Raw genomic sequence first — 72,089 nt, 5'->3', positions numbered from 1 at the left:
TCACAACAAGGTTCAACACTCTCAACTTACTTGGCTGCCCTCAGTACAGTTATCACCGTGAAAACAGGTATCAAGCTGACCAAAGTTCCAGAGATTCTGGCACTACTACGGTCGTTCAAGTTGGAAGACCAGCAAAACAAATTAAGGCATGTGCCTGGGATCTCAACATAGTTCTACAACATCTCACCAGTGATGCCTACGTGCCTCAAGAATTGATATCCTTTAAACTACTAACTCAGAAAACGCTGTTCCTGATCGCCCTAGCAACAGCTGCACGGATGTCAGAAAATACATGCTCTGGACTTTGAACGAACACAATTTGAATCAAGACATCGTGACATCGTACATCTTGGACTGAGATGGGATTTTATCGCCAAGAACCAACTGCCCAATCAGCCTGACAGACAGTTCCACATCCCAGCACTATCTACAGTCCTTGGGCCACAGGATACGCAGGATCTATCCTTTTGCCCAGTCAGAGCACTTAAAGTCTACCTACAGAGAACTAAAACAAGGAGATGAAAATTCAAGCGCCTATTCACCCCCCTTATCCACTCAGACGCCCACGGAAGTCTCGCGGACAACGATATCGATCTGGATGAAAGCCGTTATACTCAGGGCTTATAAAGCAGCAGGATTTGAGCCTCCACGAGCCTCCAACGCACACGAAGTCAGAGCCCTGGCGGCAACACTTACTCTGCATGGAAACTGCTCGATTACAACTATAATGGAGGGCTGCTTTTGGAGATCAAACACAGTGTTTGCCAACCACTACCTAGGAACATTGTCACCGAAGACGTCTCAGGCATTCACCAGTTTGGGCCACTTGTTGTAGCACAACAACTAACGGTTCCACAAAGGCGCTGAATAAATCCCACCACTTTTATCACGTGACTTGTGAAAACCAACGCTCTGGAGAGCAATGGCTATAAGTCCATGCACACGTCTAGGACAGACTAGCATGAGTGATAGACCCTGTACTTGTATAGGACATACTCGTACATGAAGAAGGGTTGCATCTCCACTTGATGCGCGCATCAAGAGATGGAGTTGCAATAGATAACTAATGGAATATTAGTATATCTAAAATCCACACGAAAATGTCAGAAGTTTCGGAAGAAATCTGACAAGTTGTGGTTCCCCCCAGACTCATCAGAGAGAAGTTGAAAGAACAGAATCTTCATCAGTGCTGTCATAAGTTCCCATGGGGGGTAATACAGGACGTAAATCAACAACTAGTGAATCCAGAACGTGGCCTGACCCACCACCGTTTCCAACTGATTCTGCAAGCATAATTAGCATGAGTCAGGATAAGGAAAAATATGTAATTTTCTGACTAAAATTGATATTTTATACTTATCCTGACTCATGAGGTTAGCCCTCCCAACCTCCTCTCATATGGCACTCTGGATTTCCCTGTAAATCCGGATGTCGGGCATATATAGGGAGAGAGTGACAAACATGGCTGGTCATGTGACCAAAAAGGGAGGAAAGGGAGACTACTCGAGGGTGAGTGATTTTACGTCCGCTTTTTTAGAAGGGAACTTCAAGGGATTTCAAGTGTTCCACTATCATTCGCAAGAAGGAGACAAGCATAAGTAGCATGAGTCAGGATAAGTATAAAATATCAATTTTAGTCAGAAAATTACATTTTTGACAGCAATACTGCTGCAGTGCAGTCATGATCGTCTTACAATCCTGACAAGGGCACCAAATACAAGCCTTTAAAATGTAACTGTACACCAGTGTTGCAAATGTTCACTGAGACATACTGTCAGAAAGAATTGTGACTTACTCAAACTACTGTTAAGTTAATCTTTATAAAGAGATGTTTTGAAATTACAACATAACTTTAATTTTGCAGGTCCGAGATGTACGTCTTATTACAGACAACAAGACTCGGCGGTCAAAGGGCATTGCGTATGTGGAGTTTGCAGAAACTGATTCAGTGCCTCTCGCAATGGGTCTTAACAATCAAAAGCTTCTGGGTGTTCCAATCATTGTACAGAGTTCTCAGGCAGAGAAGAACCGGACTGCCAGCAGCACTAGCTTATTACAGAAGGGTACATCAGGTCCCATGAGGCTCTATGTTGGCTCTCTTCATTTCAACATTACTGAAGATATGTTGAGGGGCATCTTTGCTCCATTTGGTGAGGTAAAATGTCTTTCTTCATCAACTGTTCAATACTTTGTCTAATGAATACTTCGGGCATGAAAAATAAATGTTGCATTAGTTCTTTAATTAGTGTAAGACATTAAATCTGACATTCACCTCCCTCATTCCCCTCCTCTCTCTCTCTTCTCTCACTTTCCTTTTCCCCTTTCCCCTCTCCCTTTCCTCTTTCTCTCCTCTTTCTCTCTCCTCTCTCTCTCTCTCTCTCTCTCTCTCTCTCTCTCTCTCTCTTCCCCCCCCAAAGCCTAATGATATGTACCTTTAAATTGCATTTCTAAAATTTGAACATTGATTATCTTTCCTTCAGATTGATGACATCAAATTAATTCGGGATCATGAAACTGGACGTTCGCAAGGTTATGGTTTCATGTCGGTAGGTAACTTTGCTTCATGTTCCATCATATGTATTTGTATTGTGGGTTCACTTTGTTACATGACTCCATTTGAGCATTTTTGTTCACATTGTCTAAGTTGATAAATGGCAAAACCTAACTCTGTTGAATTACTAGACAATGTGTCAGTAAAAGGACCACTAATCCATGATAAATGTTACATTAAGAAAATGATTTTAAGAAAACATTTATTGTTAAACATAACACTTCAAATGTAGATATGACTTCATGAGAATTAAGATTGGATGGTCTGAATTTGGTTGGCACATGTAATCGTATCCCAGTTATGTAGATCGATGCTCATGATGTTGATCACTGGATTGTCTGGTCAGGACTCAATTACTTACAGACCGCTGCCACATAGCTGGAATTTGCTGAGCGCGGCATTAAACAACTAAAACCAAATCAAAATGAGATAGACTGTCATTGAACGATTGGTTTGGAATGATTGGATGGTAACATCATTGAATGAATGTCTTAAGGCTGTCCACTTCTAATGGTGATCAATGGCATTTCAGTTTACTGATGCAGAAGATGCAAAGAAGGCACTTGAACAGTTGAATGGGTTTGAGCTTGCTGGTCGACCAATGAAAGTAGGCCATGTTACAGAAAGAACAGCAGAGAGTCAGGGAGCATCGATACTTGACAGCGATGAGATGGATCGGGCTGGTATTGACCTCGGGGCCACAGGCAGACTCCAACTTATGGCCAAGCTTGCTGAGGGTATGTGTAATCAGGACTGTTTGTTTATGTTGTCAGGTTTAAAATTTGAACATTTTCAGGGTTACTGGGCATGTTAGGGCCCAGTGAATTTGAATGTGGTCAGAGCCCACTGAAATAATTAAGTGACATGATTAATTGCTTCTCAGCCTATCAACCATTGGTATATCATACTAATACTACATGGTTTATATAAAGGCTTTCTAAATGCAGAGAAAAACAATTCTCCCTACACAAACACTTACTGTTCCTGACGGTATAGGTTAGGGTTTTCAGCAACACCATGCTTGTCATAAGAGACAATCGGGTGGTCATGTGTGCTGACTAGTTGTATGATATCTTATCCAAATTGCATAGATCAGTGCAAATGTCAATCACTGGATTATCTGGACTTGATTGTTTGCAGATCACCTTCATGTAGCTGAACTTTTGGGAAGTGCAGCATTAAACTAAATACAAACATTGTAATTGTCTTAAAATTCATTAGAAATAGATGCATAAATAATATAGGTAAAAACTAATAGTTTGAAATATTACATTTTGTTCTGTCATCCCAGGTACCGGTCTTCCAGATCCCTCAGTATGCAGCTAATGCACTCAATCAAGCTGGCACTGCACCAGGTGCAACCCTGACTGCAGCTGTGGCCAATGCCACAGGCTCGGCAGCACCAACAACACCAGCTCCAGCAGCAGGGAGTGGGGCCCCTCCTATAGCAACACAGTGCTTCATGCTTTCCAACATGTTTGATCCTAACACGTAAGTAGAATTGAAGTTCATTATTAGACTTCACCCTTCACAAGTTTACCTACTTTTCAATTATCAGTCTCCGTTGATATTTTTTACCCCCCCGCAACAATGAAGTTGCGATGGATATAGAAACGAGTTCTGTGCGTCCGTCCGTGACACTTTGTCCGAGGCATATCTCCTAATCTATAGGTTATAGCTTAACCAAACTTGGTAAACATATCAAGCATGATCCCTAGATGTGCCTTTCGGGGGTTCGACCCAGATATGAATTTTATTATTTTTCCTTATCGAATCGTAGTGGAACACATGAATCCCTTAAAGTTCCTGAAGCGGACGTATAAATACACTCACCCACGAGTTACCTCCCTTTGCCCTTTCCCGTGCAAACCAGTCATGTGACGTGCCTTACTTGTCACTCTCTGCCTTTTCGCCCAAGCGGATGGTTGGGCGAGCACTGGAGTCCCGTATACGGCATCACATACTTTATATTTAGACCTATTTTCTTCAAAGTTATGCTGTATATGGATTTGGCTATAACTACTATGTAGTATTTGTAATATTTTGTAATTTTTTTTATTGACTTTGAGTCGTAAATTCATCGTCATGTAACGTTTACATTTCTTGAAGTCGTACATTGTTTGCAGGCACAGGTTATCCGTGGCGGATCCTCACCCCCAATGTTCTTCGTGAATAAATCCATGTTCCTCCAGTTTGCGCGCTGTAGTTATTGTATTGATTTATCAAATCTTCAATTAATCAATATTTGTCTTATATCTATAGACGTGCATGGATCGGGTGAGAAAGTCACGATTGATAAAAACTGCAGATCAGCCTTCAAACCGTATATTGCATACAGGGGCAGTCTGCTGGTAAGGGGGTCAGGAAAAGATTGTCTACATCTCAGTCGACTCCGTCTGAGACTAAGAAAGAGACGTCATCCTCTTCTACAACGTAGAAGAAGTCAACTGTTACCAGACGGAGGGCAAATCTACGTGTGCTAGTTCATCTACGCACCAGGAATCCTTCAACGAAGAGATTGTACCTCCTCACGTACTAGACGTTTTTGACGGACCCCCTTTACTTCTACCTGAAGTATCTATGAGATCTACGACTCTGTCGACCTCTACTACTACGAGATCGTCCTCTACTACAGTCACAGCAGGAAGGTGTTGACGTACTACCTCTTACTTCTCGGAGTGAAGTTGAGGCACATAACTCATCAGCGTTCGCGAACGCTTCATCTACACCGTAGCAGCGTCAACCTATGCAGAACTTCGATGATGTCCATGATGGAACGTAGATTCCAGAAGTAATTGAAGGCTAAGAAAAGCCTCTCATCTACCGAAACCATGCGCAAACCTAAGGCTAGGTGCGAACCCACGGGCCTGCGCGAATCTACTCCTCTTGGATCTACACCTCAAGGCTACGTTGGAAGACGTACACCTTTATGAAGGTCTCCACAGTGGGACGACTCTGTCATCTTGGAGGATGATAGAGATGACTTATACTCTATCTACGTCTGCGAACCCTCAATGTTCGAGAACATTGAAGGATCCTGCTCCTACACCTAGCCTCTCTAGATCGAGATCTCATATTTCACACAGACGTTCGCAAAGCTACTCACCTCAAGCCAGAGGTTCGCAAAACGTTTGCAAAGAGATAGCTCACCTCACAAGGTTCGCGAAGTGATGTATCCACAGATAGAGGTTCACGGACAGAACACTCTCAAGATAGACGTTCGCATAGGGAGGAATCTTCAGATAGAGGTTCGCGAAACGAGGATGAAGGTTCGAGAAGGGAAACAGGTTTGCAGATGGATGAACTGTGAGACCTAGCTCTAATAATCAGGAGACTTCGGTCTTGCAAACGGACCTCGTCTTCCCAGACTCATAAGTTACAGCATGGATTGCTAACGCACAGCTTTGAGAAAGCTACAGACGTCTACAAGGTTCGAGAACTCTCAGATCTACAGGCAGATAACAGCAATGTAGACATCTACAGGGTTCGCAAACCCTTACATCAACAGGCAGGATGTTGACGTCAACTATTATCATAAGGCTGAATATAACGAAGCAATGATGGAGACGGATGCTGAGGTCTTATACCGGGTAGCAGATGGCCTGCGGATATTGTTGCTCACTCACTCCAACCCAACAGAGACTTACTGCATATACGCTGATGACTTCGACTCCAATATGATATCACTTATGAAGCCGATATCTCAAGTAGTGGAGAACCTTAAAACCTTTGGAAAGGGCTTAAGGTTAACATCGCCTTCAAGTATACTTGAACGGACGTACAGATGATCGTATTAACCCTCGTCACTCAGCGTGGGGATTAGGAATTATATCCTATCAACTAGATCCCCACAGACATACGTCTCAACAGCCTCCTTCGTCATGCTCGGAATAAGTGATTCATATCACGAAACAAGATTTACACTTTGAGCAACCCTTTGTCAGGAGGCTTATATGTGCGGCGTAGGGTTACGCGCGCTTTTACTCACAGATTTTATGGAGGCCAACTGGCTACAACACTGGTCACGTCATGCTTGAAGCTGATTGGTCCACGTCAGACAACGCCTCCCACTGACAGAGCAGGCTCCAGCATGTTTTCTCATTGTAAACAAACCCGTGGTATGGGGAATATTTCATCAGCAGCCTTGGAAACAGTATACAACTACGGCCTGTTATCATCATGGAAATCTAATAGATGTCTAGCCTTGACAGCAGGATAAACGATGTTTAGTTTGGAAGTTGTCGCTGATAGAAGTCGGTATGAGTACCTGTCCCCTGCGATGCTACACGGGAGCCAGCCTTGCTATAAATAGACAACGCTTAGATGTCAACACAGATCGCCTGCGTATATAAGGGGAAGAATGATGTATCATCACTGCAATCAGAGGTTAGCACTTCCAATGGAACGTCCTATCGTTTGGAATATCGTAGGCTCTATGATTATTCATACAAATAACAAAGCCTATCGGCATCTATTTACAACATCGAAATCTACGCAGTGCCGGTTATCCGGAGGACGGCATACAAGTTCTTCAAAGTGCCAATCAACTCAGAGAGCAGATGAACTTCTCACTTAAGTTGCTCACGCAACTAGGATGGCTTGTGAACCTGATGGAAATTGGAGTTAGAATCAATCAAGATCTTCAATTGCTGGGAATAAGAATTATCACAATACAGGATTGAATTGTGATCCAAGAAGATCATTGGGTCAAGATACAAGCCATGATTCAACAAGCAGTCATCTCTCCGAACATGGCAATGTCTACTCGGTCTACTAACCTCGGCGCAGGACTTGACTCGCACAGGAAGATTACAACTAAGGCCGCTGCAACGGTTCCTGACAAAACATCTGGACAGTGTCGACCCTATCTTGCTGCCGGAAAACCTCAGGAGATATCTACTGTGGTGGACACACAGGTCGAATGTTTGCGAAGGGACCTATTTACACGAGCCGGCCTTCGAGTGTTCCAAAATAGAACAGAAACTGCACATCTATCTGCTAGAGATGAAAGCAGTGATCAACGCCTTACAACTATGGTCGAGCTTGCTGAACAACAAAATGTTGATGATACACTGGGACAACTCTACAGTAGCGTTCTCCATAAACCGGGCAAGGAACCACAAGGTCTTCAAGCCTATTGCAGCTCACATTCCAGTTGTTCCAGATAACACAGGAAGCAAACGTCTGGATAAAGGCGTGTCACATACCAAGAGCCAAGAACGTGCTTGCAGACGCTCTCTCCCGACCACTGCACCCGTCACCTGCGGAATGGATGCTCCATCCAGAAGCATTTAGGCTCATCATAAGGGAAATAGGATCCCCTTGCATAGACCTGTTTGCCATGAGGTTCATCATACAACTACGGACGTTTGTCTCACCAGTTCCAGATCCTCAGGCCTGGGCAACAGATGCACTGAGCATATCCTGGGAAGGACTAAACGCTTACGCATTGAAGATTTAACAGACGCAGACGCTACAACTGGCTTTGGTCGCGCCATATCAGAGATACATGCGCTGGACTTTGGTAGAACTAGATTCGACACGGGGCAACATGCTGCACTTCATCTAGGACTTAGATGGGACTTCATTGCCAAGAACCAACTACCTGGTCAGGCAGATAGACAGTTCCACGTACCAGCGCTATCTACAATCCTCGGACCAGAGGATATAGAGGACCTATCCTTGTGTCTGGTCAGAGCCCTGAAGAGATGTCTTCAAAAGACTAAGACAAGGAGACAGAAATTCAAGCGCCTATTCATCACATTATCCACAGAAACCAGCAGAAGTCTCAAGAACGACGATATCGTTCTGGATGAGAGCCGTCATATTGAGAGCCTATAAAGCAGCAGGACTAGAACCTCCAAGAGCTTCCAACCCACACAAAGTCAGAACATTGGCGTCAACACTAGCTCTGCATGGAAATTGCTCTATATCAACAATTATGGAGGGCTGCTTTTGGAAGTCGGACACAGTGTTTGCCAACCACTACCTCCGAGAGAAAGCCACTGAAGACGTCTCAGGCATTCACCAATTTGGGCCTCTCGTTGTAGCACAGCTACTAACGGCTCCACAAAGGCACTGAGTTGGAAAATCTCACCCTTTATCACGTTGACTTGTTGATAAGTTTTACTAAGGAAAAGTATTAAATTGAAAGTCCATGCGCACAGTCTAGGACAGGCTAGCATGAGTGATTAAAGATCCTGTACGGGTAAGATCTTACCTGTAAGTGAAGGGGTCGCAACTCATTTATGATAAAGATCTTATCATAATCTATGGATTGTTATGAGATATCTAGTAATAAGAAGATACTAGTTTATCTGAAGCCACATGAATCAAGATGATTCAACTTGTCTGAGATGGAAGTAAGACAAGAAGTGGTCCCCCCGAGTTATAACGGAAGTTGGAAGAATAGGATCTCGGAAATGCCGCTACGCAGTTCCCATTGGGGGGTATACAGGACGTATCTATGGACAGCTGATGAATCCAGGAAGTGGCCTGACCCATCACCAATCCGTCGGATTCTATAAGCAAAAGATCATGAGTCAGGATAAGAAAAAATATGTAATTTTTCAAGTAAAATTGTTTTTTTTATACTTATCCTGACTCGTGAGGTCAAGCCCTCCCGACCTCCCCGCTGGAAACACTTCGGATTGCACAGCAGATCCAAGTGCTCGGGCAGAAATATCAGGAGAGAGTGACAAGTAAGGCTGACTGTTTACGCGGGAATAGGGAGGTAACTCGTGGGTGAGTGTATTTTTACGTCCGCTTCGGGAACTTCAATGGATTCAAGTGTTCCACTACCATTCGAAAAGGAAAGGGAGATAAGCAAACGATCCTGAGTCAGGATAAGTATAAAAATATCAATATTACTTGAAAAATTACATTTTTGTGGTTTCCATGGAAACATGACTTAGGCTGTGACTATGAGGATGTCATCTTGTTTCCATGGCAACAAGTTAGGCTTAAACTGAATTTGGTGGTCGTTCTCCTTTTTGGAGCAGATCTTAAAAAACCTTTCAATACTCTCCTTCCACTTTGCTGTATACACTCCAAAACATTTGACATAATCATAACTAGAAGACATATCCATAAAGAGTATTTTGCCGTTGCAGGGGATACTGATGACTTTGTCTTCTTGTTAAAACTGTTTCTGAGTACAAATGATGAAAGTGAATTTTTCTTGCTTAGTTCTTTTGTATCTTTAAATCTCTGAAAGTAATCTTTACATGTGAACTCTTTAGGTTAAACTTGCTTGGTCCTGAAGTATGAAGTGACTGGCTCAAGGCCAGTATGTCCATATCAGGGTTTTCTGGACTCTACAAACCTGACTTCAGTATTTGCATGGGGGAAACAGGTTTAATGGAGAATGGTTCATGAGAAACAATGTTTTATGAGACTGCAAGGTCATGGGTATATACAGAGTCAATGGAAGTTTATGGTTCTCGTCATGACAGGCCAAGAAATGGTTCTTGTTAGGCCCTGCTATTTGGCTGATAACTAGTTATTGTACTCGGATGTCTTGGATTGTTGTTCACAGTGCCAATCTCTTGATTCTTTCTGGTACAGGATCACTTTTTACAGGCCACCATCATACAGATCAAATACTGCTGAGTGCTTCCCGAAGAAACAACTGTTCTTTGATAGCTGTTCATACCATAAGACCCCATTGCCCTTCACTTTCCAAGTTCTCCTAATTAGGTCTTCTTGTTGCATCCACAGTGAGACACGAAGCAGCTGGGATCAAGAGATCCGAGACGATGTGATAGAAGAATGTAATAAACACGGAGGAGTATTGCATATTTATGTGGACAAGGCTTCACCACAGGGCAATGTTTACGTCAAGTGTCCAAGTATTGCTGCTGCTGTTGCATCAGTCAATTCCCTTCATGGAAGGTACTTTGCTGGTAGGTATTTCAAATATTTTGCATCCCCCTCATAAATTGCATTGCTCCTTAATTTTGAGACTAAGATTTAGAATAGATAAATGGACTTAAAAATTTGGAGCTAGAATCCTTCCCAGTTCATGTTAACGTTATTTTGATTATTGTATTTGCATGGTTTTTTTAGAGACTTTCACATCTGTGATAGTCAATGAACAATTAAATTAGCAATGAAGCAAAATTTATATACATATCGAGTTTGGAGCAGCAAGGTACCAAGTGCACATTTCATCATTCCGAGAAAATCACATTTTAAGTTTTCAATGCTCATATCTGTTGCACTGCATATCTTACTTAACCAATACATACATGTTCAATAGAGGTGGTGTGCATGTATCAAATGCTTTGATGTCATTCCTAATGAAGCCTTAATTTCTTAATTACATCAATTATTGTAGATGGTACCCTTTGAATGAAGAGAATTTGTTCAAACATTCGGACAGCAAGGTACCAAGTGGCACTTGGTACCTTGCTGCCCCAACATTTCACCAATGTTCACGTTAGTTACAGAGCTGCAAAGGACCAAGTGGCACATGGTACCTTGCTGCCCCAAACATATATACAGTCATTACAGGGTTGCAATGTACCAAGTGGCACTTGGGTCTTTGGTGCACGAACCATTTTACAGTAAATATAGGGTTGCAATGTACCAAGTGGCACATGGTTCTTTGCTGCACGAACATTTCACAGTAAAGATAGTGTTGCAATGTGCCAAGTGGATCTGGTACTTTGTTGTCCGTAGCATTTGTACCACAAAGTTTGATTTAAGGAGTACCTAATGACACAAGATTCATTGTTACTTAGGCATTTGACTCTATATCTATTTATATGGACATTTGACACTTAGCAAACTGCTGCTGGTGATGTTAATGAAATATGTTTGTCTAGAAAATAATATTGTATTGTCAACTGTAACTTGTTAACCTTATATCTGTTTGGTGGAAATGGGTGATTTGTTGTTTTATCTATTACATATCTCAGTTGTTATCATATATCAATTCATTGAGATGTAAAATAGTGGGCACAATATGACAAAACAGACCTTCAAGCTTTATAAAGATAAAACTTTTACCATATTAACACCATAAACAAATAAGAGATGATAGTTTTATTCCCAACTAAACTATTTTTGCAGAGATTAAAATGACATGCTTTCCATTCAGTTTGACTTGATACATATTATTTGAATTTCTTATAATACAGAATATCAAAGTGATATTATTACAGAAATCATAAAGTGACTATGTTACATAAATTTGTTAGGGATTTAATACATTATGTTCGGCAATCACTGAAATAATCAGTCTCTTGTGCTACATAATGGTCACTAATAGTCCTAATCGTCCCACTCCTCATCGCTGGCAGGTCCCGGAAGCCGATCAACAGATGTTGCTGATGTTGGTAGAGATTCATAGTAAGGGTGGAACTCTGTCGGGATCATTTCCTTTCCACACAGAGTTAACAAGTCCTGCTTCTTTGCAACAGAAACTGACAGCTTGGAATTGTAAGCAGGTGTTGGAGCTTTTTGCTGCGCTGCTGTTTGACATTTCCTCCTAGTCCCTGGGATAACCTTGATCTCCAGGAAGTCCTCCTCCTGAAAACCATAGTTGACAAAGATTGAGTTCACAGCTTCCCGTCGGACTTGAATCCACTTGATCTTCAGCCAGTTGATCCTCTCTCCTCCAACCGAGATCTTCATGTTTGGATAGGAACTTTTTACAAATTCCTTGAAATCAAGAACATCTCCGAATTTCAGTGGAATGGTAATATTATATATCTCTTACCTCCTCTAGCCAGAGAAATCGCCGTGCTCCATTGCACAGGTGCAATTACCTGGGTTCTTTTTCTTAGCCGTTTCAATAGCCGAATGGATCAAATCCCATTCCATTTGAGAATGACCTGATGTCAGAAATTTGTGATTTAATTTGTGTAAATTTTTTGAAGGCTATAGAGCAAGGAGCCTGCAACAAATTGGTTTCGATTTTGCCCGCCACACGAGTCGGAGATATATGTCACTTCCTTCACATGTTTCTTCGATTGACATACGGAAGAGGTGTTTTTGAATAGGCATGTGGCAATTTCGTTGGCCCCTCTTTTTCCATTTGTTTCATCCCACAGGTGACATGTTCCTTGTTGGTCCCCAAGAGAATAGAAGGAAAGGTTATAGACAGACAATTTTCTTGGATAATACAGCTCCCCAACAAGACTGCATGGAGTATTTAGAACAGCTTGCAAATAAAACGTTGCCACATAGTGAGCTTTATTTAATTTGGCATCGGCTTTGTCTCGTTCCTTTTCATTTCTGGCTTCTACCTTGTCCTTCTGATGTTCCTCATACTTACTGATGATTTCGTTGTCAATGGTACCAACAAATTTCTTTGCCTCGTACAGACTGCATTTTGAACATTGATCCTTTTTCGGTTTAAAGAATCAAATATTATATTCTGTACAGAAGATTTCCCTATACTTGCTCTCCTTGACATAGTTTGAACCTGATTCTTGACATATTTGCTTGTAAAGCATATACATTTTCTTTATATTTAAGTCCTGCGAGAGGTATTTCTTCACAGTGTCTTTCCGCGCATAGTGTGATTCCATTTGTGGAAAGGAGGTTATGCTGTTAATTGTTTCAAGGTCAATTTTGTTCCCAGATGCAGTGGCACCTCTGTCTTCGGCTGTAAACACACCATGTTATTTCATTTTCAATGCATGATCCACAACCTTCCTCCAAATATTGAGTGTTGCAAGAAAAAAGTCCCGGCACACACAGATTTTCTTCCCCTCAAAGACAAAATGATACTGTCGAGAAGTTGTTTTCTTCCCCTTGTATCTTACTGGTGACACAGAATCCACCATCTGACACACAAAGCTTCTTTGCCTTTCATAGGATGGTAGTTGGTAATAATTCTCACAGATTGCCTGCCTTGTTCGCAAATCTATGTTTTGGAGCATCCAAAAACGGCACCTATCACAATTGATATCTTGCCCGTGGTTTTCTTCTACAAGTTTCCCTCTACAGGATACATAGGTTTCCCCTCTGCAGCGCTTTGCCTTTCTGATATTTTTCTTCCATAATTCTGGAGCTTTGAGCTTCTTCCTACTTGAAGGCCTTTTCTTAGGGCTTCTGTAGTCTGCCCTTTTGTAAGGAGCTACAACTGGGAATGGAACTAATGTAGATGCTGAGACTGTACATGTGTCCCCTTGAGTTTCCATGGTCTTCTCTGGTGTTGCTTTCAAAGGAACAATGCCCTGATAATGTTCCTCACCGGGCACAGCAATATAGCCAAGATTGCGGCATCTATCTTTACTCGGTGCTATGTCTAGTTCCACATATTGACAGCTTAAAAAGTAAACTAGCGTCCAAACGAAATGCCACCAATGCTCTGCTAACTTTTAAACAACACAAACAAACACTACAGGACATTTAAGTGTTTTTGGATTGATCAACAATGACTGTTTGACACATGGGCAGGTTTACATAGGGAAAATGCTATTTTTGTACGATAAGAAGAGATAAATAACACAAATTTACCATTAATGAAGTAAATAATGTCTCTTGTCATACAATTTTATGGATATTTACACACACTAAGTAAAATGGCTCCATAATTAAGAAGATTTAAATGTTTGTTTTCTTTTTAAAACATCAGTTCCCGGTGAATAACACGTACTTTTACTTTGTCCATGTGTTCCTCAAATCGTTGTCCACGTATGAATAGGTCTACAACCATGCCAAGTTTAGGTTCCCTTCCCTAAGATGGGTGTATCAAGTGAACTAACTGTCAATTCTAGTATTTTATCATGAAATAGTACTTCACAGCAGTGCCATGTGTAGAAACCTCAACAGCAACATAGGACCCTTAGTGGCGCAAAGGCCCAAGTGCCACATGGCTACAAATAGCCAGGCTTGATGCGTAAAAGAGTGAGCGCAGCAAGGAGCCAAGTGGCACATGGGACCTTGCTGCCCCAAGCACATAGCACTTGGTACCTTGCTGCCCTAAACATTTCTAAGTTATGCACTTGGTACCTTTTAACATAATTAAATATCTCTGTAATTAATTAAGAAACGGCCTTGATTTTTTTACAGAATATCAATGACATCACAGTGATCAATAATCTATAAAAAGTGAAAATGTCCCAAAAGTGCACTTGGTACCTTGCTGCCCTAAACCCACGGTGTTCCACAGCAAGTGATTCGATGAGAATAGGACCATGGTTTCTTTGTGAAGCAGCCCAGCTGCATGTCATGTACACTGATCAGGGAATTTATGACTTCCTGGAAGTCAACAGGAATATGTAGATGTGATGATGGAATGTCTTCAGTTGGTGGTAGAATTGACCAAGGATGCAATTAGTTAAAGAAAATAGTTTTTGTTTGTTCTACCCCCAAATTGCTATGCTTTGACATCTAGCCAAAAGTTTCATTTTGAACTTTGTGTAACTTCCATTTACCTTATCATTTCATCACTTGTTCTGAAATTTGAATGGTTTCAAATGTCTCGTACCAAAGGAATTTTATCATACACAGCAATAAATTCAGCACAAATTCATTCATTAAGCACACTCTCAACAGTTGCAGGTGTAACTTTTTATTTTATCACTTGTAAGATGAACTGTTGTGCATTGGGGCATACATCTTTAGCACCTTCATGTGGGGTATACTTTAACAGATGTTAGCCTTGCAATTTCTTGTTGTACTTTTTCTGTGTTATCAATTAATGCATCCATTATTTTACATGTGGCTATTAAGTCTCTTGAGTGAGGTGTTAAATTAGAATGGTTCTTAAAGTTAAGGATGTGTTGAAAGTTTTTATTATCCAAGGATTATCAGGATTTTAAACCACTTCACGTTATTTCATTGGGAACATTTTTCATGACATGTACAGTGTATATATTGAATTTGTCCTGAGCATTCATCAGTGTAGTCCTTGTACACACAGTGTTCTGTATTTTATTGTAAATAAAAGTGATCCATATGTGTTACAATTGTGATGTTCATTTCTTGAGATAGCCAAATTATTCTGAGGCCAAGTCTAGCCCAAAACTGATGGAAAGGCTAAGTTGACAGTAAAACAACACTATGTGCATAATGCTTGATCTTGTATTTGGGGAGAGGCTCCCAGTGCAATGGCATCGCAATTCACTGCAGTGTTGCATTCCCTCGTTTATCCAGAAAGCTATGGGTCATGGGGCCAAATCTTAGGTTCGTCTTGATAGTGGTTGACATTTGCCAGCACCATGTGTCAAACTATCTTTCAAGTATTTCCTCTTAAGCCTAGTTGACACACATTTATACAAGTGAAATACACTTCAGAGCCTCCTATCATTTTATGATTGGGGCTTGTCCGCTGTTTACAGAAGTCCTTGTTGTTACTGGTCCAATTTTATATATTGTAGATGGATCACACGAATTGAACTGGGATGTAAATAGTTGTGAATTAACCTGCACAGATCCTTAAAGAACCACTAAACTTTGTTTTTTGTTACTCTTTTAACCATTACATATGAAAGATTTGTGGTTAGTCTTATGCGGAACACCAAATTTATTCTTTAAAAACTTGTGGTTAATTAATACCGAGCGATTAAAAGTGGCCAAAAAGTCGCCTGCTTCCCTCTCGCCCGCCAACGAAACCACAGACAGGTTACGTAACTCTGTCGCCAGAGCACTGCAGTGACGTCATATGAGGAACGATTTTCAGTTAGTTGTATAGAAAATGTGTAGCACGCTCATCATTTTGATGATTTCTCGACATCAACGACGACATGCCGAATCGTTGCTTTGTCGTCAATTGCTCATAGGGGTCGGGCGATGGTGTCCCCATGCACAGATTTCCACAGGACCCCGCAGTTCGTGCTAAATGGGTTATGTTTGTGAGTGCGAAGCGAGCGTTGTGGGAAGCCTGAAACGATATCTTACTTGTGTTCAGATCGCTTCACGGAAGTTAAAGAATCAAAACTACTTACTAGTTGTAGTAAAATATGCATATGATTGATGACCATAAAGATTTTCTATGACACAACTTGTAACATAACGATTTCTTCCTCGGAAGTGAGGTTGTGGTCGAAGTAACAATAATATTGTAAGTAGTATTATATTGACACCCACCTCGCTGCCACGAGAGAAATTGTTATGATATACGCTTATGTCATGCAAAATCCTATTGGCCATCAATAAAATACATATTTTACTACCAGTAGAAAGTAGTTTTGATTTTGTAACTCGGTGAAAACAAACCTAAATACCATTTATCCTCAGACTGGCGGATGTTCCTGACAGGGCGCCGCCATTTTTAAAAATAAAAAAATCTGTTAGAATTAATGAGATTATAGTTTGTTTTCATCAAGTTAGAAAATCAAGACTACTTTCTACTCGTAGTTAAATATGTATTGGAATCATAACCAAACGGATTTTGCATGACACAACTTATAACATAACGATTTCTTCCACGGAAGCGAGGTGGGGGTCGAAGTCACAATACTGCGCGATAAATTTCTTGCTACATTCCCATGGTTAATGTCCACTCACCAGTATGTAGATACTAGTCAATGTGCGTCTTTATATTTGGTCTTATAATCCTACTTAGTTTATTATCACACTTGTATGCATTTTGAAACTAAATAAAAAGCAGACGATCTGCTGATACTTATAGTGAATTTATAACAGAACTGTAATATCTAGACATTTTATAGTTTGCCAATGTGAATCATAATTCGCACACACACCCTAGTGCATGTTGTCTGTCTCATTACACTTCACGGCGAAAACAATGATTCTGTTGAATGCTACGACAAATGAATAAAACAAAATGCAAATATTAAAATTAAAACAGATTAAAGTTATAGGAACAATATCAGGCCATTACCTTGTTCGAGGAATGTATCCATCAATATCCACAAAACTGTTCCAAATGATGTGTCTTTTAACAGTTTAATATACGAAAAAGTGATAAATCTTTTCAGGTATTGGTGTATAGTCTCATTGGTCACCCAAGATAGCACACCTGGCAACTAATTGCATAGTGTCCGCCTTTCTTTAAAAACAGTAATTTAGTTAGCCAATAATGGGCAATCAATCAATGTATTGCCGGTTAATCCTTTGAAAGAAGGACGTTGTTTTTACGCAGACACCGACACGACAGAGTGTATTCAGTATAGATTAGTAAATCTACATACATAAACACTACCTTTTGACAATTCCGCTGAGTAGGATAAAAGTAATTAATCAATCAGCGTGTTATCGGTTAATCCTTTGATCGATGTTTATAATGTTGAATATTTACTCCAGACACAAGAAATGCCAAATGGGAACCTTTGTCAGGTAATCTAAGTGTGTTACCACTAATTATACCTGTTATAAATTCATTAACTGACCATCAAGTGAATGATGACAAATAACATGTGTAGGTTTATACCACCTAACACGGGTTACAACAAAGGGGAGTATTAATTGCTGTATTGCATGTGAAAACTTATGGGCCGACACTGTTTTGAGAATACAAACAGATTTTACATGACATGATTAAATATCGAGGTAAAACACACAGAAATGGGATCAATTTGGATCAGTCATTATACAAATAGGGCCTAACGACACCAATCGATTTTGACAGAATCGTCTATGAAACAAGTTGTAACTCGGAAACTAGGCAAAGCAGGAGACTAAAATTAAATGACAGTAGATTGTGAGAACATATAGCTTTCATTTTCCACAACAATTGTCACGATTTCAGGGTTATACAAGCCTGTAAACAAGATAATTTAACCCCTAAAATGTAGATGAATTCTGCATCGGCCCTCAAAGCTATTCCTCATATGACGTCACAGAGGCGCGACTTCTGATTGGTTGAAATTTCGTTCGCGGGTGAGAATTGTGCACTGTTGTCAAAAAGGTCGATTTAAGTCAATTAAAGGTCGAAATGAGTAGTTTTAATGACGGGGTTTCATTTATAACGATGCCAGTTAGTGATTTATGTATTTGTTCCCCTAGGGTTTATGTGACCTTTAATTTATAGATATAATATCTTCAATGAGGTACCGTCATTGATGTGCTGGATTCACTTGATCAAATGTATGACATTTTTCATTTCAAAGACTATAATATCAAAATAACATTTTTCTGGGACAATATGCCCTGTTTGGGTGTTGAAAGATTGTGAAAGTGCAGTGACTTGTAATCAGAAACATGGAATAATTAAGCTTATGAGTTTGAACATGAAGTTGTTATGGGTCTGATCTGCGACTCTGTTATCTGTCTTGGTCACCATTCAGGGTATTGGATCAGTTGATGTTTATCACCCACCAATAAGTTGGGCACGGGACATGTGAACTGAGTCCACCCTCCATCTGCTTCAGTAGTCATACACCCGTGAAGATCCAGGTTGGAATTGATCTTCAGTAACCCATGCTTGTCATAAGAGGCTACTAACGGGGTCGGGTGGTCAGGCTCGCTGACTGGGTTGATACTGTCATCGTATCCCAATTGCGTAGATCGATGTTCATGCTGTTGATCCCTGGTCCAGAATCGATTATTTACAGACCGCCGCCATATAGCTGGAATATTGCCGAGTGTGGCGTAAAACTCACTCACTTCAGTGGTCACATATGAGTGAATTTTACGAGTTCCAGTCCTTTGCTCCATACTAAGCTGTTTAGCTTAGTGCATATCGTGTGAAATTGGACAAGTTTTCTCAAGATATGTTTAGATATGTTAGAGAAATTATAATTAGTAATTTTTCACACTAAGGATACTGGAAGCGATCTAACATGAGTTCCCAAATTGATGTCTTAAATTTTTTTTTACAGTTATGGCCCTTGAACAATGCTTTCCAAATTCCTGCAAACTGCACAAAGGGGGGACAAGTGTTTTGCAGAAACTGTTTGAGTTGCTTTAACTAAAGTGAGTGAGTGAGTGAGTTGAGGTTTACTAAGCTTATAGCAATATTCCAGCAATATCGTGGCGGGGGCAATCGAACCCGGGTCTTCGGCATGACAAGCGAAGACTTTAACCACTGGGCTAGTAGATAATTATCCAGCTTTTGTTCCAGAAAAGATGCTGTCATTTTTGTTCCTGAGTTACTTGCCAGGCTGAATGTTTTTTTATATGGAGAATACACAGACAGTGCCTTAAAGGAGACGAGTATTCTGTGAAACTACTTAAATTACATTAAGTCACTGTAGACTGAGTTACAAAATTGGTGATATGATAATTATTTATTTCCAGTATATTGTGTATATTTATTTCACATATAATATTTTTCTGATGTTAAAAAGTGACCCAAGTACAAGTCACTTCTTAAAGCTTTGATTGATAGCTTTTTTATAGTTAACTTGAGATAGTTGACATGAACTTCCAATATTGTATTTATGAAAAACAGTTCTAATGTGCCCCTGGTTGGGGACAGTGATAAAAAGGTTTCTTGTTTCAGCTCTTTTCAACATTATCTCTTCTCTTTTCTTTTGTATTTAGTGCTATGACTTTCTCTGTTCCAAAATGACAATGTAATGAATGTGTGCCTTTGAAATGAAACCACTTTGTACTTACAATGTATATTAATGCAGACTTGTTCTCGTCACTATATGGCTGGAATAATGCCGATGTGACGTAAAGCCCAACTCAACTCAACTCAACTCTTTTGTATGTGGGAATGGAAGCGAGGAGGCTGCCTGTATGTGCTCTCTTTTTTTGTAGTTTTAGGCAGGAGTGTTGATTCAGATATCACCAAACTTGACATAGCTGTCCAGACATGTTTAATCTCAGTAGATAGAGGAGTTGCATGCGCGATTAGGGTTAGGGTCATGAGAGTTGTTGCCTCACCTGGGATCTGGTGATAAGTTAGGTGTAACAACGCAATAATTAGGTAGGTGTGGTAACAATGATTAGGTAGGTGTGACAACACAATGATTAGGTAGGTGTAACAACACAATGATTAGGTATGTGTAACCACACAATATCTGGGTAGGTGTAACCACACAATAATTAGGTAGGTGTAACCGCACAATAATTAGGTATGTGTAACCACACAATGATTAGGTAGGTGTAACAATGCAATAATTAGGTAGGTGTAACAACACAATGATTAGGTAGGTGTAACAATGCAATGATTAGGTAGGTGTAACAATGCAATGAATAGGTGTAACAACAATAATTAGGTAGGTTTAACAATGCAATGATTAGGTAGGTGTAACAACACAATGATTAGGTAGGTGTAACAACGCAATGATTAGGTAGGTGTAACAACAATGATTAGGTAGGTGTAACAACACAATAATTACTTAGGTAGGTGTAACAACAATAATTAGGTAGGTTTAACAATGCAATGATTAGGTAGGTGTAACAACACAATGATTAGGTAGGTGTAACAATGCAGTGATTATGTGTAACAATGCAAAGATAAGGTATGTGTAATAACACAATGAGTGTGTCACACCCTGGATCACTGTGATGCCCTATACACTACTAGACATTATGAAGGTTATCTGATGCGTTCAATCCCAACTGCACACATGTTTAGGTAATACTAAATTGTGTTGAAACGTTATTTTATGTTATAATGGTTTAACATGTACATGTATTTAGCCCTGTGTTTCATGTCACTAAAATTACCCAAATCCTATTTCTTCCTTTCTTTCCTTAATGAAAGTATTTTTAGCACTACCAATGGTATATGTGACCAAGACGTGTAGAGATGCTGTCCTGTGTAGCTGTAATATTGCTTAGTTCATGGAAAAGGTTGCAAATGAAAGCAGCAAAAGTCGTGTTAGTGTCTGTTGTTGGCCCTTACCTTGGCCTCATTTGCACCTCACTGCATCAGGCATGCTTGTTCAAAACAAGATAGGTTGATTTAAAAACTTATCAGATATCAGTGTGCTGTGGTTAGAATGTCAAATGATCCAAGCATTTGTTCTTATGGCATATATCACGCCGAAGACCCGGGTTCGATTCCCCACATGGGCACAATGTGTTAAGCCCATTTCTGGTGTCCCCCGCCGTGATATTGCTGGAATATTGCTAAAAGCGGCGTAAAACTAAACTCAGTCAGTCAGTCAGTCTTATGGCATATATATGGGAAATGAAATTGATTGTGTGACATTGGTGCCCTTCGTTACTATGGTGGGCAGTGGTCAAAGCAATGATTTGTTTTATATATTTTTGTTTTCATGACACGTTAGACTTAGACTGCATTTTCTGTTTCCGGAGTTGGGTGTATATTTAGATGAACCTTTATACAGATCAGATTGGTGGTGTACTGTTGCATGTGACTTTAGTATCTCGTTGCTGCCGATGTTGGTTCGTTTTATAGGTCTTCACGAGTCAGGGCCCCGTTCCTCAAGCGATCGTAGCGCTAAGATGATCGTAACTCCCATACTTTAACATAGACTTACGTCTGTTGTAGCGCTAAAATGATCGTAACTCCCATACTTTAACATAGACTTACGTCTGTTGTAGCGCTAAGGTGATCGTAACTCCCATACTTTAACATAGACTTACGTCTGTCGTAGCGCTAAAATGATCGTAACTCCCATACTTTAACATAGACTTACGTCTGTTGTAGCGCTAAGGTGATCGTAACTCCCATACTTTAACATAGACTTACGTCTGTTGTAGCGCTAAGGTGATCGTAACTCCCATACTTTAACAAAGACTTACGTCTGTTGTAGCGCTAAGGTGATCGTAACTCCCATACTTTAACATAGACTTGAGACTGTCGTAGCACTGCGATCACTTTGAGGAACGGGGCCCAAGTGATTAAGCTCAACGGCATAGTTGATTGGACATGGTTTAAACATATTTATTCATTTAATCATATGGGGCGGTATGGTAGCCTAGTGGTTAAAGCGTTGGCTCGTCACGCCAAAGGCCCGGGTTCGATTCCCCACATGGGTAGAATGTTTGAAGCCCATTTCTGATGTCCCCCGCCGTGATATTGCTGTAATATTGCTAAAAGCGGCGTAAACCCATACTCACTCACTCATTTAATCATGACGGGATTGGCAAACAAGTATAAAACATGCTTATATCAATGACGCTCCCTAACAATGATACAATAGTATTAGTAATAGTGATAGATAGTGATGTACACATGAACTGGGTGGAAACATAATGGAGATCTACAGGACAATACTGACGGTATGATGTGTGACAATTTACAAAAGAATGGTTGAAGGCAAATAAACTCACTTTAAAATGTAGTAGCTGAGTCAAGGCAAGGCACAGCATGTACAATAAAACTAGATTAGGTAAATTGCGAGAATCTCTGGGGAGATATGATATGGTTATGTACAGATTTTAATAGTGACAGATTTACCTGTTCTGATGAGCCAGAATGACCATATAAGATTGATGACAAATTAAACCCTGTACCAAAGAAGTATACCTGTGATCTTATGTCGTTAAATGTGGGACAGATGAGGAAGAAATGAAGCCCATCTTCGGTGTGATGCCCGCAGTTACATTCAGGACTATCAGATATATATGTGGTAAACTTATCTCCATTCAGATCTCTACAGTTGATTGCATATCATCATATCCAAATTGTTTGAATCAGTTCTCATGATGTCGATCACTAGATTGTCTGGTCTAAACTCGGGATATTTACAAGCTAACGTCTGGAATATTGTTGAAGGTTAAATTAAACTGTCGATTGCACGACGGAGGAAAGCCTTCAGTTAAAACTAAAGTTCAGTGCTGACAAATCTAGAATCATGCACCTTTGATGCATATGTATGTTTAAAAGGTGGAAATAAGTCATTCCAAGGACCACACTAACGTGTATCACGTAACATGGATATTTGAGGTGTTATAAAAGTTATATTAGACCGCCCACGATGACACAACCGCCCAGTCGAACACTGACCCTCACATTCAGGACTATCATAAACGGGCTCAGGGAACATAAACAAACATCGAGGGTACATCAACCCATGCCCCCCTCGTAACCCGTGAACAACTTATAATAACCACGCCCTAAAGACACACGCACAAGCACACGCACACGCACACGACACACAAGCCTGTTAGTGTGCTACAACAGGCCATAATACCCACGCAAACTAAAATACATGTACAGCAGGCGCTTCGAACATTTATATCTGAAGCTATAGGCCGTTTGTTCTCGTGTGAGAGGAGCCAAGCACACTGGGATATCCAGACAACACAAGCGTTCTTATAAACGAGGTTCGACTATACATATCATATTTGTATACTAGTTTCCTGAAGCAAAAGAGTACAGGGCAAGGCGTAGACTTACAGAAAATATACGGTGGCAAGTTATTGGCGTGTGTGACGCGGGGATCTGAGGCAAGACGCTATCCCATGATCCATGTCGACGAACTGTGCCGGCAATGGGGAGCGGGAGTCCGAGTCTCGGTACCATCAGAAACAACATCTGTGTGCTGCAGGATTGATGGAACGTCGTCTGATCAGACTTCCTCTCCTCACAAAAAAGGCATAGTCAGGATGGTCAAGACGCATCTTGAGGACATGGCCTATGGTTCATTGGTCTGATGAAAGTCTTCCGACGGCATTGTGGCGTATGGAAACGTAGTAACAAGGCATGTCACCAGTATGATCCATGCAACTGAACCCTTTGTGGTGGCCCAATGATGGTGCTGAGTTTGTATATTCCTCTGAGAATCTTCTCTGACTATAAGTAAATTGTAACCGTATTTTAATTTCAGTTTTGTTTTTGTTTTAATCAGAATGTAATATGTTACAGCGACCGTATTAATTGGTTTCCAAAGCATTTACATCATCTAGTGTTTTCGTGCGTAGCATACAAAAGTGGGTTGTGCTCGATTAATGCTCTGGTACTCTGATTACAAGTGCTGCACAGGTAGGATTGTTTCCCTGAATATTTCTAAATTCAGCTCATAATCCGATCCTGTTTTAGTAATATAATTAATGCACGTGTTCCTGATGTAAGGTCAGTCAGTGCATGGATCATAAGCAGGCCTCTGTTGTTGACCAGCTTGATATGGGGCGGTAGGGTAGCCTCGTGGTTAAAGCGTTCGCTCGTCACGCCGAAGACACGGGTTCGATTTCCTACATGGGTATAATGTGTGACGCTCATTTGGGGTGTCCCCCGCCATGATATATTGCTGGAATATTGCTAAAAGCAGGGTAAATCTAAACTCACTCACTCACTCACTCACTCACAGCTGGATATAGAAAGATATTCCTGGATAGCAGTGCAGTTCCTCTGACATGAAAGTAGTCCGTGAATGTAGTGATACAGAAACATTCAACCCTAACGAATACTAGGGACACAACCTTCACTGGGCGACATACACGTTTCCTGGGAACAAATCTAAACAGGAAGACCAGCACAGGTTAATAGGCACACATTCTACACTAGAGTCCCTACAGTTAATAGGCACACATTCTACACTAGAGTCTCCACAGGCTACTGGGGACACATTCTACACTAGAGTCCCTACAGGCTACTGGGGACACATTCTACACTAGAGTCTCCACAGGCTACTGGGGACACATTCTACACTAGAGTCCCTACAGGCTACTGGGGACACATTCTACACTAGAGATCTCCACAGGCTACTGGGGACACATTCTACACTAGAGTCTCCACAGGCTACTGGGGACACATTCTACACTAGAGTCCCTACAGGCTACTGGGGACACATTCTACACTAGAGTCCCTACAGGCTACTGGGGACACATTCTACACTAGAATCTCCGCAGGCTACTGGGGACACATTCTACACTAGAATCTCCGCAGGCTACTGGGGACACATTCTACACTCTCCGCACTACTGGGGAATCTCCGCAGGCTACTGGGGGGACACATTCTACACTAGAATCTCCGCAGGCTACTGGGGACAAATTCTACACTAGAATCTCCGCAGGCTACTGGGGACACATTCTACACTAGAATCTCCGCAGGCTACTGGGGACACATTCTACACTAGAATCTCCGCAGGCTACTGGGGACACATTCTACACTAGAATCTCCGCAGGCTACTGGGGACAAATTCTACACTAGAATCTCCGCAGGCTACTGGGGACAAATTCTACACTAGAATCTCCGCAGGCTACTGGGGACACATTCTACACTAGAATCTCCGCAGGCTACTGGGGACACATTCTACACTAGAATCTCCGCAGGCTACTGGGGACACATTCTACACTAGAATCTCCACAGGCTACTGGGGACAAATTCTACACTAGAATCTCCACAGGCTACTGGGGACAAATTCTACACTAGAGTCCCCACAGGCTACTGGGGACACATTCTACACTAGAATCTCCGCAGGCTACTGGGGACACATTCTACACTAGAATCTCCACAGGCTACTGGGGACAAATTCTACACTAGAATCTCCGCAGGCTACTGGGGACAAATTTCTACACTAGAGTCTACAGGCTAGGGGACAAATTCTACACTAGAGTCTCCACAGGCTACTGGGGACACATTCTACACTAGAATCAAAGGCTCTACACTACTAGAATCTCCGCAGGCTACTTCAAGGGACACATTCTACACTAGAATCTCCTACAGGCTACTGGGGAAACTGCTCTACACTAGAATCTCCATGATATCATCAAAGCTCTGAACAGACAACAAAACTGCCGTCGCAATGGTGTTGATCGATCAGTCAGCTGCATTCGATCTCATAGATCACGACATACTATTACAAGAGACTACAGTACAGCTATGGTGTGACCGGAGAAGCCCTATCATGGGTTCAGTCCTATATGTTAAAACAGAACACAGAGTGTGGCAATAAGATCTACAGTGTCTGAGTGTGCGGATATTCATTTCGGGGGTACCACAGGGCTCCGTTTTGGGGCCTGTTTTGTACTGTCTGTATTCAAAGCCGATGGGCAACATCTGCCAACTACATGATCTCTCCTATATGGTTTATGCGGATGATCAGCAGATGTACAGAGTTGTTCAACCTGGGATTTCTTGGACGCCCACTTCAAAAGCATTGGAAGCCTGTGTGTCAGATGTCATCGACTGGACAAGCTTAACAATATGCTTAAAGTCAATCAGGAAAAACTGAATTTATTATTTTCAGTCCCAAGAACCCTAAAGTTGACACCAGTGATATGCAAGTACAAGTTGGAGACAGCTCTGTTAAATCAGCTGTTTCTGTGAAGAACCTTGGTGTTCACTTCGACCACAAACTGACAATGGAGAGACAAGTCAATGCCATCGCCAAGTCATGCTACTTCCAGATCAAGAATATTTCAGCCATACGCAGATACATCACAGGAGACTGTTGTAAGACTCTAGTACATGCTTTAGTAACATCTAGACTGGATTATGGAAATGGTCTTCTCTGTGGACTACCTGAAACTCTCACCAGTCGTCTACAGAAGGTGCAGAACTGTGCGGCTAGACTCATTACCAAAACTGGCCGACGTGAGGAGATTACGCCTGTGAGAGAGAAGCTACACTGGCTTCCAGTCAGACAGAGATGCCAGTATAAGATCTTGATGTATGCTTATAAATGTATCCACGGTTTGGCCCCATACTATCTTCAGGAACTTGTTGTGCCATATCATCCAGCCAGGTCCTCTCAGATAAGAATATGAATCCCGACTCTGTCAACCAAAGACGTGTATAGTAACGTATGGCCACAGATGTTTTGACAGCATTTCAGCTAATCTTTGGAACAGTCTACCAATGAGCCTACGAAATTCATCCTCACTGGACATTTTTTAAGAAAGCTCTTAAAACTCGTCTTTTTAAAAGCTGCTTATTCAACATAATGTATCACTGATTTTATCACTGCGTACAATGTTACTCCTTGTATGTGTTTTACCATGTGTTAGATGTTTCATCTTTTAGCATCACTTGTATACCACCTGTATATCACCATACAGTATTTTATATGTTAAGCCCTTTAGAGTGTTTTTAAAATAAGCAAATAAGGCCATACAAATCTTAATGTGTATTATTATTATTATTATTATTACTGCGGACAAATTCTACACTAGAATCCCCACAGGCTACTGGGGACACATTCTACACTAGAATCTCCACTTGGGCTACTGGGGACAAATTCTACACTAGAATCTCCACAGGCTACTGGGGACACATTCTACACTAGAATCCCCACAGGCTACTGAGGGACACATTCTACACTAGAATCCCCACAGGCTACTGGGGACAATTTCTACATTAGAATCTCACAGGCTACTGGGGACACATTCTACACTAGAATCTCCACAGGCTACTGGGGACACATTCTACACTAGAATCCCCACAGGCTACTGGGGACACATTCTACACTAGAATCCCCACAGGCTACTGGGGACACATTCTACACTAGAATCTCCACAGGCTACTGGGGACAAATTCTACACTAGAATCACTAGGGACATCATCCTACACTAGCTCTCCACTGGGGACAAATTCTACACACTCCTAGAATCTCCACCCCACAGGCTACTGGGGACACATTCTACACTAGAATCTCCGCAGGCTACTGGGGACAAATTCTACACTAGAGTCCCCACAGGCTTCTGGGGACACATTCTACACTAGAATCTCCACAGGCTACTAGGGACACATTCTACACTAGAATCCCCACAGGCTACTGGGGACAAATTCTACACTAGAATCTCCACAGGCTACTGGGGACACATTCCTACACTAGAATCCCCACAGGCTACTGGGGACACACATTCTACATTAGAATCCCCACAGGCTACTAGGGACACATTCTACCTAGAATCCCCACAGGCTACTAGGGACACATTCTACACTAGAATCCCCACAGGCTACTGGGCTACACATTCTACATAGAATCCCCACAGGCTACCCCAGAGGCACATTCTACACTAGAACCTCCCCACAGGCTACTAGGGACACATTCTACACTAGAATCTCCACAGGCTACTGGGGACACATTCTACAATAGAATCTCCACAGGCTACTGGGGACACACTTCTACACTAGATTCCCCACAGGCTACTGGGGACACATTCTACATTAGAAACCCCACAGGCTGCTAGGGACACATTCTACACTAGAATCCCCACAGGCTACTGGGGACAATTTCTACACTAGAATCTCCACAGGCTACTGGGGACACATTCCTCACTAGAATCCCCACAGGCTACTGGGGACACATTCTACACTAGAATCCCAACAGGCTACTAGGGACACATTCTACACTAGAATCCCCACAGGCTACTAGGGGCACATTCTACATTAGAAACCCAGGCTACTAGGCTACAGTGACATTCTACACTAGAATCCCCACAGGCTACTAGGGACACATTCTACACTAGAATCTCCACAGGCTACTGGGGACACATTCTACACTAGAATCCCCACAGGCTACTGGGGACACATTCTACACTAGAATCCCCACAGGCTACTAGGGGACACATTCTACAGGCTACTAGGGACAAATCCCCACAGGCTACTAGGGGCATATTCTACACTAGAATCCCCACAGGCTACTAGGGGACACATTCTACACTAGAATCCCCACAGGCTACTAGGGGCATATTCTACACTAGAATCCCCACAGGCTACTAGGGACACATTCTACTCTAGAATCCCCACAGGCTACTAGGGGCATATTCTACACTAGAATCCCACAGGCTACTAGGGACACATTCTACTCTAGAATCCCCACAGGCTACTGGGGACAAATTCTACAATAGAATCTCCACAGGCTACTGGGGACACACTCCTCACTAGATTCCCCACAGGCTACTGGGCACACATTCTACATTAGAAACCCCACAGGCTGCTAGTGACACAGTCTACACTAGAATCCCCACAGGCTACTGGGGACAATTTCTACACTAGAATCTCCACACAGGCTACTGGGGACACATTCTACATTAGAAACCCCACAGGGGACAAAGTCTACACAGTCTACACTGCTGTACACTAGAATCCCCACAGGCTACTGGGGACAATTTCTACACTAGAATCTCCACAGGCTACTGGGGACACATTCCTCACTAGATTCCCCACAGGCTACTGGGCACACATTCTACATTAGAAACCCAACAGGCTACTAGTGACACATTCTACACTAGAATCCCCACAGGCTACTAGGGACATATTCTACACTAGAATCCCCACAGGCTACTGGGGACACATTCTACATTAGAATCCCCACAGGCTACTAGGGGCATATTCTACCCTAGAATCCACACAGGCTACTAGTGACACATTCTACCCCCCCACAGAATCCACACAGGCTACTAGGGACACATTCTACATTAGAAACCCCACAGGCTACTAGGGACACATTCTTCACTAGATTCCCCACAGGCTACTGGGGACACATTCTACATTAGAAACCCCACAGGCTGCTAGTGACACAGTCTACACTAGAATCCCCACAGGCTACTAGGGACACATTCTACACTAGAATCCCCACAGGCTACTAGGGACAAATTCTACACTAGAATCTCCACAGGCTACTAGGGACACATTCTACACTAGAATCCCCACAGGCTACTAGGGGCATATTCTACACTAGAATCCACACAGGCTACTAGGGACCCATTCTACTCTAGAATCCCCACAGGCTACTAGGGACACATTCTACATCTAGAATCCCCACAGGCTACTAGGGACACATTCTACACTAGAATCCCCACAGGCTACTAGGGGCATATTCTACACTAGAATCCCCACAGGCCACTAGGGACACAGTCTTCTCAGGAATGCCCACAGGCTACTAAACACATTGAAAAAGGATAAACACAAAATGCTATTTCCTACCTATCAAACCATTTCTACCAAAACCTATCTGGAACAATGAGATTTCAAGGAACCTACACATTAACCACATTTTCTCACACCTTTAGAGTTAGTGAGTGATTAAGTTGTGCCCGAAGCGATGCCAAGCTGTAGAAAACACCGCTGTCACTGCTTATTTTTTCAGTGAGGTATAATGTTATGTGGCATTTTATTCATGACTATATTCATATCAAATGTTTATGAAAATGAACTGTTTTTATATTGCGTCAATATAAATTCAAATTAATGTCTTTTCGGCCATCTGTATCAGCTCACCCAATCTACAAGGCTAAGGAAGTGATACCCGAACATAACGAAATATCAGTTTTCATACCATTGCACAGTCATTACAAGACACCCACCGAGTAGTTACTGGTATGACAAATCAGGAAGCAACAGCTGTTGTACTAGGCGCGATGAGTGTGAGTCCCAGCACGTCAGTACGTTGTATTGCCAGTGACAGTTTCTGTATTTCCAGGAACATTAACTTGACTCTGATAACTTTCTGGACACATAGGACACAGAGTCTACCACTGTGCCATGTATGTAGATCCGTGCTTCGGCTCCATGAGTGGATGTTTAAAATTAGTCCATAGAGCCCCTTAAACTCGACTTGGTCATACCGATACTTAAACCCAATCATAGTGCCTCTTAAATTAGATTTAGTCACAGTGCTCCTTAAATTCGACATGGCCATAGTGCCCTTTAAACCCGACATGGCCATAGTGCCATTTAAACCCGTGCCCTTTTTAAACCCGACTTGGTCATAGTGCCCTTTAAACCCGACATGGTCATAGTGCCCTTTAAACCCGACATGGTCATAGTGCCCTTTAAACCCGACTTGGTCATAGTGCCCTTTAAACCCGACTTGGTCATAGTGCCCTTTAAACCCGACTTGGTCATAGTGCCCTTTAAACCCGACTTGGTCAAACCCGACATGGTCAGTGCCCTTTAAACCCGACTTGGTCATAGTGCCCTTTAAACCCGACTTGGTCATAGTGCCCTTTAAACCCGACTTGGTCATAGTGCCCTTTAAACCCGACTTGGTCATAGTGCCCTTTAAACCCGACTTGGTCATAGTGCCCTTTAAACCCGACTTGGTCATAGTGCCCTTTAAACCCGACTTGGTCAAACCCGACATGGCCAGTGCCCTTTAAACCCGACTTGGTCATAGTGCCCTTTAAACCCGACATGGTGCCCTTTAAACCCGAGGTGCCCTTTAAACCCGACATGGTCATAGTGCCCTTTAAACCCGACTTGGTCATAGTGCCCTTTAAACCCGACATGGTCATAGTGCCCTTTAAACCCGACATGGTCATAGTGCCCTTTAAACCCGACTTTTAAAACCCGACTTGGTCATAGTGCCCTTTAAACCCGACTTCATAGTGCATAGTGCCCTTTAAACCCGACTTGGTCCGACTTGGTCATAGTGCCCTTTAAACCCGACATGGTCATAGTGCCCTTTAAACCCGACATGGCCATAGTGCCCTTTAAACCCGACTTGGCCATAGTGCCCTTTAAACCCGACATGGTCATAGTGCCCTTTAAACCCTTGGTCATGGTCATAGTGCCCCTTTAAACCCGACATGGCCATAGTGCCCTTTAAACCCGACTTGGTCATAGTGCCCTTTAAACCCGACTTGGCCATAGTGCCCTTTAAACCCGACATGGCCATAGTGCCCTTTAAACCCGACATGGTCATAGTGCCCTTTACACTCTTGATTAAATACAGTTTTAATGGATGAATAAAAACATAAAGATTTATTTTCTGAAAATACAGAATGCCAGCTTTGTTTTGAGTAAAACTTAATCCAGGGTATTTGTAAAAACTAACTACTTCAATATCAGTTCTATGATAAGTCCACATCTCAAATCTGGATAATGGTCCTCCGTTTCGTAAAACGATTATTTCATTCTTAATCAGTATTTATTTCCATACCCCATTTAAGACAATATTGATGAAGATAGTCTAATTGTTTCTGCAACTTAATTGGTGTACCGGCAAGTAGAATGAGATGACGTGGAGATGACTAACTGATGAAACAGTCACATCTATTCTATTGGCTTGTTCAATCAAACATTCATACCATACCTCACATGCGTACTCAAAATGTGGCCTTATAAATACAGTATATATACTGAACATCATTGAAAACGCCCCACCTGTATTAGTTTGGATTTCCAAGAGCATAAATGAGCAATCGGTGTAAATTTTACATACTTTTGTAGTCCAATGATTGGTAAAGAAAAGAAACAAGAACCAATCCAGCAAAACAGTGAAGTTTTAATTCAGCTGACCATGAAAGAAAGATGGAGTCAAATTGGAAAGTCAGTAACGTGTATGACCACCGTTAGCAGCAACACAAGCTGTGCAACGTCTCCTCATTGAACTGATAAGTCTAAAATTATGTTGAATTAGATAACCCCATATTTTTTGTGAGTCGAACCAACAGACGTTTGTTCAGAATACATAACTGGTTGTGAGGTAATGCGTAGATGTGACGTCACCAGCGTCGCACAATTGACGCAATCTTATTGCGATGAAGAATAAATTGACGTTTGAACTAAATCACGTTGTTGTCTGTTTTCAGCCATTTTGATGGCAACGACCAACACCCTCTCCCAGGGGTGCAACACAAGGCGTTCTCAAGTTCCCCAAGGTTGTTGATCTGTGGGCGACGTGAGAGGCGTTGGCCGATGTAATCCCACAAGTGTTCAATGGGAGACTAATCTGGTGACAATGCAGGCCATGGAAGTAGAGGAATGTTGTTGTTTGCCAGAAACTGTGTTGCAACACGTGCAGTGTGCGCTCGAGCATTGTCCTGCTGGAATGTGTGCAGATCTTGATGTTGGTTAAAGAAGGGAACGATGTTGTTCTGAAGAATGGTGTCACGGTAGTAAAGGGCATTCACTCTGCCACGACAAACTACCAGAGCGGTTTTGTGATGATAACTGATCCCTCCCCACACCATAATGCTTTCTCCACCCCACCGATCTGTTTGCACACACAGTCCTGATGGTAACGTTCTCCCCGTCGACGCCATACCCGTAGACGCCCGTCAGCATTTCGCAAGTGAAAACGTGACTCGTCGGAGAACACAACACCATGCCAACGTCGTAACAACCACAAACGATGCTGTTTAGCCATCGTCGGCGTTGACGGCGATGTCTATCAGTCAGGATGGGTCCAACATAGGGGCGTTGACACCGTAATCCTGCCGCACGGAGACGGCGTCGGACGGTGGAAGCACTGATCAAACCACGTCGGCCTTCGACAGCGTTGGCGGTTCTGGCAGCCGGCAACGTACGATCCCGAATATGGCGCCGAACAATGTCTCGATCTTGGCGAAGGATGGTAACACATGCCTGGCCAGGACGTTGGCGGTCCCTGGTGGTTCATGTTTATTGGTACCTGTTGGCAAGTCCTATGATGGTAGAATGATGGCAACCAAATCGTCTGGCAATAATCCTGCTTGATGTGCCAACCTGCAACATGCACAACGCCCGTTCTCGTTCCTCTGGTGACAATCTTGGCATTGCAAAATAAACTTTACTTGCGGAGGTACAGCTAAATTGAGAACGGTTTTTTTGCCGATGGTCATTTATACCCCTAATCAGCATGTTTTACGCATGCAAATTGTGCTATTCGTGTGTGTTGTGCATGAATTTTGTTGTTGTCATGAAATGTGTTCCATGATGTGTTCTGGCAATCCGTTCTTTACTGTACAGCATTATTTATTGTCTTTTGTGTTCTTAACAACGTTTCCAACGTTCATTTTCACTCTCAAAACAATCCTATTACCATATTTCAAAATTTACAGGTGGTGCGTTTTCAGTGATGTTCAGTGTATTTTTGCTAATGTTGTTCTATTGAGTGAGTGAGTTTATTCCTTGTAATGGGGCCACCGGCCCATTTCACGTTTTACAAGTTGTACATGTACATACGAGGGCCAGTATACAAATGATAAAGTGTTGGACATATGGTCAATCCATTATCAAAATGTAAGGAAGTTGTTGTTCTATTTAGTAGGAACTTTAATTTCCCAAATTCTCCAATCATTTTAGATGTCTTTTTGACAATGCTTTCAATATGATGACGCCAACTCCCGTTAGACGAGATGGTTAAACCCAAATGTTTATGAAAATCAACTGGTTTTTTTTTATTGCAGCAATCAAAAGTCAAAATAATGTCTTGTCGGCCACCTTTCAAAGTAAATAATACATTTCTTTCTTTATTTTTCTTTGGACTATTCCATTGTAATGTGTAGGTAACATATAGTAGCTAATCTGTTCATTGAACCGTAAATACTGTTGTTTTAAGGAGTCTGCGAACTGCGAACTGGTTGGCACGTCATCTTATCTCAATTGCGTAGATAGATTTTCATGCTGTTGATCCCTGGTCCTGACTCGATTATTTACAGACCGCCGCCAAATAGCTGGAATATTGCTGAGTGCAGCGTAAAACTAAACTCACTCACTCAATACCGTCGTGGTTATCAAACATGAAAGGTCTCCTATGCGGAACTGTTCAACACCGATATTTATAGAAAACTTCTCGCACATACAAGGTTGGTTATTGTTATAGGGTGACCTTGTTGAGGCTGACCGATGTGACCGATATTCACACATTCACAGCTATACAGTCGACCCTTGGTGTGTTGTGGCGAATTAGAGTTATCGCGGCCGGCAACTAACAAAGCCAATTCCCCAAACCAAACATGAAGTTATGAGAGATCATTACAAGATGTAATCAAGCAGTCTTTCTTCATACTACTTTCAAACTGGCCCCCAAATTGCCATAAATAATAAAATATAAGTATCATGTACTATTGCTTTAAGCAATACATCCATCGATTAGTTTGTAGCCTTCACTGTACATGTAATTCATGTTGTAAGGAAGGCGCCGCAAATATGGCGTCTGTATATGCGTCAGTTCTCAAATACTGGATTTGCCAGCAAACTTTTAGTTGTTTTAACCATTAATCAATTAACATAAAAGAAAGTTGAAAGTGAGTGAGTGTTTCGATATTATATGTTTTTAACTGTGTTGGTTTGGGAAAGGTAAATTCGAGACATCCAAGCTCAACATGACACTTGACTATTTGTAATTAGTAAAATTACAAATACACAGTAGCTGTCAAATGTACCAAAACATGATGGTTCGTCTCCACCAATGTGCTGCTCATAGCATCCTGCTGATGGTAGTGACAGGAGCTGCGCTAGCCTGGTGGTTAAGGTGTTTGCAGAAAGTCCTGGGTTCTTTCCCCAAAATTGTTACAATGTCTTCAGGCCATTTCTGGAGTGAGTGAGTGAGTGGAGGTTTAAACGCTTTTAGCAATATTCCAGCAATATCACGGCAGGGGGACATCAGAAATGGGCTTTACACATTGTACCCATCTGGGGAATTGAACCCGGGTCCTCAGCGTGACGAGCGAACGCCTTAACCAATATATTACTGGAATAATGTTAAAAAGGCATAAAACTGCATTCAATCACTGTGGTAATGTCCTTTGAAACTCCTATGAAACTACGATCAATTTGTATGAATATCTATGTGGCTATGCTTCATTACATGGACAAACCCCATAGCCTGGATAGGGTTGCACACCAAAGTCTGAAACTTCAGGCTTCCCAGAAAATCAATGTAGAAACACCGTGGTCCAATCTTTGCTTCATTTCTAACAAATAAACAAAATTCCACCTTGTGTTAAAGCACATCAAAACAACAGATTAAGGACAGACCAATTCTTTGTCTAGTTTTCTTGATAAGACTTCAATAAGTTATTCACAACAAATTTAAAAAGCAGTGGTGCCAAGCTGAACTGAAAGTGTTTCTTGGTGTTAGTAAATCTTTCAAATTTCTCTTTAAGCCTTGCATACATTTTCAAAAGGTCGTACTGAGTTAACAATAGGATTAATTTAGACATCTTACAGTGAGTCATAATATACTTCTCAAAAAGCTGATGAACATCTGATTCTTTCATATTACTAACGTTAGTCTGCCATGACATGACCATGATGACAGATTAACTAACATAACAAGAAAGTGTAAAATGCTGATAAACTCAAATATTATGAAAGTGTAGCATACTGATAAACTCAAATATTATGAGAGTGCAGCATACTGATAAACTCAAATATTATGGAAGTGTAGCATACTGATAAACTCAAATATTATGAAAGTGTAGCATACAGATTAACTCAAATATTATGAGAGTGCAGCATACAGATTAACTCAAATATTATGAAAGTGTAGCATACTCATAAACTCAAATATTATGAAAGTGCAGCATACTAACTCAAATATTATGGAAGTGTAGCATACTGATAAACTCAAATATTATGAAAGTGTAGCATACAGATTAACTCAAATATTATGGAAGTGTAGCATACTGATAAACTCAAATATTATGGAAGTGTAGCATACAGATTAACTCAAATATTATGAAAGTGTAGCATACTCATAAACTCAAATAATTTGAAAGTGTAGCATACAGATTAACTCAAATATTATGAAAGTGTAACATACAGATTAACTCTAATAATATGGAAGTGTAGCATACTGATAAACTCGAATATTATGGAAGTGTAGCATACAGATTAACTCAAATATTATGAATGTGTAGCATACTGATTACCGGTACCTCAAATAATATGAAAGTGTAGTCTCTGTTCTGCACCCTTTCACTTTCCCTTACCACTCTATTTCCCCATCCTCATTTTTTTTTTAAATCTCAAATTATTAATAACGGCATCAATAATTCATCAAATGTTACATGTATTATCCTTGATGAAATGTAAAATGCCATGTACCGTTAATAGTAATGTAGTAGTAGTAAGTAGTGTAGACTGGACTGATGTAGACTCTGGATCTCTCTGAACATATAATTGCAGAAGTTTCTTGTGCTGAAACGACTGACTGATGTCACAACTGAATCAGCTTGTTTGTTTGTTTGTTTGTTTGTTTGTTCACGCTGCACTCCCCATCAGCAATTGACGACATCTCCAAATAACTGAGTCTGGACCAGATAGGCCTGTGATAGATATTTAATTTAACATGCAGAAAATAAAACAGAAATATAAAACTGAATTGGATCTGTCCATCTCATCATCTCCCATCACAACCAGGTGAAACATTATCTAAGTTCACATTCCTTGTCTTGCTGATTACGTTGCATCCATGGTAACTTGCTGTTACCATATTAATACTGAGACATATGATATGCTGCACAATACAGGGACAATAGATAAACTAGGGAAATGTGATTAATACATTGTAAACAATAATGTACAATATACACTGATTTACAAACTTCTGGACAAAATGTAACATGCAGAAGTGTCTCATCACTGTTCCCAAAGGCGATCATATCTGATCTCGTTACATACAACTGACAAGATCAGCATGAGGATCAGTCTAAGTCTGCCCATGTTCAACTATAAACAAAATTGCTCCCAGAAAATCTCTGAAATCATCTTTTATTTTGACACATTAGGCTTAACTCAACATATGGTGTTCTCCTGAGTTCAAAAGAAAATGCTTAGGCTCTGTAGCTCACCTGAAGTAAACAGTTAAAATGTCTTTGTAAACAAAGACAGCCACTGAACACAAAGCTGATGCCTTTATGGATATTTAAATATTTTCTGCATAAATAATAATGACTAAAACAAAACTAACAAACAATACAAAATACGTCATTAGATGAGAAACACACTAGTTAAAGTACAGCTTCTTCTTCAAGATGGCCATTTCAGTGAAGATGTAACAGACGCAAGGATGAGCGAATATAAGAGGAAGGTAAAAACGAAATGTAAATTCATTATACTGAAAAGATAACTACGTTGAACCCAGTAATGGAGCCACAAATATTCCAAATTTCATCAGTAATCTACATAAATGCTTGTGTAAAAGAAGGTCAAATGAAAGTAACAATTAAAACTCATCAGTTGAGAATCACCACTAACTACACACATACATAAAATGCCATGGCAGCCATGTTTATAATTGGATTCGTACTTCTTCAGCTGAATGGGTATTAATCATTTGTGAGAACAAGCATGTGATTTTTTGCTTCACTGTTCCAGTGCATGTTTTGGAATCACTTATGTATGACACAGAGCGACACACAACTTGACAAACGGGCAACTTGCATCAGTTTAAATTTTGAAACTAGCCAACAATAAATTGCACATTAATATTTTAAAATACCTTCAGACCTATATCTGTTGGCTCCATGTCACCTGAAACATAAACAGTGTTTTCTTGGCCTCACTACTTCTATCAGTATGCAATCCTGACTATCCTGACTTAAGCAATATTCATGATATGACCGGACACACACTGCAGCATATTGTGCATCATGTGGTCGTGTTTAATGCTCAAGGTATGGATACCTGTGCTGGGTCTGATAAATACACTTCCGTCACTAGATCAGGAGCACCTAATAGTCCAGCACCTAGATTTTCGAAGCTCTCCTAGTGTTAAGACGGTCGTAAGTGCCATACATTAACATTAACTCACACGACTATCTTAGCTCTAAGAGAGCTTCAAAAATCAAGCCCAGGTCCAAATGACAACTGGGGCAAAAAGACTTCCAGTATTCTTAATTTTAGTAACAGAATGAAACATAAATTGGTAAAATATTTGTGAGTGTGATGGGTGTATTATTTGTTGTATGGCAGCGTGTCAGGTTAAACAAGCCAGGAGTGATGCCGGGCTCATGTCTACCGTTGCAGTGAAACCCACGAGGATGGGTACAGCGCACACAAACCTAGAAACATAGTCAGAGCCAAACAAACACCAAAATGCAGCACTGTCATTACAGGGTGAAATAGAACCCCAGTGATGTGATACAAAAATGTGCTCACTGACTAGATGTATTTATTTAGAAAACCTTTTGTGATTTTTCAATGGAAATGACTATTGGTATTTAGTAATTTTAGAACTCCATTGATTGAAGAGTTCTATAAATATATCAAGGCAATAGTACATTTTCTCCCTGAAAGCCTCACTGACAAATGCCCAGCTTTGCCTTACTTTACTGTCCCTAATTACCTGCGATGATGCAGTCAAACCTGTGTGGATTCAAACACCCATAGAGTGCTGGTGTTCACAGATGTCAAGACTAGTTGGTTTTAATAAGTAAAATACCAAATAAAGAAGTTGTTCATCCATACAGTTTGTCTGTATATTAAAATATGATAATTGATCCATCCCATCTAAATATTCTTCAAAATTTGCCACCCATTCTTCAAAATTAATCTAAGGGATACTATATTGTGGTAAGTCTGGGTTAAAGTACTGGACTTATGATTGTCTCAAAGATCGTTCTATGGAAAGGAGACTTGATTGAATGATTAATATATTGTGGCCTAACCAACAGTGGCATTCAGTGATCAGTGGGGGGGACAAGGGCATGAGAAGAATAGCACTAGCAGGTCTATAAGAAGATAAGTGTCCGCATCACTCTCCTCCTAGGCCATATGCAGTATAAAACAAACAACAGTGGCATTCAGTTCACTGTCTTTCCACAGCAATAACAAACACATCAACAACAGTAAACCTATTTTCCAATACTACATTCACACTGAAGCCTTATCAATGATGTAATCGGAATCGAAGTAAATCACTGTCACAGAAATATCATCTCTGTAGAATCTCACGATACTGTCTGGGAGTGTTAACTGTGCTGAAAGCTGTCCATGTTCAGGGCCCAAGGAGTTCCGGATCAAATGCGTAGCTACATTTGCATCCACAGTGATATTGGCAAGACTTGATTTCCTTCGTTTGAGCATCTCGTTGATATCCTTCATGGTGGTGCCCTGAGGGGGATGGAAGTTGACCCATACCTGCCGCCCATCTAAGTGTCCGGCAACGAGCTGAACAACTTTCTCAGGTGATAACGTGTCCCATAACCCGTCTGATGCTAGAACAAGAAATTTGTCTCTTGGTGTAAGACGATGGTGGATTATTTCCGGTTCAGCAGTCAGATATGGTGGGGTGTGATAATTCCTCGGAATAAGTCGGTTGCCATAGATACTGATGGCAGACTGCGGCGACCGCACTGTATTTGCAATATGTTTCAGATCTTTAGCTGCCCATTTGTACCGAACATCTCCAAAAGCACGCAGTGGTGCTAAGTCACCAAACAAACGCCCATTCTTCAAAATATTACCCGATTCATTCGGGTGATGTCTGAACAACCGATTCACTTCTGATTCATTATCAGCATTATGCAAATTGCTGAGAGAAACTGCCTCCCATTCGTCTCCATGAGTATTAACACCAAGCACTGCCTGAGCATCACCAACATTGGCGATGTACACATCGATCCCATCCACAAATGCTACACAACCCACAGCACCAGAGAAGGCTGACTGCAGACAATGAAAGTTCAAATTAGAGTTTTGTTCTGGTAATGCCTCTGAACAAATATCTTGATCTAACCTCACAAAAGCATTTGTCAAATTGTCCACAAGTGTGTCCTCTTCACCATGTACTGCTAGGGTTTCACTTGCAAACTTTGCCAAACTTCTCTGTTGAATATCTGCTAGATCTTTATTGTAATAGTCCAACCCACTTCTATACTGATGCAAAAGTTTTTCATTCAAATTCAGCTTATCGTCCTTGATTTCATGCAAAGTTTCAGGGGAAGATAAAGTCACCGTTATGTAGTGAAATAGACGTTCACGAATAGACTGGGCGCATGAATTACCTGCATGGCCATCAAACATACCAAACAAATAGCGGCCACCAACTCCCCACTTACTGTGAGTTGTCAATAACTTTGCTTCCCCACGACGGTCTTCTATCGGGTTATTTGACTGAAGTTGATTTGTCTCGAATCCTTTGACAGGTCCGTATGTTTCTTCCACGGACGTTTCATTCGCTTGTAATATCGCTGTGACATGCTGTGGAGTAAGTCGTGGAAACTTCACTGGATCGGGACCACGGAAACTTCTCAGTGTATACCATCGAACTTGACTTATATTCAAAGTCCCTCGCGTCGAAATTCGTCGAATACTCTTGACATCACAGCACCACACTCGCGTTTTCTGACACCTTGACAATGTATTGATCTTTGTCCACTTAAACTCACACCCACTGCACACTAAATTTAGCCGCGCATACATGACCTGATTATGGAAACAATCTTGTTACACAGTTCAGCATTTTCAATGTACAGGGGAAAAACACACTTGTCTGTAGCAAGCTTGCTGTCAATGACATGGGTAACCTTCCCAGGTGGCGCACTAAAAAGTATTTACGCGCAGATGAAATATTCTTGCTACGAACGTCAGACGAGTTATACAGCATAGGTCATAATTTATGGCTAGTGGGGGTGACGATGATTTGTATGGAGAAGCATGTACATGGTGAATGACCCCCGCTAAGACTTATGTACAAAGTAAGTGACCCCACCCCCACCCCCGCATGTCATGAACAAAGTCAATGACCCCCTCCCCTTCCCATATCTTTAAAGCATAATTTAAAAATATTTTAATGTACAATATTGTTGACACACACACCCACCAAGAAACATGAGTACAAAATTGACGACCCCCCTACCTCCCAGAACAAATGGCTGACACCCCGACCCCCACCCCCACCCAAAACCACACACACACACACGCAAGCACACACACGCGCGCACGCACGCACACACACACACACACTAAAATCAGCATCACCCTAGCCATAAATTATGAACGGCCCCTTAGTCCCGGGACCTAGTCCTCCAAGGGGCTGTGTGACGTCACATTGCCTACACTGATCACTCATCATGGTCGCTTACATACATGTTGGAACAGAAATGTCTTTGTTTCTACCCCAACGGGTAGCAAATAGGCAAGGGTCATCCAACAAGACCTGAGATGGATAGATCTTTACTGGTTCGCAAGTAAAAGGTACCTGTTACATTTTACAGTATTCCAGTATAATCCACGTAGTTCTTGTAATCAATTTTTTCTCTAACTAAACTAACTAAATTTTAGATAAAGGATACAATCGTACACAACCCACGAGACAGAAGAATCAAGGCCAGTAGAAACAGGAAGAAGTTGAGGCCAAAGGACCCTAAAGACCTTGAATTGGACGTAAGTATTCATCTAGAACGAACACAATAATACATTTGTTTATTTTTCTATCACATTTATATAAAATAATACTTATACATTTGTCTTCATTAGTATATTGTCCATTACAGATAAACTATGACACGATACATTCAAGGTTATAACGGCCGTTATCTGATGGTGTTTCATCTCTAAGTATGTTTGTGCAATGTTTTCACGAAATGTCATATAACCCTGTAGGTTGTCCGAAGTCCGTTCTATCAACTCCTGACAATACACACATTTTTTCCAGTCCTCCAAGTTCTGATGCCGCAAGAAGAACATCAGATTACAAAGCTGTGAGTATTTATAAGCATGATCAGGACATAAGGATATACTTTTGATGTACATGTATAATCACTATTTTCAATCGATGCAATTCGTTTTTAGGTAATCCGGAGTCTTATATCCAGTGGTTGTAGCGCAGAAAGCTGGATTTCGAGAAGGCAGTGTTGGTAGGTCTTGCCGAAGGTTGAAGTACCCGGATGAACCTTCAGGAACGTACAACATCAGTCACTACAGGTGATATATAATATACATTCAGAGTTCAACAGAACTGTGTTTTCCTTCTTCCCAGACACCCTAACGATACAACATCAAAGGGAAGCGGTTTGTGATGAAGAGGGACACTTTAATGGATAGAAAACTTTGTTATTGCAATAGACGCGACGTTTCTGTGTAGATAAACTCCGCGTTATCTAGCTAGTGATGCACAACAATATTTACAAGGACAATATATAAATTCATGAAGGATATTTGAGTTTATACAATTGAAGATGTTCATGGCAGTGTGATGACATTACTGATATTTGTAGTGATTATAGATAATGTCTGAAGTGTTGTCAGCAAACTGTTTATTACACTGTAAATATTAATTATACGATTGTGCTTATTGTAGACTGTTAGAGAAAGCGGCTCCACATTTGAGAAACCGCACAGATCTAATGTGCATACCCCCTTGTAATAAAAACCAATAATAGCGATTTGAAACTATGATCGTTTGTTAAACAACTTTTATCCTAAGTTGAATAAAATTCTGAGATTTGAATGTTCAGTTGGCAAGGTAAAATTATGAGGATTTGCAATCTTAATTTCGCTTTAATCGATTTACTTTTTTGTTTAGAGTGAAATTCATCGGTACGTTTTCAACGCAAACAGACTATAAGTATAATTTCTTCTAATTTCAGTATTGTTTTGCTTTAGTAGTAGGATGCAACTTCTTGAATTGCGACCTGTTTTTTGTATTTTTAACTGCATTATGTTGTAGTTTTTTTAGCCGCAGCAGATCCTGGAGAAGGGGACTGAACATCACAACAAATAACCCACGTTGCAAGGGCAAGCGGCATCTCGTTCGTGTAAGGGTTAGAATGCAGATAATTCTTGTTATGGGAAAAGTACTATTATTTATGTAAGTCATGGCGGCGCCCATGAAGCAAGTGGTTGTGCATATTTAGTTTTCGTTTATACCCGTTTTTCTATCAACGCGATGTTGACGAGGGTTGTGCCTTGTCTGAGACTATTCTCTAAACACAATGGCCTGAGGAACTACACAAGGGGATTCCACTCATCTCCTTGTTTAACAGGTAAAGGTGTAATACTTTAGTTGACGCAATAAGCTATTTTTTTCAGGAATCTGTCATTTTTGTATTTGAAATGAATTCTGCCGGTAACAGAAAGTTCAGAACTGGATTTCTTCTTTTCAACACAATGTAAAATCTTCCGACAGAGTTTTCAATTACATTTTAAGCTGTCTTTCTCTATTTTTCTTCTCGATCTGATTTTCATATTTTAGTTATGCGTTCATAACATCTTCCAGTCCGACCTAGCGCAAACATACGACAATCATAGATATCATAGTTTTCATACCCTCCAGTCAGTATGTTTTATGTCAAGTAACTTCATTACTGTTAAATGTTTTTCAAATGGAATATGGGCATCAAGAGGTTGCTGCCATGGCCCTATATTTGCCGCGAACAGCTATTGTCTCCGACAGTCAAGACATGAGCGTTATGTAAGCCGCGAACAGCAATGGGCAAGGACAGTCAACACATGAGCCGCAAACAGCGGTGTGCACAGACAGTCAAGACATGAGCGTTATGTAAGCCGCGAACAGCGATGGACTCCTGCAATCAAGACATGACTCTCTAATGTGATGATGTGTTATTACTTGACTGTAGGAGCCCACTGCTGCTCTCAGCTACCCAAATGTTAGCGATATAGGGAGTCCCAAGATTCAGATATGTCCCCAAAAGGACAGTCCCATCTACCCCACATTCATGCATGCTGGACAGATTCTGATTTGTTTTGTTTGTTTATTGGGTAATGCCGCACCCCGTAATATTCCAGCCATATGACAGCAGTCTGTAAACAATTAATTCTGGACCAGACAATCCAGCGATTGATATAATGTGCATCAGTGATGCAGCTGGGATACGACAAGTTAATCGCGGTGGTCGGGCTGGCTAAGGCGCCAGGCTAGTGGTCCAGCGAGGTTGAGGTGTCGGGATCGAGCCCACCTGTGACCGGGTGTAAAAACCTTGGAGTCAACTTGTGTGCAGATTCTTTCAGAGTTGTCACAACCCCTAGTGTACAGCACAAAACCCTGTGCAACATGCAGTGAACTTGGACAAAGTACTGTGACTATGTGTCCCAGTCCACCCAGCTGTGAATGGGTACCTCGTTAGGATGAGAAAGCCACAATAACTCGGTGCGCCTAGTGGCTGCAAGAGTTGTATACTCCCCAGGCAGTTGAGATTGATAATACGGCGTGCCATTGAGATTGACATCCAATGATCGAGGGGAAAAATATTAGCGCCTTGAACATGTACTAGTTGCCTGGATATGTGCGCCATATAAATATCCTATAATAATAAATAAATAATAATAAATAATAAGGTGTTCCTGTATTGATCAGTATAGTACTGGGATCAGGAAACTTTGAGACATGCCTGTTTTAGCATGTTTAGTTGACATGTTTGAAAATGAAATAATCTTGATCATTGAATTTTTTTCAGCATTAAAGAAAGAGGAGAAACAGGAAGGTTTTCGGAAAGACATGCCATCAGCTGACCAGCGTCCCCTTTATCTGGATGCCCAGGCAACAACACCAATGGTATTTTATGTGTGTGTGTGTGGCGTGGGGTTCAGGTTTTATTCCATGTTGAACAGTATTTCAGTAAGATCAGCTCACTGTGGAGAAATCCATGAGGCACAAGTGTATGAAATCTTTAATGCAAGTGAATGAAATACCTGATGGAAGTTTATGAAAGTTATGAGCATGTGGAAGTACATTTGAAAAGATTTCACGCCTATGACAGCAGATTCTGGCTGAGCACCAAGGGACATATCTCTCAATCTGCTGTTGTGTTTGCTTGGCCGATAAATGAATATTTTGAGAATTCAGTATTTGTTATTGTTACTTTTGCTCCCGAATTGCAGGATCCCCGTGTGTTGGACGCAATGCTTCCTTATATGGTGAGCTTGTACGGCAACCCCCACTCCCGCACACATGCATATGGCTGGGAGAGTGAGGCTGCGATGGAGAAGTCAAGAAAGGTAATTCACCTTGTCAGTGCTGTGTCAGTGTTTCCCAGTATATCCCAACTTTCATCTTCAGAACCTGCAGTTTCTACCTTTACAAACGTATGCACTGGTTTACTAAACGCTATTTATTTTGTGGTGTTACTGTACATTAACATTGCAGAACTGAATTTGCACCTGTAAAGTCTGCTGAAGCTCTTTTCATTTTGTTTCTACAGCAAGTGGCATCAGTCATCGGTGCTGATCCAAGGGAGATAATCTTCACAAGTGGAGCCACTGAATCTAACAACATTGCAGTGAAAGGGGTGGCCAGATTCTACAAGGATAAGAAAAAGCATGTGATCACAACCCAAACCGTCAGTATCCAATATTTTATTGTTCTATTCTTATTCAGTACTACAGCCTATGTTACACACATACTAGATCCTATGATACACACAGATGCTACAGCTCATGCCACACCCCATGTTACACATGTTACAGCTCAAGTTGCACACTTAGCTACAGCGTATGTTACACACATAGTAGAACCTATGTGGCATCCCCATGCCACAGATCAAGTTACACTCACATGTTACAGCTCATGTTACACTCACATGTTACAGCCTATGTGGCACACCCATGCCACAGCTCAAGTTACACACACATTACAGCTCAGGTTACAAACACATGATACACATTAACCGCCTCCGTGGTGTAGTGGTTAGAGCGTCCGCCCGGAGAGCGGAAGGTCGCGGGTTCGATCCCTGACCACGTCATACCAAAAGACGTTAAAATATGGTACTTGTTGATCCCCAGCGCCTGACATTAATGGGTACAACAAGGACTGGTCGGCTCGGAGTCAGTATAATGTGTCTGAGTGGGGTATTCCTGCTTCACTGCGGCATGGTATCTCAGTGGGCTAGCACTATAAAACCAGCTTCAGTCTGGGCTAGTACAAGCAGCTGCACATACACACACATGCACGTCGTCATATGAGCGAAATATTCTCAAGCACGACGTTAAACCCAATTTCACCTCACCTCACCTCAAGTTACACTCACATGTTACAGCCTGTGTTGCACACCCATGCCACAGCTCAAGTTACACTCACATGTTACAGCTCAAGTTACACTCACATGTTACAGCTCAGGTTACAAACACATGATACACATTATGTTATATTCAGACAGTACAGTACATATTACATTTGTTACAGTTCATGTCACCTACAGTTCAAATTATTTTCACATGTTACAGCTCATATTACACACATATATTACACCTCGTTATACACACGTTACAACCCATGCTGCACCCAGCATTTAAACACTACTAACCTGGCCATCTTTTACCCACATCCTTACATAATGACATAGTAGTGTATGTACATCCTTACATAATGACATAGCAGTGTATGTACATCCTTACATAATGACATAGCAGTGTATGTACATCCTTACATAATGACATAGCAGTGTATGTACATCCTTACATAATGACATAGCAGTGTATGTACATCCTTACATAATGTCTTAGCAGTGTAAGTACAAGATTCTGACACCATAAATGTATTCCAGGAACACAAGTGTGTGTTAGATTCCTGTCAGACTTAGCAGTGTATGTACAAGATTCTGATTGCATGAATGTATTCCAGGAACACAAGTGTGTGTTAGATTCCTGTCGGGCTTTGGAGGCAGAAGGCTTCGATGTGACTTACCTCCCGGTGCAGACTAACGGCATTGTCAACATGCAGGTACCGTTCTCTACTGAGTGCTGCCAGACATCTTCTTGTTTGAAAGTACTGAAAATGTGATGGACATTTAAAAAATATACTGTATTTGTATAATCCAATCTCCACTCACAACCTCCACTGTCCTTGTTAAAAGACCAGAAACAAGAAACTTTACCAGTTTTTTTTCAATGTAACGTAGCATGTATTGACGGGCGTTGAACACACGACTGACCATGGTGTTACTGTCTTCCCAGTTGTTGGAGGAGTCCATCAGACCAGATACAGTCTTGGTGTCCGTCATGTTCATCAACAACGAGATTGGCGTCTGTCAGCCGGTCAAGGAGATTGGTACGTCATTATCTATCAAATCCCTGTATAACGATGAAATTATATAATACTCCTGAAAATGTAAAATAATTAATTAAACTTTAAAGAGTCCCACATTTGAACAAAATATTATTTAATTCTAAATGGAATCCAAGATTAATGCCTGTATGTAAATGCAAGGTCCTGACAAATGCCCCTTATAATCACAGCTTGAGTTATTGTAATGGTTACATGTAACACTGATTTCAATAAGGGTGCAGTCTGATAAATGTGATTTGAACACGCAAAGTTATGGATGTTTATTGAGGAGTATTTTCATACTTAGATTGGTAACATTCCATAGCCAAAATTTGTACCAAATTTATCAAGTTGGTGGGTTGGTTTTCTGTATTCCAGTTAACAGCCAGGTTCAGTTGTCATGGACGACTGAGGTATCCATTTGTTTCATGATGTTGTGGCATTCCAGAGTGATGTCACTTCTGTCTCACACCTCTGCGAGTTTGAAAAGTTACTGATGCATTTTGCATTTTACAATGCAGATAAACCTTGTTTTGTGTGTTTTCGGATTTTATTGTGTATTTGATGTTCAGAAACCTCACTGTTTGTTTCAAAGGAAATTTCAGGGCATCGAATTCTCAGTAATCCCACAAATCTGAAACATTCGTCATGATGTGAAATGTTTGTGACCTTGACCTTGTGCTGCTGCAGGTGACCTCTGCAGGTCAAGGAAGGTGTTCTTCCACACAGACGCAGCACAGGCTGTGGGGAAGATCCCGGTGGACGTGAACGACATGAAGATCGATCTGATGTCCATCAGCGGACACAAGGTGTATGGCCCCAAAGGTCAGTGAATGAAACATGGTAGTATGCAGAAAGGGGTAATATTTGCCAGTGGTGTAAGATTCCTAATGACTTTAGCTGGTGAAATCGATTAAAGGGTCACATGTTCCCAAGATGATTTGATGGTGGAACAGTACCCCAAACATGTCTGAGAGAACTGTGATCAGAGAATGTAGGCACTGTTTATGGTTAAGGAATTGTAATGTCATAATAGAAATATTGTACACATAAAAGCAAATTTCAATTAATATTCCCAAATTGTACACACACATTTATGTTGCAGGTGTAGGTGCCCTGTATGTGCGTCGACGCCCCAGAGTGCGTGTGGAGGCCCCTCAGAGCGGGGGAGGGCAAGAGAGGGGGATGAGGAGTGGTACTGTCCCCACCCCCCTCGTGGTTGGGTTTGGGGCGGCTTGTGAGGTGGCAGACAAAGAAATGGAAGTGAGTGTGGTATACTCTCTTACTGGGCAGACCATAATGAGGCCTTCCTCTTCTGTGCATTTCCCAAAGACTTCCTTTCTACATTTCAAGTGCTTTAATAATTTAATATGAGTGACTTCAAAACATATGTGTAGTCGGTACTGGTCACCATGTCGTACTAACAGAACCAATCTGTTTATATAAAGTTCATTGAGAGAGGCTGATGTGGAGTGATCTCATTCATAGAGCAGTCGTGATACCAATAAACCATTTGGGTTTCTCTGTGTGTTGTTGACAGTATGACACCGAGAGGATCAACAAGCTGTCTCAGAGGCTGATAGACCGGATCACAGCTCAGGTGCCGCAGGTCATCAGGAATGGGGATCCAGAACAAACATACCCAGGTAACCTACATTCTCTCGATTCTTGTTGTGTTTCTCGTCTACTTGATGTCTTCATTCAGGAGGGTAATACATGAACATCATTTTGATTTGCAGGTTGTGTTAATCTGTCCTTTGCCTTTGTGGAAGGGGAGAGTTTGTTGATGGCACTCAAAGATGTGGCATTGTCCTCGGGAAGGTGAGACATGAGAACTGCACCAATACTTAATAACTTACTGTTACTCCTAAATTCATATTTACCCCAGTCCCTGTTTACTGCACTCTCATCGTCCTTGTTTACTATGCTTGTATCGTCCTTGTTTACTGCACCCATATCATCCTTGTTTACTGCACTCATCTCATCCTTGTTTACTGCACTCATCTCATCCTTGTTTACTGCACTCGCATCGTCCTTGTTTACTCCACTCGATTCATTCTTGTTTACTGCACATGTATCATCTTTGTTTACTTCATACATATCGTCCTTGTTTACTTCACACATATCATCTTTGTTTACTGTACTCGTTTTATATCGTTTTGCTTCCAGGAGTTTTATATATGGTTCTATTTTCTCAACAGTGCATGTACATCAGCATCCCTGGAGCCATCATACGTACTGAGAGCTATAGGAGCTGACGAGGATCTTGCCCACTCGTCTATCAGGTCAGCAGGGTCATGGGTCAAAGGGAAATAGTGTTTGTACTGTGACATCTGTTCTCCCTAATTAATATCCTCTAACGATGTGAATAACAGAAGTGTCCTAAATATTGCTAATGTTGGAAATGAACACATTATATTTGTCAGCCTGAATTGATATAGATCGATGCTTTTGATGTCAATCACTGGATTGTCTGGTCAAGACTGCTGCCATATAGCTGTTATAAACAATAAATCCTGCCTTGCCTACCAAGCAGTCTCATGATGGCTGCAAGAGTAAATCATCAAGCGTTTCTTTGTAATAACTGCTACAGGTTTGGTATTGGCCGGTTCACTACAGAGGAGGAGATCGACTACACTGCTGATCGCTGTATCCAACACGTCAAGAGACTCCGAGAGATGAGGTGAGATTCAAGCTGTCTACCATATGTGCAGATTCATGGGAATTCAGGAAGGTGTAAAGATTTGACTCAGGTGTAAAACCCTTTGATGTATACATTCTCTTTTGGGATTCCAGGTAGGAAGTTCATACTATGCTTGTGTCCTTTTAGTTATTCCAGAGCAGAATAGGTCCCATTGTGCCATGTTTGTCTCCCTGTGGGTGTACCAGGTAGAATAGGTCCCATTGTACCATGTTTGTCTCCCTGTGGGTGTACCAGGTAGAATAGGTCCCAGTGTACCATGCTTGTCTCCCTGTGGGTGTACCAGGTAGAATAGGTCCCATTGTACAATGCTTGTCCCCCTGTGGGTGTACCAGGTAGAATAGGTCCCAGTGTACCATGCTTGTCTCCCTGTGGGGGTACCAGGTAGTATAGGTCCCAGTGCACCTTGCTTGTCTCCCTGTGGGTGTACCAGTGTAGTATAGGTCCTAACAGGACCATGTAGGTTCCCAGAGGGCAATGGTTGTCTCCCCATGTCTTTCCTGACTGCTGCAATTCAGTCATTGTTGTCCAAATTTCATGACCCCTTTTGACTTAATGCAACTTATATTGGTTATTTCAGTCCTCTGTGGGAGATGTTTCAGGAGGGTGTTGATCTCAAATCCATCAAGTGGACACAGCACTGAAACACAACCTTGTACAACCACCAGTGTATGTCTGCGATACGTGCAAGCTGCTGCTGCCTTGGGGTGTGTTTTGGTGGCACCAACCACCCTTGCCCGCAAACATTGTCAGGTTCTCTACATGTAGTGGGATAACAGCTACACAAGGTGCTTGCTTGCAGTGTCGGAGGAAGGAGAACATATAGTTTGTGATTTAATCAGAAGTCTCAGTGGAGTTTTCACAACACAGTTATTAATATCCTATTGTGAAATGCTTACGCTTTGTGCAATGTTTTGTGTGAGTGTAGTTAATAGAGTGGTGTCTCGTGTTAAGTCTGTAGATAAGTTTTTATGTCGGATCTCGAATGTCTAAACAGTCTATCAAAATGACTTCTTGATGACTGTGTGGTATATCCAACTTAAGGATCAGTCATTACTGATGGATGTTTCTACACAGCCTTCCTAGTGTGGGTCTTCTCTAACTTGTTTTGAGTAGTATACACGGAGCTAGACTACAACTATTTCATGAAACCAAGCTATAGAACCCTTAAGGGGGAACTAAAACTATTTCATGAAACAAAGCTATAGAACCCTTAAAGGGGAACTAAAACTATTTCATGAAACAAAGCTATAGAACCCTTAAGGGGGAACTAAAACTATTTCATGAAACAAAGCTATAGAACCCTTAAAGGGGAACTAAAACTATTTCATGAAACAAAGCTATAGAACCCTTAAGGGGGAACTAAAACTATTTCATGAAACAAAGCTATAGAACCCTTAAAGGGGAACTAAAACTATTTCATGAAACAAAGCTATAGAACCCTTAAAGGGGAACTAAAACTGCTTCATGAAACAGAGATATAGTGCCTTTAAAAGGGGACTACCACGCTTCATGAAACAGCTAGAGAGCCTTAAAGGGAGACTAAAACTATTTCATGAAACAGCTAGAGAGCCCTTAAAGGAGAACTTAAACTGCTTCATGAAACAAAGCTATAGAGCCCTTAAAGGAGGACTTAAACTGCTTCATGAAACGGAGATATAGAACCCTTAAAGGGGGACTTTCATCAATTAAGGCCATTCTTTGTGTTGTTGCAAGCTTTGTAATTACACCAGTGTGCAGATATCTCAGTGTAATTAACAGTGAAAGTGATCAGTACATGATTAATAGATATAATTTATATTAATAGGAACCAATAGACCAAGAAAGAGGATCTAAATAAAATCTGGCGGGACTGTTATTTGTGTAGTCTTCCTTTAACGATTGATGTGCTAAGTGGTCCCCGAGTGGTACAGCTCACAGTTTAGATGAGGTTAAGACACATCACAGAGAGTGAAGGGATGAGGATGATGCCTCTGTTTACCCAACAGTAGTGAGTGAGTTAGTATGGTTTTAACGCCACTCTTAGCGATATGACTGCAGGGGACACCAGAAATGGGCATCACACATTGTACAAATGTGGGGAATCAAACCCAGGTTTTCAGCAAGTGGACGCTGAACAATTAGATACCCCACAGCCCCTCACCCAGCAGTAAATGGGTACCAAGTGAGATGAGATAGTAGAGAGAGAAAATCTCCACTGATCGGGGTAATAATGTTTGCTTTGAGCTTCCTTCAGCATGTGGATTGGTGCATTATAAATTGCCATTATTATTTACTATGAAGATTTTTATATTTTGATTTCATCATGCTGTGATTATGACTCACATTTTAGGTCAATACTGTAACCAGCATATATAACTTATTATTGCCCAGTCATCAAATGTGAGGATATAATCTCTTTAACCAGTGCCTGGCTTATTTTGGTAGCTTTGGATGGCCTCTACGTAAAATAACGTTTGGATTGTTTGACAGTGTCTGAATATGTTAACTTCTGTTCAGTGTCTTCAGTAAATAGCTTGGTCATGAGAAACTAGTGAATTTCACACATAAGATCTTTCCTGTATGTTGCCTGTTCATGCAATGTTGTTGGCTGTCCTGCTTAAGTATTTGTAGTAATACTGCTTTTAATTTTGTATGCTTCTATTAAAGTTGATAGACTGTCCATCACTGATAGTTATCAGCAGAGTATTTTCTTTGAGTAGTCATGGAAACAATCTGCTGTTCAAAGACATTTTAGCATGAATTCCATCTTTGTCTGGAAAGTTCCTATTGTTTTTGTAAATTTTCAATAGTTGATCTCAGGGATTGCTGCCTTTTCACACACATTTCCAAAACTGATTGGACTTGGAACTCTTTGAACAGGTTAAGATTGTCTATTGGTGTACGATAAAAAGCACTGTAATAAAATGTACTTTGTTCAACGTGACCAAAGATGGTGTTTATTGTTGATAAGGGCATTAACACTTGTTTGTATCATGTTGTATTAGTTGTTTGGTTGTACTCAACATTTCCAGTGATGGATCCAAAAATCAAAAGATTGCATGAAACAGGGTACAGATAAATAGCTGACAAGGAGCAATGCGCACAGTGTATATTCTGTCTATTTACAAGTTCACCACACATCTGTGTATGCTTCATGGGAAACTGCAAGACCCAACAGGAACAGGTTCACATGGTTCACCAAAAATTATATTGGCTAACATGTGGATGAACAAAAATCAAACTCAGATGTAACTATTTAATATTCTCTATCCTTCTACAGACCAGCTGACATCACAAAGTCCATATTCTAGGAAATAAAGTCAAATGTGGAAAAACAAGCAAAGTTACTGTCAGGGCTAGTATGTGGAATGTGTGTAGTAGGCAAGGGCACCTGCTGTACACCGGCCTTCAAACTCATTGTCCGTATTATTCACATCCACATCATAAATATGATGGATGACATTTTTGTACAAAATTATTAAGCAATATGTCATGTGACTAACCATGGGTCATTTACCCTTCCTTGGAAACTTTAATATGTTTTATTTTTCATTGGTTTGGAATGTAGAAGACTTGCACCTCAGAGGCTGAAAGACTAAGGATGTCACATTCCATCCTTGCATCAGTTCATTAGAGTACCTTTGACAGTGATAGGATGTACGTCTCTTGAAATCTGTGACCACATGGACAAATATTAAACAATGTGTCATGTACCTGAATGTTACATAGATTTGAGAAGTGGCATGTGATTTGATATTATTTTACCACCATGTATGTTTACGCAGTGCTCGACTATCACTGACCACATGACCTGTACCATGTGTACAGACATGTTGTAAATAGTCACATGTTGATTATGACCAGAATGTGCAACACATATAAACTGTTTTCATCAAGAATACAATGATAAGAAATCAGCTTTTTGTCTCTTATTATTTACTTTAGATAAACTTTTCAACTAGAGGGGAGTGAGTGAGTTTAGTTTTACTTTTAGTTATATTCCAGCAACATCATGATGGGGTCCAGAAATGGACTTCACACATTGTACCCATGTGGGGAATCGAACCCAGGTTTTTGGCATGATAAGCGAACACTTTAACCACTAGGCTACCCAACCGCCCAGCAAGACACCAGATCTGGTGAATAGGGTAAAGTCCAGCGTGCAGCGGCCATGGCCACATGACAAGTGTGATGTGGAGCACTGTCCAGATGGAGAATGCTATATTGAAGTTAGCCTTGATGCTTCTCTACCATGGATATTTCCGTTACATTAGCACAATATTCTCCATTCATTATTGTTCTCAGTGGTAATTAATGCCCAAATTCCAATCAGTAGTATTCTGGGAGTCCATTAAGCAAAAACCCTTGATTGTTTTTTCTTGATGAAGTTGATGGGCATTTTAGAAGTTAGGGTGATGAAAAATGATGCTAATTTTGATGGATGTACAACTTCTTTATTGTAAATGGTGACGTTTCAACATAGATTCTAATGTCTTTGTCAAGCAATTGATGACAACGACATTAGAATCTATGTCGAAATGTCACCGTTTACAATAAAGAAGGGAGAGTTCCTTACTAACCCCACCTATTTTTGTGATGAGCATACACATAGTTTAGTCTATCATTTATAGTAAAAAATTTGTGGAGGGTACGTAAGGAACTCTTACCATTAAAAGTATCATCATTCTTAACCCTTGATATCAATAACACTAGCCGAGAGCCGCGATGCGGTCATTTACAGTCATATATCTTGGCTCTCGGCTAGCATAACACACGATATATTTGGGATGTTTATTATAGATTGTTTCTATTGTCCACATAAGAGACATTATTTCATGCGTAATTCATTCAACTAAACATAGTCTGTTTTGGGGGCATGTTTACAGAATACACTGTCTGAGGTCTTCATGCAAGAAGTCTGTGCTTCATCGAGTGTTATGCACTTATTGTTTGAATGGCGTCAACCTTTTCTTCCTCTGTGTTGTTGCTACAGGGCAGGGGCGGTGGGGTAGCCTAATGGTCAAAGCGTTGGCTCGTCACGTCGAAGACCTGGGTTCGATTCCCCAAATGGGCACAATGTGTTAAGCCCATTTCTGGTGTCTCCCGCCGTGATATTGCTGGAATATTGCTAAAAGCGGCGTAAAACTAAACTCAGTCAGTCAGTCAGTACTACAGGGCAAGTAGCGTGTCCTGTATGAAAAGCAACCACCTAAATTTACACAAGCTCACATCCTTCGGATATCCACTCGTATTTTCACGGATTATAATAAACACAAACACCACTGAGTGGACTCTGTAAGAACGATTATGAAATACGGGACCACGTTTGTAATTTATAGAGAACAAAACATGAATTTCACCTTTGAATAAAGTCTGGTAGATATGGCATTATCACTACCTCCACCAAAATATCTGTTTGAAGACGTCCAAAATACAGATCCCGTTTAGATATTAGGAGCTATTATATCGTTGTGTAATCTGACATGCAAGTCGTCTGCCTTTGAAATTGAAATCCCACACCATTCCCAGTAAGGTGAAGTCGTGAACTTAAACTCCACCCCAACGCAAGACGGCAGCGACATACTCAAAGGGGTTCGCTATGTTACCACGAAAGTAATGAGAGCTCCGCCACAGGGCTAGCGCTGTGAGGGGGCTTGCGCTGTGGGGAGTACCATCAGTGCTCCAGACAGTGTATGTGGTATCGGATTACAGTAGGAAAACAATGTTAGGAGTTCAATAAGATGGCCGTAATATAATAAACCGCAGGGGAAGAATATATATATAGACCACGCGAGATCCCGCTCTAACAAGTGACTTTGTCAGTGACCGTAGAGATTATCAAGTAGCAGTACAAGCGATTTCCGAAATGCCTAGAATTGACAACGATATCAAGTTAGATTTCAAGGATGTCCTTGTACGACCAAAGCGCAGCACAATCCGGAGCCGTGCCGATGTAAGTACCCATGCGAGGCTAATTATATCGGTACATGTGTTGTGTCGTTGAGATTCAGGCATGCAAGTTGAAACTTCTCCGGATTCCTTCACTGACTCTGATTTTTGTTTTATTCTTAATTTGCTGCCTGCCACATAACTGAATTAACTACCCTAGCCTTGAATACTCTGTGGTGAAACAAATTTTATAAAGGTAGGCAGAGGAACAATATCGTTTTTGTCTGCCATGTTTCTTAATCTTATGCATTAAATATAAGACTGAAAAACATAAATAAGAAAGACTTGATAAAATGTTATATTTTTAGTCATTTGATTCAATATTGTAGTTGTATCAAACGTATCAAATTCACATTCTCCTGGCTCTACATTAAAAGCAGGTTGGTATCCATTCTACCATGACACAATGACGGAACAAGCAAAAACTCTTGTTTTCGTGGAAACGATTAGTGATGTGGCGTAGGTTGAGCCCAATATAAGTCTGAGTATTGTATTGGGATATTACGTCACAGTAGGTGATAGCACTGCACCGAAGTTAAATCTTTTATACTACAGAATTGTACAATACACTGACTATTTGTTTTCTGTCTGAAATATATGTGCACACTTTCTGTAAATAATATTGAGGGTACAACACATTATTTTGCATCATTAATGAGATCAGATCAGTATTAGAAACCAGCAGTCGTGTGTGTGCGCAAACGTTTATACTACTGGCAGATTTGCGTTCTAAGCTAGATTAACAGTAGAACAGCTGTAAAGGTTTATTGACATCATAAAGCACAATTTCTTACAAGCTGTTCCAAATCTGTAGAAGTATTGTAGTAGTTTTCAAGTAGCACAGTATATAAGTTCTTAATGTATCACTGTCTTGCTTTGAGGAACAGGTGGCCCAGCTATCTGAGGTGCTTCTGTCTTCCTGCACAGAGTTATTAATATGAATATTTCCTTGTACGAAATCGGCTTTACATTTTTCAGTTTGGAACATTAACCCAACATTCATTATTTCATATACTATTTGACATTAATTAACATGACCAGTAATGTGGTGCACTTGGTCTCAACTGTGTCCTCACAGCTGGAGGTTTCTGTGTTAGTCATAGACACGGTACCTGTTGACGATGATATCATGAATTTGGAAATTGGATATCATTGTAGCGGAAATCAGTTTGTATTTACTATTAATGTATCATTCTGTGCAAAACTATTTTGAGTCTACTTTATTGAATCTATCTCTTTACTTCATTTTCAATAAATCCCAGTGTTTATGTTTGGACTTACATTAGCAAATCTTTCAAGAATGAAAGAATTTTACTAAATTCAAGCTGTGGAGTAGTGATAAAGTCCCACACTAATATATTGTACAGACATCTGGTTTAACCTGATCTATATTTACTTTTGTAGACTTATTACTGACAAACCTCTAGCTGTGATGACATACAGTCAGGCCATGTGCACCATATGTTACATTAATTAATGTAAATTAGGCAATGTATGTTGGTGTCATGTTCCTAATTTGAAAAATGTGAAGCTGTATTAACACAATGAGTGATTAAAGATACAAACAGTTCTGAACAGATTGTGTTGTTTTGTTGATCAAACCAGCCAAAGTAACAATGTGTTTACCTCCCCAAGATGCACTTATTTTACTTACCTTCTTTCTAATTACATAAAAGATGATAATATATTAATTTGAATTCAAAACATCCAGATATATCTGTGTTCTGTTTTATAGCTTATTAGGGATATACAACAGATATTATCATGATTATCTTTAAGAATAAAAGGTATGGTGTGACCCATTCACAAATCATCATCAGGCAGTTGTGGAAATAAATTTTGGGTCCTTGCAGACCAGTTACGGAAGTGATTGAACACTATGCAGTAATAATGTGGGTTTAAATTTGTTAGTCCATTGTTTGTTTAAAGAATAATCTGTGCACTATAATGATATAGTATGACCAGAAATTATTCAGAATTTTAGGAATATGTTTAATTGGATTTCTAGTATAAACAACCTTGACCAGCTATCAAGTGCTTGGTTTCATTCAAGAGAGACGACTCCGTTAATCCTTTTTCATTAGTTTGTGATGGGTTATCCTCCTTTGTTTACTTGCTAGCAGACGACATTTTCAGTGATCCTCAGTATTGATGATTTAGAGAAGGGGAAGTTGATTTTTAGAGTATTATAACAAGGACATATCACCTATCATGAAACCTGAACAAAAGGAGCTTACAGCATAGAAATTTTAACTGGGACAATGTGATTTTCTCAGATGAAAGTTCTGTGTGGCTGTTTCCTAGTACACTGAAATTCTGGACCAAACAAACTGAAAAACCTTTGTATCAGCACCCAAAGTACAGTCTGAAATTTAACGTGTTGGGTGGCATATCTGTGTTAGGGGCAACGCCCCTCTGTGTATTTGAAGGGAATATGAACAGTGAGCGGTACACAGATATTCACGAGGGACATTTACTTCCATCTGCTCACATGTTCTATGGACATTTTCGTTTTTTCCAGCAGGATAACGACCCAAAACATCGTTCAAAGCATTCACAGGCCTTGTTTCGGACCAAAATATGACATTATTAGATTGGCCAAGCTATAGCCCTGACCTAAATCCAATAGAAAATGTTTGGGGACTTATGAAGGAAAGTGTCAATAAGAAATATCTGACAAAAATTGCTGAAATGAAAGAATAGGTGGTCCGATATTGGGACAGCATGTACCACGACTTTCTAACTTCTTTGATCAGTAGTATGCTCCGCGCATTGAAGCCTGCATTGCTGCCCATGGTGACTTGACAAAATACTAACTGTTCACCTGTCTTTTAATCTGGAGTTATGTTCTGCTAATATTCACATTTAATACGTGAGTAATGAGTGAAAAACATAAAAAAAATTACAATCTTTAAATTCTCAATAATTTCTGGTTGTACTGTATAATCTTGGCTACTTGGACGGAGATATTACTCACTCACAGAGTATTTGTTAATGCATGTTTTCATTGTTATAATAGGGGTCCGTGCTGAGACAGGTGAGGGGTCTCCAAACACTAAGATGTCTCTGTAGGCAAGCTTGGTGAGCTCAGTGCCAGGGTGTTAGTAACTGTTACAACACTACTGAACTAGGTTATCTGCATTCTACGGAATGGAGGTCAAGTGAAGTGAAACTCAATGAGTGAGTAATTGAGTTTAGTTTTACGCTGCACTCGGCAATATTCCAGCTATATGGCCGCGGTCTGTAAATACTCGAGTGTGGACCAGACAATCCCGTGATCAGCAGGTTGAGCATTGATCTGCGCAATTGGGAACTGATGACATGAGTCAACCAAGTAGGCGAACCTGACCACCCGATCCCATTACTCGCCCCCTACAACCAGCATGGGTTACTGAAGATCAATATTCTAACCCGGACGTTCACGGCTCGAAACTCAATGAACAATGCTGAAAGAGCAATAAAACTAAAGTTAACCAGTATTGATATGTGCCTTAGATTAAAATGTGAATATCTTAGGGTTTTTTCCCTTTTGATGTGAACTACATGATAAGCAATATGGTTTTACTGAATGTGCATGCCCACACTCACCATGCCCACACTCACCATGTCCTCACTCACCGCGCCCACTCACCATGCCCACACTCACCATGTCCACACTCACCATGCCCACACTCACCATGCCCACACTCACCATGCCCACACTCACCATGCCCACACTCACCATGCCCACACTCACCATGCCCACACTCACCATGCCCACACTCACCATGCCCACTCACCATGACCACACTCACCATGACCACACACACCATGCCCACACTCACCATGACCACACACACCATGCCCACACTCACCATGTCCACACTCACCATGCCCATGCTCACCATGCCAACACTCACACCACGCCCACACTCACCATGCCCACACTCACCATGTCCACACTCACCATGTCTACACTCACCATGCCCACACTCACCATGCCCACACTCACCATGCCCACACTCACCATGCCCACTCACCATGCCCACACTCACACCACGCCCACACTCACCATGCCCACACTCACCATGTCTACACTCACCATGTCTACACTCACCATGCCCACAATCACCATGCCCACACACACCATGCCCACACTCACCATGACCACACTCACCATGCCCACACTCACCATGTCCACACTCACCATGCCCACACTCACCATGCCCATGCTCACCATGCCAACACTCACACCAGCCCACACTCACCATGCCCACACTCACCATGTCCACACTCACCATGCCCAATCACCATGACCACACTCACCAAGCCCACTCACCATGTCCATGCCCACACTCACCATGCCCACACTCACACACTCACCATGCCCACACTCACCATGTCTACACTCACACCATGCCCACACTCACACATGCCCACATTCACCATGCCCACACTCACCAAGCCCACACTCACCATGCCCACGCTCACCATGCCCACGCTCACCATGCCCCTGCTCACCATGCCCACACTCACACCACGCCCACACTCACCATGTCTACACTCACCATGCCCACACTCACCATGTCCATGCTCACCACGCCCACACTCACAACATGCCCACACTCACCATGCCCACACAATCACTCTGTAACAGTCATAATGGAGTTGTATATCCATTACACTGCCATGCTAAGTCATTTATTGCCAAAGAAATTCATTATACAAAACATTTGTGACCAGGATTATGTTTCAACTGTTATTCACTAATTCAGTTACTGTGGTTACACAATTCAGTAATCATGATAATATGTTTTTTCTCCATTTGTTCAAATTTGAGTTATAATGTCAGTTGCTAATTTGAGTCGTCACCTGTTGTGTGAACACTACATTGTGCATGTTATGAACAGACTCTGAGGATGTGGGTTCGAATCCCTGGTGGGACTCAACCGAACAAAAGTACTAGAATCAGTACTATACTGGGAGAGTGTAATCCCAAATATAGCATATGTTATATCTGCAAACACTGTTCAAAGTATTGTCAAACATAACCGGGGGGATTAACCCACTCTCATTAGAATTATTAGATAAATTACATTTGAGAAGGCCATGGAGGTTGGTTCCACTCATGAGGTCATTGTCTGACTGTGTCATGGGGGTGAATGAACATTTCACCGTACATAGGTTTAAATGTGTTACTTCATTGTACATTGAAAGCATAACCAACACACAAGGACATCTTTTTATTGTTTTATTTAACAGATCTTGATGATTGACTTGCACCAGTTTGGCACTAGGTTTTCTGATCAATAATGATGCTCATCAGCCATTGTGCTCCCTCTCCCCATCCACCTCCCCCCCTCCCCAGCTTTCCTGTCCCCATATGTATGTGTACACTATTCTGAACCAAGTCCCCCTGTCAGGAAATCCGGGGAATAAGTAAATATTTTGTTGTAAATTGTGTTGTATATTTAACATGTTAGATTCAGAACTATTTTTTCATTGCATTTTGGGACTGCATTCAGTGCAGTAAAATAAAGCGAAGCATGGAAAGCTCTAGCTGTTTAGTAGTCCTGTTATCAGTGAAGTACATTAGCTTAGATATTATTGATAGTGATATCTCAGGAATGTGAAGATACCATTTTTCTCCGATAAGGCTTCATCATGTCTATTGTTAGCAATGTGGCATGATTTTTGTTATGTCATGGGGAATGAAAACTTTTAAAGGTTTCAAAATAATCCTGAATTTCTGGCCACCTTATATTTGATAATAAAAATGACCTTTCAATAAATACTTTATTTCAGATATCTTGAGAACTAAATAAAACAGAATTTAAATCTCAAAACTATGATGCTGTACTATTTACAATAGAATTGCTTATTAAAATGCAGGTAGGACCCATTTTACCAACAAAGTCAGTTTATTGCTGTTTTCAATGTTCCATGAGTGAAATATTATGAATCGATGCAGGTACATGTGTATGACATATTGTATCATCTGATCCGTGCATTGAATTATTGATGAATCTCGACATTCCTGTCATATGTATTGACATGAACATGTTGAATTGTCAAATTCTTAATTCTGATTTTGGAATTTAAGATAGCATTTACTGCAGGCCAGGACAGTTCTAGATAGATCACCAGAGTGTGTTGGGTAAACAGCCTACAGCTGTAACTGGCTTTCATATACTGTCATAGTATGGTTCTTGCACTATCAACCACTTGATCACTCACTGATGTTGTTGTGTTACCATGGTTACAGGTTGACCTCACTCGGTCATTCATCTTCCGCAACTCCAACCTCACCTACACAGGTATTCCCGTCATGGCTGCCAACATGGACACAGTTGGTACCTTCGAGATGGCCAAAGCATTTGCAAAGGTAATACCAGAACCGTTCAGTAATTCACTTAAAAATGACGGGTCATTTTAACCTAAAACATAGAAATTGGAATGTAAATCCGCACCAAAGGCTGGAAGATGGTGGAGTAGTTGTTGGGGACTGATTGCCATCTTGTCTACATGTCTAATCTCCTTATTATGTCCCTTAGTCATTGAAAATTCAGATGTATTTTTATAAATATCTACATGCTGAGTTGTCCAACGGAATATTGATTACTGAATGACTGTCAAGACTCGGCTGGAATCATAATGTGTGGAAATACTCAAACGGGATAACTCTCGATCCTAGATAAGTCAACAAATTACCTAGTTTAAGACTGCATTGTTGTATTTCAGCACCTGATGTTCACAACCATCCACAAACACTACTCACTAGCAGCGTGGAAGGAGTTTGTGGACAACAATGCTGAAACTCTTGAGGTCAGTGAGCTTCAGTTCAACCAAGGACGTCTTTGGTTCATTGCATAACGTTCTCAATCGCTGTCATGACAAAAATGGGTATTTCTTGTTTGACTATTAAGTAGGGCTGTAACGATGCATCAAACTGTCGATGGATTGCAATTGTTGAGCCTCCGATAGCAATTAATCGATGGTAGGAACAAAAATCTATCGATGCATCGATATTATGTGTAACTATCGATAGTTTAGTAATTGAATTCAATTGATAAATGCGCAGTGCAAAATACAGGAGGTACCAGATTCGTTCACTTTGATTTAGAGTTATCCGCCTCTGTTACCTCTTAAACAAACTTGATCTGGCTTTCAAGTTTCTTGTCAGTTATTAAAACAGACTGAAACTACTTAAGCTTGTTTTTATTTCATATAAACTATGCATTTATTTGGGAAACGACTTCAAATGAGACAATTCAAGGAGACAAAAACTATTGCAATAGTTATTCGCAATAGACTATCGTTATCGCAATAGTTGTTACCCCCTCAATAGTCACCCCTACTTAAGTATCAAGTATTATTCTGATTGAGATGTTTGTGTTACTTTGAAAGGTATAGGTTTATGAAAGTAATGCTATTTTCGTGACAAATATTTGATATGTGCATGCAATGTGAAGTCGGCTAACGTGGTTGTCTGCAGCATATTGCCGTCAGCGCCGGCATAGCAGAAGGGGACATGCAGAAGCTGAGTGACATTCTGGAGTTGGCGCCACAGATCAAGTTCATCTGTCTTGATGTTGCTAACGGTTACTCAGAGCACTTCGTGCAGTTTGTCAGGGATGTCCGAAAGAAGTTCCCCAAAAAGACGATCATGGTAAGAGGTTGTGAACTATTCCAAGTTTCCATTGTAAACTGGTCGTTTTAAGGAGGGAGGCTGGGTTTTTTTCATTCATTTGAGTGGGTAACATGGGTGAGAACTTTCACCAAGCAGTTGGCACCAATGTACGTAATGCAGGTTGGCTTGGCATGTATTAGTGCACTGAGAGTTAACTCCCTTACATTACCTCTCTTATCTCTACAGTCTGAATGATATACTTTGTAACTGTTTGTGGCCATATGACTGAGCTCTGGGAAGTTGTTTATGTAGGTAGGCTTTGGGTGTTTGATGAGAGATTAACAGACTGACATACTGATTAATATATCAGGCAGATAACATGAGTCTGTGATGTTGCAGGCAGGTAATGTGAGTCTGTGATGTTGCAGGCAGGAAATGTGAGTTTGTGATCTTACAGGCAGGTGATGTGAGTCTGTGATGTTGCACGCAGGTGATGTGAGTCATGATGTTACAGACAGTAATGTGAGTCATGATGTTACATCCAGGTGATGTGAGATGTTGCAGGCAGTAATGTGAGTCATGATGTTGCACGCAGGTAATGTGAGTCTGTGATGTTACAGGCAGGTAACGTGAGTCTGTGATGTTGCAGGCAGGTAATGTGAGTCATGTTGCATTCAGGTGGTGGGAGTCTGTGATGTTGCAGGCAGGTAACGTGAGTCATGATGTTGCAAGCAGATGATGTGAGTCATTTTGCACGCAGGTAATGTGAGTATGATGTTGCATGCAGGTGATGTGAGTCTGTGATGTTGCAGGCAGGTAATGTGAGTCATGATGTTGCAGGCAGTAATGTGAGTCAGTGATGTTACAGGCAGGTAACGTGAGTCTGTGATGTTGCAGGCAGGTAATGTGAGTCATGTTGCATGCAGGTGATGTGAGTCTGTGATGTTACAGGCAGGTAATGTGAGTCATGTTGCAGGCAGTAATGTGAGTCTGTGATGTTGCATGCAGGTGATGTGAGTCATGTTGCGTGCAGGTGATGTGAGTCATGTTGTTGCAAGCAGATGATGTGAGTCATGTTGTTGCAGGCAGGTAATGTGAGTCATGATGTTGCAGACAGGTAATGTGAGTCATGTTGTTGCAAGCAGATGATGTGAGTCATGTTGCAAGCAGATGATGTGAGTCATTTTGCAGGCTGGCAATGTGAGTCTGATGTTGCACGCAGGTGATGTGAGTCATGCTGTTACAGGCAGGTAATGTGAGTCATGATGTTGCAGGCAGTAATGTGAGTCTGTGATGTTACAGGCAGGTAACGTGAGTCTGTGATGTTGCAGGCAGGTAATGTGAGTCATGTTGCATGCAGGTGATGTGAGTCTGTGATGTTACAGGCAGGTGGTGTGAGTCTGTGATGTTGCAGGCAGGTAATGTGAGTATGATGTTGCAAGCAGGTGAGTGTGCAGTAATGTGATATGATGTGCAGGCAGGTAATGTGAGTCATGATGTTACAGGCAGGTAATGTGAGTCGTGAGTGATGTTACAGGCAGGTAATGTGAGTCTGTGATGTTACAGGCAGGTAATGTGAGTCATGATGTTACAGGCAGGTAATGTGAGTCATGATGTTACAGCAAGCAGATGTTACAGGCAGGTAATGTGAGTCATGATGTTACAGGCAGGTAATGTTAGTATGATGTTGCAAGCAGATGATGTGAGTCATGTTGCAGGCAGGTAATGTGAGTATGATGTTGCACACAGGTGATGTGAGTCTGTGATGTTGCAGGCAGGTAATGTGAGTCATGATGTTACAGGCAGGTAATGTGAGTCTGTGATGTTACAGGCAGGTAATGTGAGTCTGTGATGTTGCAGGCAGGTAATGTGAGTGTGATGTTGCAGGCAGGTAATGTGAGTCATGATGTTGCAAGCAGGTGATGTGAGTATGATGTTGCAGGCAGGTGATGTGAGTATGATGTTGCAGGCAGGTAATGTGAGTGTGATGTTGCAGGCAGGTAATGTGAGTCATGTTGTTCACGCAGGTAGTGTGAGTCTGTGATGTTGCAGGCAGGTAATGTGAGTCATGATGTTACAGGCAGGTAATGTGAGTCATGTTGTTCAGGCAGGTAGTGTGAGTCTGTGATGTTACAGGCAGGTAATGTGAGTCATGTTGTTCCAGGCAGGTAACGTGGTGACAGGTGAGATGGTGGAGGAGCTGATCTTGTCAGGGGCGGACATCATCAAGGTGGGGATCGGCCCTGGCTCTGTGTGCACCACCAGGAAGAAGACTGGGGTCGGCTACCCACAGCTCAGTGCCGTCATGGAATGTGCGGACGCAGCCCATGGCCTGGGTGGACATATAATATCTGTGAGTCTCAACACTCTTGGACGCTCATCTCAGGATTTGTTTTTGTTTTATTATACTGGATTAAGTACATTGAGGTTTTATGTCTTCCTTTTTCAAGGAGAAACCATCATTAGTCGAGAAAAAAGTGAAAAAACCTGGCTATTACTTTATGTCTGTTGGCTGAAGTAACTTTCTATGTAGTCACAATATGTTAATTTGGACACTTGTTAATCTGGACAATTCTAATAGAAATGGTACTGTCTGAATTAAGAGAGTTTTGCTATATACAGTCAATGTTTCATTTTCATACTTGAAACAAACTAGGAAACTATGTCTGAGACAGTTGGAAGATTAGAAGCCCTCTGTGACATGAATTGATTGATAATGTATCTAGTGTTAAGGATGGCATTGACAGACATTTTGTTAGAATAAATTTGACTAGTATGGCGTAGGTACATCCAATAAGCTTAATTGAAGTCTTTATTATACGTTTTACAGATCAGAGGTAAAAACATTGTTGAATACAGAAATATTATGTATTGGTATCTCGCTCACTCACTCACTCACTCACCATAGGATGGAGGGTGCACATGTCCTGGTGATGTGGCGAAGGCATTTGGTGCAGGGGCGGACTACGTGATGCTGGGTGGCATGCTGGCCGGACACAATGAGTCAGGAGGGGAAATGATCGAGAAAAATGGCAAGAAGGTTAAACTGTTCTATGGAATGAGCTCGGCTACTGCCATGAAGAAACATTCTGGAGGTGTCGCTGAATACAGGTAGGATTCTGAATGTGGCCTTCCTGGTATTTGTAATGACAGTCAGCTGGTATGTGTGAACACATTTTTCTTCAAGAGTGAAAATCAATCATACGAATGGCAATTCTAACAACAAGTGCTTACTAAGGTTTTCAGAGGATTCTTAAAGAAGTCCTTACTATTCCAGGGCATCAGAAGGAAAGACTGTTGAGATAGAGTACCGAGGAGAGGTGGAAGCTACAATTCAGGACATCTTGGGGGGCATCAGATCCACCTGCACATACGTTGGGGCCTCCAAGCTGAAGGAGCTGAGCCGCAGGACGACATTCATACGCTGTACACAACAGTGGAATGAAGTCTTCACAGCCTTTACCACACAACATTAACTGCTTGGAAACCACATGCTTGGAGTTATCTCCCTTGAAAACATGGCAAATGGTGATCTAGTGCTGCTAACAGGTCATTTTGGGGTTAAATTATTTGTTTTTGTATGCTAAAAGAACACATTACATAAATGTCTGTGCTTGTACAAGTGAATATATTTTGCATCTTTAAAAATCTAAGGTTACATACAAGATCAGACTGAGATGTGCTTGTCATGAGTTGCTTCCCATGGCCGTCCTCATGTTTTACTCCAGTGATGAATTGTCCTGTGCCATAGATATAGACTGCTGTATGGGGAGTGAGGGTATTTTTGATGACTTGTCCAGGACAATTTTTGATAGCAGTCACTTGTGTGTATGAACACCTTTATGTATGTATAAGGGGAATGTTAAACTATGAGCTTACATACATAATGCATTGAAATCTATTTACCAATGTAATATGAACAATATAGTGAAAACTGGGACAGAAATCTTACAGGCTATTATCAATGTAATATGGTTTGAATAAACTGTATCCATTGTTGCCAAGGTAATATGGTCTGAACAAGCCGTATCCATTGTTGCCAAGGTAATATGGTCTGAACAAACAGTATCCATTGTTGTCAAGGTAATATGGTCTGAACAAACAGTATCCAGGATTATTGTTTTCATACTTCTGTCTCATTCATTTTTCCACTGTAATATGCACAATGAAAATAGTTTGTGTGTTGATCCTAGAAAACTCCTTATATGTATTCTAACAGTACTTCTTTTGCCATCAGTTAGTTTCCTAATGGTTTTTTCCTTTTTATTTTGTGTATTCAAATTTTGCTGTAATATTAATGAAGCCAAATATTTAAAAAAAGTTGGCCATGGCATGTATGCTGCTTGTGGAAACCTATGGGTCTTTAGGGTTAATGTTGGTCTCAGCAACCTATCCTTAATGTATTGGATGGCTGGCCTCGGGACTTTGTCTGTGTATCCTGACAATATGCATGGTGCTTGATATATTTACAGAGAAGACAGGTGCGCCCTTACATAGATGACAGGTGCTCCCTCACATTGAATTAAGTGACAATCACAGGTGGACCCAGGTAGCACTTACCAGTCCACTTCTCTTTAGCGAGATGTAAAAAGTGACCCTGAACCTGTGCCTACCACAGCTCACAGAGTCCATTCTTACAGCACAATGAGAATAATAAAAAGAGAGATTTTCCACTAAGTCTGATATAGGTATTTGGAGGTGTAACATAACTTCCATGGTGGCAGAACATGTCCCGGCTCAGTCGTCAGTAATGAAGGAGGACTCGACAGGAAGTTGTAAATACACGTATATTGTTCAACTCAACTCTCAGCAACATTCCAGCTTTATCCTGATAAAAAAGATTGAACCAGTCAATCCAGTGATTAACATTGTGGTCATCCATCAATACAATTGAGGTAAAATGCATCAACCAAGTCAGAGAGTGTGACCTCCACGTCTCGTCAGTTGCTGAAGACGGGTTCTGACCCTGACCGTCATGGGTAACATGTTTATTCAATACTGCATGTTTACAATCATTTCCAAGCTTTTTCACAATCCTATTTCCCAGCATTACAATCCAAGAATTAGAAGATGATTCTAATCATCTATATTGTTCCCAAGGTAACAAGGGGTTGTTGCTATTTTATGGTCCCAGACACAGGCAATTGATTCATTCTCTAAATAGATAATTTACACAACTGAAAATGCCAATATTTCTGTGCAAAATTTGGGCTTTTTAAAATTATTTTCCATTTTTATAGTTCAGTAAAAATGATTTTAAGGTCGAATTTTAAACTTGTGAGAATCCCTACTTTGGGTCCATTGTGTAGTGTTACCTGTATTACACCTGTTCAGTAAACCTTTATTACATGACTTAGTTAAGTGTCATAGTGATTTGTTGGGTCTATGTTGAGTAGTGTTTACCTTTATTAATCCCTACTGGTAGTGGGTCCTGTGTTGTGTAGTGTTACCTGTATTACACCTGGTTACTCTATAGTGAGTACCTTTTACCTGTACCTGTATTACACCTGGGTCTATGTTGAGTAGTGTTACCTGTATTACACCTGGGCCCGTGTTGAGTAGTGTTACCTGTATTACACCTGGGCCTGTGTTGAGTAGTGTTACCTGTATTACACCTGGGTCTGTGTTGAGTAGTGTTACCTGTATTACACCTGGGCCTGAGTAGTTTTACCTGTATTACACCTGGGTCTATGTTGAGTAGTGTTACCTGTATTACACCTGGGCCTCTAGTGTTGTAGTAGTGTATTACACCTGGGCCTGTGTTGAGTAGTGTTACCTGTATTACACCTGGGTCTGTGTTGAGTAGTGTTACCTGTATTACACCTGGGTCTATATTGAGTAGTGTTACCTGTATTACACCTGGGCATGTGTTGAGTAGTGTTACCTGTATTACACCTGGGCCTGTGTTGAGTAGTGTTACCTATTTGATTACACCTACTTACTGAGTAGTTATTACACCTGGTTCTATAGTGAGTAGTGTTACCTGTATTACACCTGGGTCTATGTTGAGTAGTGTTACCTGTTTACACCTACTTACAACTGGGTCTATATTGAGTAGTGTTACCTGTATTACACCTGGGCATGTGTATTACCTGTATTACACCTGGGTCTGTGTTGAGTGTTACCTTGGGAGTAGTGTTACCTGTATTACACCTGGGCCTGTGTTGGGTAGGGTGTGTTGGGTAGTGTTACCTGTATAACGTGTATTGTCTGTTTTGTTGTGGGCTCTACAACTGCTGCAGTGTGTTAGACATTTTGTTTTATATTCATCTGCCATTACATGCAAAGGCTTGCCATTTTGGAATTATTTAGATCTTAAATCAGCAAGATGTAACAGTGATAAATAACAATTATTTTGGGGGCAGAATTTTACTGAAGTGGACTTCTTCCACGGTATGAAGGAGTAGGAATATACATCATGTTCCTCATAATAAAGAAGTAAATCCATCAATTCTCACCTCTTCTTGTTTCTCATTTACCTTTTACTAGAATACAAGTAAATAACTTCCTCCTGTGTTTACCGTCTTGGTTAGGTCGAGCATGGTCATATGCTGATAAGGTGGTAGAAGGTATACAGTGACACACTAGCTGGTGTTGTGTGACACCTAAACATTTCAACATGACAGGCTTTCAACAACAAACACTGGACTGCTAGAACAACACTGTTGACTATGTATTCATTGTAAATGATGGATTTTGTGAGATCTGCTGTGTAGGTTCATCAAACTCAAGTATTTTAAATTTGCTCTAAGTTAGAGAATGTGTGCCTTTGTTATATCTGTATTCGGCTGCACCCTTTGATCTTGATAGCAGATTTATGTTCCTAAAAAGTAATGGCACTATTTACCTATCATGTTGAAGATTTTATGCATTTGTATTGTCACTTTGTTTGAAATAGGCATGCAGTAAGAGTTACTGTGATACACCTGTAAGTATATGGTATGTGTAGAGATGGGAGCCTCATTTAGAGGTCTCTCCATGTTGTACATGTAATTACAGAGTAATTATTTGGGAGAAATATTTTGTTTGATATCTAATCTCAATTCAGAATGGTTTGTACTCTGGAAGTAAGCTGTTTTGATATGATTCATAGACTATTTGATAGTGATTCATAAAACACATTTTAATGACATAGATGGATTGGTACAATCATATCTGCATTAAGCAGAGATTTCTTGGGATAATGGAAAGGGTCCTGTTGCTTATATTTATTGCACAATATTATTATTGCATTTGATCGTCTTGGATTTTTACACTAATTGGAGCATTCTGTTGTAAATTAGAAGTGTATTTCTAACATATGTTGACATGGGCACAATGTTGAAGAATGTATTCCCACTTACACAGATCAACAATGATAATCATTATAAAGAGGAATTAGTATCACAAACTTCTGTTTGTGGAGTTAATGAACAGTATTGAGTACCGGTATGTGAATCAAAATTCAGTCAATTTGCTCAAAACAAATCGCTGTAGGACATTTTATCAAGAATGGACACTTTTCTATATCTTGACAGAATTTGAAAAAATATCTCAAGATATCTTTTGGACAAGTTGGTGTCCTTGAAAATGAAAGAATGGAAATCGTTACTGTTTAGGTGTCATTTGTTGTGTTCCTGGTGTGTGGAACGTTCCAGGTGTTTCATCCTCAGACATTCTGTCCCGTAACGACACTGTATGTCCTGAATGTCTCATATCAATATTAACCAGGACATACCGGTACGTCCAGCCAATCATAGGCGACCTTGGTGAGGAGAGACCAGCATGGTATAACAGTCTGGCCAGCTTTCAACTGTCTGTAGTGATAATATTGTTAAACATAGGTGGAATGAAGTGTGAATATAGTACCTTGAATGTCAGTGGAAGGATGTTACCACAGCCAACATGTTACTGGTGTGTTATGAG

The 72,089-nt window shown here is 40.9% G+C and overlaps 5 protein-coding genes and 2 long non-coding RNA genes across 15 annotated transcripts in view; 4 read left to right on the top strand and 3 right to left on the bottom strand.

Annotated features, from left to right (window-relative positions):
• Window positions 1-10,505, top strand: part of LOC124265205 (RNA-binding protein 39-like) — a 35,172-nt gene extending 24,667 nt beyond the window's left edge. The window contains exons 7-11 of the mRNA XM_046699998.1: window positions 1,865-2,155; window positions 2,481-2,546; window positions 3,084-3,291; window positions 3,847-4,042; window positions 10,271-10,505. Of these exons, the coding sequence (XP_046555954.1) occupies window positions 1,865-2,155; window positions 2,481-2,546; window positions 3,084-3,291; window positions 3,847-4,042; window positions 10,271-10,490 (981 nt within the window). The 3' untranslated portion in view covers window positions 10,491-10,505. The remainder of the gene's footprint in view (window positions 1-1,864; window positions 2,156-2,480; window positions 2,547-3,083; window positions 3,292-3,846; window positions 4,043-10,270) is intronic.
• Window positions 10,506-23,810: 13,305 nt separating this feature from the next.
• Window positions 23,811-27,049, top strand: LOC124265219. The gene is made up of 2 exons (XM_046700012.1): window positions 23,811-23,941; window positions 26,530-27,049. The coding sequence occupies exons 1-2, from the start codon at window positions 23,811-23,813 to the stop codon at window positions 27,047-27,049; spliced, it is 651 nt and encodes a 216-aa protein (XP_046555968.1).
• Window positions 27,050-37,261: 10,212 nt separating this feature from the next.
• On the bottom strand, window positions 37,262-41,466 carry LOC124265224 (pyruvate dehydrogenase [acetyl-transferring]-phosphatase 1, mitochondrial-like). The gene has a single exon (XM_046700016.1). The coding sequence runs from the start codon at window positions 41,361-41,363 to the stop codon at window positions 39,813-39,815; it is 1,551 nt and encodes a 516-aa protein (XP_046555972.1). The 5' UTR covers window positions 41,364-41,466; the 3' UTR covers window positions 37,262-39,812.
• Window positions 41,467-43,760: 2,294 nt separating this feature from the next.
• On the top strand, window positions 43,761-54,165 carry LOC124265208 (cysteine desulfurase, mitochondrial-like). Its single transcript, XM_046700002.1, has 13 exons — window positions 43,761-43,927; window positions 45,359-45,456; window positions 45,783-45,899; window positions 46,103-46,240; window positions 47,521-47,619; window positions 47,853-47,946; window positions 48,634-48,768; window positions 49,049-49,206; window positions 49,484-49,589; window positions 49,683-49,764; window positions 50,145-50,228; window positions 50,537-50,626; window positions 51,225-54,165. The coding sequence occupies exons 1-13, from the start codon at window positions 43,831-43,833 to the stop codon at window positions 51,286-51,288; spliced, it is 1,362 nt and encodes a 453-aa protein (XP_046555958.1). The 5' UTR covers window positions 43,761-43,830; the 3' UTR covers window positions 51,289-54,165.
• LOC124265211 lies at window positions 47,586-56,201 on the bottom strand. Its single transcript, XR_006895384.1, has 3 exons — window positions 55,987-56,201; window positions 47,831-47,998; window positions 47,586-47,667 (listed from the first exon to the last, which is right to left on the bottom strand). It is a non-coding gene; the product is annotated as an uncharacterized LOC124265211 (long non-coding RNA).
• A 162-nt stretch (window positions 56,202-56,363) lies between these two features.
• Window positions 56,364-69,361, top strand: LOC124265209 (GMP reductase 2-like). 2 transcript variants are annotated; one of them, XM_046700003.1, is made up of 8 exons: window positions 56,364-56,579; window positions 59,595-59,612; window positions 62,820-62,939; window positions 63,296-63,379; window positions 64,050-64,223; window positions 66,349-66,537; window positions 67,093-67,295; window positions 67,462-69,361. In XM_046700003.1, the coding sequence occupies exons 1-8, from the start codon at window positions 56,493-56,495 to the stop codon at window positions 67,658-67,660; spliced, it is 1,074 nt and encodes a 357-aa protein (XP_046555959.1). In that variant the 5' UTR covers window positions 56,364-56,492; the 3' UTR covers window positions 67,661-69,361. The 2 variants fall into 2 exon arrangements, with proteins under 2 accessions (XP_046555959.1, XP_046555960.1); XM_046700004.1 differs by lacking the exon at window positions 59,595-59,612 and having other exon boundaries at window positions 56,366-56,579.
• Window positions 69,362-69,594: 233 nt separating this feature from the next.
• LOC124265210 lies at window positions 69,595-70,433 on the bottom strand. Of its 8 annotated transcripts, none has more exons than XR_006895378.1 (5): window positions 70,377-70,427; window positions 69,936-70,104; window positions 69,867-69,902; window positions 69,692-69,835; window positions 69,595-69,645 (listed from the first exon to the last, which is right to left on the bottom strand). It is a non-coding gene; the product is annotated as an uncharacterized LOC124265210 (long non-coding RNA). The 8 variants fall into 8 exon arrangements; XR_006895381.1 differs by lacking the exons at window positions 69,595-69,645; window positions 70,377-70,427 and adding exons at window positions 70,168-70,259; window positions 70,338-70,359 and having other exon boundaries at window positions 69,680-69,835; XR_006895382.1 differs by lacking the exons at window positions 69,595-69,645; window positions 70,377-70,427 and adding exons at window positions 70,168-70,248; window positions 70,286-70,352 and having other exon boundaries at window positions 69,680-69,835.
• Between the last annotated feature and the right edge of the window lie 1,656 nt (window positions 70,434-72,089).

The sequence above is a fragment of the Haliotis rubra genome, unplaced genomic scaffold, assembly GCF_003918875.1.
Source record: "Haliotis rubra isolate DU_JTF1 unplaced genomic scaffold, ASM391887v1 Scf967, whole genome shotgun sequence".
NCBI classification, from domain to species: Eukaryota; Metazoa; Mollusca; class Gastropoda; order Lepetellida; family Haliotidae; genus Haliotis; species Haliotis rubra.
The sequence above is the reverse complement of the archived record's forward strand: the minus strand, read 5'-3'. Positions and strand labels throughout refer to the sequence as shown.

Bases quoted from the DNA above. Each gene is read 5' to 3' on its own strand.
- LOC124265219 (XM_046700012.1), top strand. From the start codon at position 23,811: ATGTCGACGAACTGTGCCGGCAATGGGGAGCGGGAGTCCGAGTCTCGG. The intron at 23,942-26,529 runs GTCAGGATGGTC...TATTATTTTCAG, and splicing joins CTCCTCACAAAAAAGGCATA to TCCCAAGAACCCTAAAGTTG.
- LOC124265208 (XM_046700002.1), top strand. From the start codon at position 43,831: ATGTTGACGAGGGTTGTGCCTTGTCTGAGACTATTCTCTAAACACAAT. The intron at 49,207-49,483 runs GTGAGTGTGGTA...TGTTGTTGACAG, and splicing joins TGGCAGACAAAGAAATGGAA to TATGACACCGAGAGGATCAA. The intron at 49,765-50,144 runs GTGAGACATGAG...TTTTCTCAACAG, and splicing joins GTGGCATTGTCCTCGGGAAG to TGCATGTACATCAGCATCCC.
- LOC124265209 (XM_046700003.1), top strand. From the start codon at position 56,493: ATGCCTAGAATTGACAACGATATCAAGTTAGATTTCAAGGATGTCCTT. The intron at 62,940-63,295 runs GTAATACCAGAA...GTTGTATTTCAG, and splicing joins TGGCCAAAGCATTTGCAAAG to CACCTGATGTTCACAACCAT. The intron at 63,380-64,049 runs GTCAGTGAGCTT...GGTTGTCTGCAG, and splicing joins ACAATGCTGAAACTCTTGAG to CATATTGCCGTCAGCGCCGG.
- LOC124265224 (XM_046700016.1), bottom strand. From the start codon at position 41,363: ATGTATGCGCGGCTAAATTTAGTGTGCAGTGGGTGTGAGTTTAAGTGG.